This window comes from Ovis aries, chromosome 13 (genome assembly GCF_016772045.2).
Source record: "Ovis aries strain OAR_USU_Benz2616 breed Rambouillet chromosome 13, ARS-UI_Ramb_v3.0, whole genome shotgun sequence".
Classification (NCBI taxonomy): Eukaryota; Metazoa; Chordata; class Mammalia; order Artiodactyla; family Bovidae; genus Ovis; species Ovis aries.
This window is the reverse complement of record NC_056066.1, coordinates 77,700,418-77,752,083: the sequence shown is the minus strand read 5'-3', so window position 1 is coordinate 77,752,083 and position 51,666 is coordinate 77,700,418. Positions and strand designations below refer to the sequence as shown.

At 48.6% G+C, this 51,666-nt stretch overlaps 2 protein-coding genes across 2 annotated transcripts; both read left to right on the top strand.

Annotated features, from left to right (window-relative positions):
- The first annotated feature begins 15,772 nt into the window (after positions 1–15,772).
- Positions 15,773–43,304, top strand: LOC121816246 (endogenous retrovirus group PABLB member 1 Env polyprotein-like). The gene is given in 5 exon segments (XM_042230260.2): positions 15,773–20,509; positions 22,072–36,460; positions 37,970–38,756; positions 41,171–41,906; positions 41,909–43,304. Coding segments are annotated over 2 exon segments (1,413 nt in total). The 5' UTR covers positions 15,773–20,509; positions 22,072–36,460; positions 37,970–38,756; positions 41,171–41,338; the 3' UTR covers positions 42,754–43,304.
- Positions 43,305–46,038: 2,734 nt separating this feature from the next.
- LOC121816210 (endogenous retrovirus group PABLB member 1 Env polyprotein-like) lies at positions 46,039–50,801 on the top strand. The gene is made up of 2 exons (XM_042230043.2): positions 46,039–47,128; positions 49,544–50,801. The coding sequence occupies exon 2, from the start codon at positions 49,712–49,714 to the stop codon at positions 50,729–50,731; it is 1,020 nt and encodes a 339-aa protein (XP_042085977.1). The 5' UTR covers positions 46,039–47,128; positions 49,544–49,711; the 3' UTR covers positions 50,732–50,801.
- The last annotated feature ends 865 nt before the right edge of the window (positions 50,802–51,666 follow it).

Here is a 51,666-nt window from a genome sequence, read left to right as displayed (position 1 = left end):
CATAAGGGTGGTGTCATCTGCATATCTGCGGTTATTGATATTTCTCCTGGCAATCTTGATTCTAACTTGTGCCTCATCCAGCCCAGCGTTTCTCATGATGTACTCTGTATAGAAGTTAAATAAGCAGGGTGACAATATACAGCCTTGACGTACTCCTCTTCTTATTTGGAACCCGTCTGTTGTTCCATGTCCAGTTTTAACTGTTGCTTCCTGACCTGCATACATACCTACAGGGCTATGGGTCTTCGTGGTTTAGGTCAGAATCACGTGAGAGTGTGTTTTTACTAATCTGATGCTGCACAGCTCTTAGAATTGAAGGATCTGATCACTATCATTCAAATCAGCCCTTCCTGAGAGACACTGCAGGCTGATTGCTGGTAGGTTTCAAATTTTCTCTGTTATCACAGAGCCGTACCTTGACAAACACTTCTGAAACCCCGACCAGGACCTGAAACAGTGAAACTCCTCCTGTATTCTAAATTTGGAAAGGTGCAGTTCTCAGTCTGAAGCCTCTAGGTCCTGAGCCCTCTCACTTGCTGGCTTCTCGAGTCATGCTCACTCAGTCGCTACTTCTTGCATTTCTTCATCAAACATCTCTGATGCGGCTAACCAGGGGCTAAATGCCAATAGACCAAGATGAAGACTCCCGAGAGCCCAGCTGGCTTTTGGCCGGGTCAGGGAGGCAGACAGCCAGCCGGTCCACTTCCTAATGGGCCAATATGAATGATTTCTGGGTGTGCAGTGAGCACCCAGTCTGGGACCAGTTCAGAAACCCTTGAAAGTCACAAAGAAGAGTTTTCTGTCTTTTCTATAGATGGTGGGAAGCCAAGGAAGATTCTTGAGTGGGTGGCAGGGTTGTGACTTCCCTGGTGGCTCAGACAGTAAAAACATCTGCTTACAATGCAGGAGACCCTGCAATGGCTTCGATCCCTGGTTCAGGAAGATCCCCTGGAGAAGGAAATGGTAACCCACTCCAGTACTCTTGCCTAGAAAATCCCATGGACGGAGGAGCCTGGTGGGCTACAGACCATGGGGTCACAGAGTCAGACACGACTGAGCGACTTCACTTTCTCTCACTTTCACTTTCTAGGCTTATTTGTCTCGCTACATATGAATTTATCCATCCCTCCATCCAGGCAACAGATGTTTACTGAGCATCTACTCTGTGCTACACACGGCTCTGGGCACCTGGCTTCCATCTACAGCAGCAAACAAGGCAGATGAATCCCTGCCTTCACGGAACCAACTTTCTGGGGAGGAAGGATGAGTGGACAATTAACAAGTGAGCAAATAAACGACTGAGTTCTGGATCTGCTAAGAGCTGGGAAGGAAATGACAGGGAGGTGGGGTTGAGAATGAGGACACCTGGTGGGGCTGTTTCGATTGGATGGTCAGGAAAGAGACCCCTGGGAAAGTGGTGATTCCCCTGGGGTTTAAAAGAAAGGCAGCTAATGACAAGACCCGAGGAAAGAGAGTTGCAGGAAGAGGAAAGAGGAAGTGCAAAGGTTCTGAGGCAGCAGAGAATTTGGCTTGTTGGAAAAGGTAGAAGGAAGCCAGAGCAGCTAAAGGGGAGGAGAGGAGACAAAGGCAGGGCCTTGCCGCCACGGTGAGAGCTGGGACGATTGCCAAAGGCCGGCCAGGAGCCATTGGAAGGTACACGTCTGGAATTACATTTCTGAAAGTTCCCTCTTTGGGGGGGTGGGGGGTTCCCTGGTGGCCCAGTGGTTAGGACTCTGCAGTTTCACTGCTGAGGGCCCAGGTTCATTCCTTGGTTAGGGAACTAACATCCCACAAGCTGTGCAGCATGGCCAATTTTTTTTTTTTTTTTTTTTAATACAAGTTCCTCTGGCTTACTATGGGGAACAGAGCAGCCAGCAGAGAGACCAGCAAGGAGGCTGCAGGTGAGGGTGGTCGTGGCTTGGAGCAAGGCGGTGGCAGTGGAGGTGGACAGAAGAGGACAATTCAGGACCCCTTTTGGAGGTGGTGGTGGTGAGGGGCGGAGAGGGATCCAGAGCGACGTCTGAGCCATCCGGGGGGTGCTTGAGGAGCAGAGACTGCAGGTTGGGGGTGGGGGTGGCAGAGGAATAGTGTTTGGAGAGAGGCACGATGTCTTTTTAGGATGTTTAAGGCTGGCAATTAGATATGCAAGTCCAGAGCCTGGGAGGCATCAGGGTGCAGACGGAAATGTGAGATTCATCACGAGTGTTTACTGAAGGCTGCGGAATGGGTGAGGTCACCCAGGCAGGGGGCGGAGCACCGCTGGCAGGGGATCCGGGAGCATGGATGCCATGCTCAGACTTGGCAACAAGGGTCGTGACGTCAAGGGCCATTTTGGGGCCACGGAGGCTGGAAGCCTGGCTGGGGGGGCAACAAGGAGGGGGTGTGGACGTGGGCAGGGAGTGCGGATGCTCCTCAGTTGTGGGGGATGGGGATGAGGGAGGGGGCGCTCGCGGGAAGATGCTGGGGTCGAAGGAAGACACTTTATGCTTTTTAATGCAAGAGGTCCTGGGAGGGGGGGAAACCGAGGCTGCATCTCCCCCATGGCCTAGTGGGGGTGATTTTATCCCTATTTCACAGAAGACGCCGAAGCACAGAGGGCTTGGTAACTTGTTTAAGGATACACCGCTAATGCAGAGGACTTGAACCCAGCAGACTGACCCAGATGCTTTCTTCTGCCATATCAGCCATTCAGCCGGTCCTTTCTGGAAACCCTTCCCGTTATCGGGGGACATCCTTTACCCTTCCCACTTGCCCTCCTGAGCTGCCCTCTGAACCCACCTCTGTAACCACAGCCCCCATCTTGGAGACTCCACAGTCAGTCGTCCTGTGTGCTGCTTTCATTCTCCCGGTGCTGCAGGTGGGGAAACTGAGGCAAGGAGCAGGGTGGTCACACTTGCCCCCGGCTGGAAAGCCGGAGATCTGGGTCAAACCCAGGCTGTCTGATCCGGAAAACCATGCTCCCCTACTGGTCTTCATACTTAGTCCTACCGTGGCTGGCCTCCTGCTGTCTACACCCAGGCCACGGGCGCCTCCCTGTAAGGTCAGTCCTGTTTTCACCCTGTTTTATTCATCTGTCTGTTTGCACCGGGTCATAGCGGCGGCATTCAAACTCTTAGTTGCGGCGTGCGAGATCTAGTTCTCTGACCAGGGATGGAACCCAAGCCCCCTGCATTAAGAGCTCGGAGTCTTAGCCACTGGACCAGCAGGGAAGTCCTGGTGGTTTCACCCCATGTTAGAGGTGAGGGAACTGAAGCTCGGAGAGTGGGATGATGTGGCCAAGGTCACTCAGCTGGGGGCGGGGTGCAGGGGCTGGACTTACAATGCGGCCATGGGACCTCAAACCCTTCACATGACTGCCCCATGTGTCCAGGTGACCGGGCCGCACGCGTTTCTCTCCCCAACCCGGGGAAACTTGACTCTCCTGGGAAGCTCCTGACTTTCAAATGTTGCCAGCCAGTGCTTCCTGGGAGCTGACAAGAGGGAGCCGCCCTCTTGGGTTGCCCCAGGTCTTTCCCATCTGGTCACGAATGAGCCTTTGTGTGGCAGGTTTAGCCCAGCCCCTGTCTACACGACACAGCTTCCTGATGACTCAGGGGCTCCTAGCCAGCAGCTGTGCCTGGCCCAGGAGCCCACCCCCCAAATGAGCAGACAGGCCTACTTGAAGTCAGGCACTTGGGCCTGAGCAGCGCCCCAGGGGTCTTTGCAAATGCTTTTGCCTCTGTCAGGAACCAGCCCCTTCTCATCCTTCAAGTCACAACTCAAAGCCACCATTCCAAAGAGAGGCCCTTCCTGACCATCTGGCTCACCAGAACATGCGCTCTAAGAGGGCAGGGATTCACTATGCAAAGAAATTAACATTTTGATAAAATCTTTTCTGCTAGTGATACATGGGGTAAAAATACTCAGGCAATTGGGTAGAGAGTGTCTGGAACAGGGAGTCTCTGAGGTGGTGATAGCTGAGCAGAGACTGGAAGGAATGGAGCAGCCCTGCCAATATCTGGGGGGAAACAGCAAGTGCAAGGGTTCGGAGGCAGGGATATGCAGATGAGTGGGAGGAGCTTCGAGGAGGCCAGTGTGTCCCGCGCAGAGTGGCTAAGCGAAGGGCAGGGCTAGATTTTTCCCTCTAGGGCATGACCTGGCAATGTCTGAAGACAATTTTGGTGGTCACACAAGGGAGTTAATATTCCCTTGTGGCTCAGCTAGTAAAGAATCCGCCTGCAATGCAGGAGACCTGGATTCGATCCCTGGGTAGGGAAGATCCCCTGGAGAAGGGAAAGGCTACCCACTCCACTATTCTAGCCTGGAGAATTCCATGGACCGTATAGTCCATGGGGTCGCAAAGAGTCGGACACAACTTTCACTTTCACTAGGGAGTGAGGGTATGCGGCTGACGAGTGAGCGGAGGCCAGAGATGCCTCAATGCTCCGGACACCTCTGATCACAGAGGCCCTGTTCAGACGTGGCTAGCTGAGAGAGGCTGGCCTGAGCGGGGAGGGCGGAGCCGACTGTGTCCGCCGAGGGCAGCCTCGGGTCTGCCTGCTGTGCGCTGGTGCCACCTGGTGGTCTCATGACACACTGCACCAGCTTCCGGAGGCGCTGAGTCTCCCTGCCACAGTGACACCAATAACATCCGTGCAGTGCTTGCCGGTGACTCGCAGTGTGCCAGGTCAATGCAGGATATTTTATTCCGATGAGCTCAGACTCCACATCCCCACTCCCTGAGCCTGCCCCAGAAGCTCAGGGAGTCGGTCATCCCCAGCCCATCTCCTGCTCAGAACATGGCTCCCACTTCTCATTCACAGAAAAAACCAAAGTCCCTAGATGGCTCCAACGGCCCCTGCCCTCCTACTGAAAGTCAAAACACACTGCAGCCTGCTTTCCCCTCCTTCTCACTCTTATTTTTTTTTTATATACAATGAGAATCACCAAGTGGCTTATTTATCTTGCCCATCTCCTCTAGGTGAACAGCTCCCTGGGGGCAGGAGCTATCTGTTTGTTCACTGGTCTCTCTCTGGCACTCAGCCCCAGGCCTGGTACACAGTAGGTGTGCAACAAACACTTGTTGAATGAATGGACGGGGATGGATCTGCCCAACCTTTCCCGTCTGGCACTTGGAACTTTGTGGGTTTTAATCTCACCTCCATCACCAAGGCTGTGTGACCTTGATCAGGCTCATTAACCTCTCTGGGCCTCGGCTTCCTAAGAATAAAAACAGTACCCTCCTCACTGCATTCTGAAAGCATGAGGTGCATTCCTCCACAAGGGTTTACAACAGTGTGGTGCCCAGTGGGTGCTTAATAAGGGGGCAGTCCTGTACCTCAGACCCCATTCCTGGCCTTCATCCCCCTCCCCTGTCCACCCCAAAGGGAACGGCTCCGAGTCTCAGTCTCCTAAGAGTCCTCTGCGCAGTAGGTGCTCCTTAAATCCCGTGTTGAGAGAAGGACACTGACGATTGAGGAGGGCCTCCTGTTTGCCATGCACTATTAGACAAGCTCTCCTGCCCTGGTTTATGGGTGAAGAAACTGAGGCTTCCACAGTGGCAGAAGCAGGACCTGTCCCTCAAAGGTGGCGAGGTGACTTCCTTCCATCCAGCTCTGAGGGTGCAGTGTTAGTTGCTCAGTTGTGTCCGACTCTTTGCAACCCCATGGAGTGTAGCCCGCCAGGCTCCTCTGTCCGTGGGATTCTCCAGGCAGGAATCCTGAAGTGGGTAGCCATTCCCTTCTCCAGGGGATCTTCCCAACCCAGGGATTGAACCTGGGTGCCCCAATGGCACCCCACTCCAGTACTCTTGCCTGGAAAATCCCATGGATGGAGGAGCCTGGTGGGCTGCAGTTCATGGGGTCACTAGTAGTTGGACACAACTGAGCGACTTCACTTTCACTTTTCACTTTCATGCACTGGAGAAGGAAATGGCAGCCCACTCCAGTGTTCTTGCCTGGCGAGTCCCAGGGACGGGGGAGCCTAGTGGGCTGCCGTCTCTGGGGTCGCATAGAGTTGGACACGACTGAAGCGACTTAGCAGCAGCAGCAGCAGCCCCGGATTGCAGGCAGATTCTTTACTATTCTTGGGTGAAGTCAGGGACCTTTGGGGGAAGAGGAAAGGAGTGTCATTCTGAGGAGTAACCAGCAGGGGGCAGCAGACATCCGCCTTCCTTTGCAACTCCGAGCATCTCTGGGTCTGCACAGTCCTGAGATGGAGCCCTCCTTACATTTCATACCCTAAGCACATCACTAGCCTCGCCCTAGTCCCAGCCCTAATCTGAGCGGTCCCTTCTACCGAGAGATACCTTTCTCCTGCCCTGCATTGAGCAGTGTGCTCAGAACTTCCCACACGCATTAACCCTCGCGGCAGTCAGAATGAGGTGGCTATGGTTATCGCCCCATTATTCAGAAGCGGTAACTGAGGCCAGAGGGCTGAGGCCGTTGGCCAGAGGCAGTGCTGTTCCACAATGTGTATTCGGTGCATGGAGGCAGATCGTGCGCCTTTGGATCATAAGCCGTGACTGTGTGTATCAGATATTTGCATGGTCTCCTTTGGGGAAGGGGTGAGGGCTTCTGCTGAGGAAAGGGAGGCCGATGTTATGCCCAAGAGAGAATTATTTGTTTACAGCGTTCATGGATCCTCCATATGAGAAAATGGAGGATTGAGGAGCTGGGATGGGCCTGAGAGAGGAAGCTTGGCCTTGCCTCAGGGGATGCTCCAGGGAGGGCAGGAAGCCTGCCTGATTTTCCCAGGAGGAGCAAAGGTACCCACCTGGAAGCAGCAGGATATTTCAGACTGAAGGAACCATGTACACAAAAGCCCTGGAGTGGCTCAAGGAACCTCAGCAGCCAAGTCTGGCTGAAAGAGCATCAAGAAGGTGGGGTGTGGGGAGTCAGGAACAGGTGGAGAGATGTTAGGGTGCAATTCACTGAGGCCGAGAGGCAGGCATGGACCCAGGACACGCAGGGTGCCGTGGGGTCCCAGAAGGCACCTCCCACTTCCTGCAGGAACCTCAAAGGACTGCCAGTGGCCCCCTTTGACAGATGGGGAAGCTGAGGCTCAGAGGTGATGAGGAGCCGGGAGCAGCAAGGGAGCTCTTCCCTGAAGTGCTCAGAGCAGCTGATTGAAGAGGATCCTTGTGAAGAAAACTCCTGCCTCTCTGGGACTCGATGCCCCACGTGACCTAGAACAGCCCACAGGCGTCAAGTCTCCCGGCGGCTCAGCCCCAGCCCCAGAGCCTTCTCTGCTGTTCATCCAACCTACCCCTCCCCTGGCCCTGCAGCCAGAGTCCACGCATCCAGGGTGGGATGGGTGATCCAGGGGACAGGGCCCAACTGTCCTTCTCACTGTCTGCAACTTCCGAGCAGAGTCCCCCGAGGAGGGTATACAGCTGGCACTCAGCCAGACCTCCAGAGCCTGGCTGGCAGGAGCTCAGCATCCAGTTTGGTCCGTTTTGCTGTTTTTAACAGAAAAATGTTCCCTGCACCACCAACTCTTTCCTGGGCAGGGTTTGGAAACCATCTCCAGATGGGGAATAATTTTAGGGGAGAGGAACGGCTAAAATTACGGACCAGTTTGCTGCCAGCTCCCACTGGGACAAGCCAGCCTTGGCCCTGGAACTTTCCGGAGGTGGGGTGGCCGGGTCTGAGTTGCGGAGAGAAGGGAGGGTGGATAGCTGAGCCTGGGTGAGCTGTAGTCTGGTCACGGGGGCACCCCAGGGAACCTTCCCGACTACTGCGTTCTGAGGCTGCCCACCCATGCCAGGCTCCTCACCCATCCTTATTCCTCACGAACATCCCCAGTCAAGCGTCTGCACTTGACTGCCATTTTGCAGGAAACGCCAAGGCTAGAGGGTGTTGTGCTGCCATCAGCTCCAGGGAAACAGACGGCCCAGGCTCTGCCACAGATAAACCACCGGGAAAGGGAGCGAATGGCAGGGGAAGCAGACATTGAAAGACTGAACAGATATCAGTTTTGCTGTTTTGGCCTCGCTGGCTTGTGGCATCGTAGTTTCCCCCCGCAGGGATCGAACCAGAGCTCTCAGCTGTGAAACTACAGACTCCTAACCACTGGACCACCAGGGAATTCCTCATCAAAAAAAATTTTTTTAATGGGCAAGACAAAATATAGTCTAGGGATCCATACAGAAGTGATAAACCTGTAAAGAAACACAAACGTTGACTCTAGAAGTCAGGGTCCTTCTGGAAAGAGGGAGGGGCTGTCCCTGAGTGGGACAGGGTCCTGCGGGGGCTTCTGGGCTAACTGCCCAAGTTCTGCTCTTCCCCAGGAGATGGTCACAGGGAAGTCCAGCTGCCTTATCAGAATCACGAAGGTATGTGTTTGCACCGTGTGCTTTTCCATATCTGTGTTTTATTAAAAAAAAAAAAAAGATTGAAGGGAAAGACTGAAGGCAGGAGGAGAAGGGGACAACAGAGGATGAGGTGGTTGGATGGCGTCACCGACTCAGTGGACATGGGTTTGGCTGGACTCTGGGAGTTGATGATGGACAGGGAGGACGGGTGTGCTGCAGTCCATGGGGTCGCAAAGAGTCAGACATGACTGAGCGACTGAACTGAAAAAAAAAAAATTTTTTTTTTTAATGGAAATGTCCCCATGCAGATCAAGGAAGGGAGGCTTGGCGGAGTGGAGTGGCTTTCCCAGGGGTGAGTAGAGACTTGAGATCGGAACCCAGCCTGTAATCCCAGAGTCTGTGCCAGGGCCCCGGGGGTGAGAGAGATGCGCTCCCACCTCCCAGCACTGGGAGGCTGATCAGTGGGGCTGGTCAGGAGTCTCTCCCACCAGGACACCCAGAGATTCTGGATAAAACATGGTACAACTAGGCTGGCAGAATTGAATGGAAATACCTCTCCAGGGGCTACTGGCTGGGGGTGGTCTAGTAGCTAAGTCGAGCCTGACCCTTGAGACCCCATGGACTGTAGCCCGCCAGGCTCCTCTGTCCATGGGATTTCCTAGGCAAGAATACCGGAGTGGGTAGCTATTTCCTTCTCCAGTGTATAATTCCCTGTGGTACACAGACCTTGTTCATTTCATCTCTTTTTATCTGAGAGATTCTGTTCTTAATCTTGATAGTTTTTGAGGAGTACAGGCCAGTTGTTGAAATATTTATCATCATTAACATTTATTAATGTGTGGATCACAATAAACTGTGGAAAATTCTGAGAGAGATGGGAATACCAGAAGGCCTGACCTGCCTCTTGAGAAATCTGTATGCAGTTCAGGAAGCAACAGTTAGAACTGGACATGGAACAACAGACTGGTTCCAAATGGGAAAAGGAGTACGTCAAGGCTGTATATTGTCACCCTGCTTATTTAACTTATATGCAGAGTACATCATGAGAAACACTGAACTGGAAGAAACACAAGCGGGAATCAAGATTGCTGGGAGAAATATCAATAACCTCAGATATGCAGATGACACCGCCCTTATGGCAGAAAGTGAAGAGGAACTAAAAGCCTCATGATGAAAGTGAAAGAGAAGAGTGAAAAAGTTGACTTAAAGTTCAACATTCAGAAAACGAAGATCATGGCATCCGGTCCCATCACTTCATGGGAAATAGATGGGAAACAGTGGAAACAGTGTCAGACTTTATTTTTTTGGGCTCCAAAATCACTGCAGATGGTGACTGCAGCCATGAAATTAAAAGACGCTTACTCCTTGGAAGAAAAGTTATCACCAACCTAGACAGCATATTCAAAAGCAGAGACATTACTTTGCTGACTAAGGTCCATCTAGTCAAGGCTATGGTTTTTCCAGTAGTCATGAATGGATGTGAGAGTTGGACTGTGAAGAAGGCTGAGCGCCAAAGAATTGATGCGTTTGAACTGTGGTGTTGGAGAAGACTCTTGAGAGTCCCTTAGACTGCAAGGAGATCCAACCAGTCCATTTTAAACGACATCAGCCCTGGGATTTCTTTGGAAGGAATGATGCTAAAGCTGAAACTCCAGTACTTTGGCCACCTCATGAAAAGAGTTGACTCATTGGAAAAGACTCTGATGCTGGGAGGGATTGGGGGCAGGAGGAGAAGGGGATGACAGAGGATAAGATTGCTGGCCGGCATCGCTGACTTGATGGACGTGAGTCTGAGTGAACTCCGGGAGTTGGTGATGGACAGGGAGGCCTGGTGTGCTTCGATTCATGGGGTCGCAAAGATCTGGACCCGACTGAGCGACTGAACTGACCTGAACATTTATTAGTGATGTTCAGTTTGATCAGCTGGTGGCTGGTGAGGGTGCTGAGGGTGGAGGCAGGGAGCCTGAGGAGGAGGCTTATGGCGATTGTCCATGCAGTGGTGGCGGGAGAGGTGCAGGGACTGAGGAAGGTTAGATTTGGGACTCTGGGGCGAAGGGACCTCCTTTGGGCTCAGGGGTGCATCCTGCCTGCCCGCCTGCATCTCCCATAAGCTGTGACTTGGGCAAGTTACTTCTTCTGTGACTTAGTTTTCTCATCTGTGAAATGGGGATGATGGCACCTCTCTAGAGGCGGTTATTAACACATCTAAAGCACGTGGCTTCTAGTAAGTGCTAGGAAGTGTTGGCTGCTGTTACTCATTATTAGAATCTTATCATCTCCCTCCAGACTTCCCAGCTGTGAATCCAGCCTCCAGAACTCCGTGTAAACCTGGAGTTTAACTCTTGAAACTGAGTTTCTCATCCATGAAACTTGCTCTGACCCCGAAGTTCCCAGCCCCTAAAATCCAGGACTCCTCGAGCCCTGTGACCCCATCACTGAGTTTCTGACCCTGACTCCAGTCTCCCCTGTCCTGACGGAGACCAGCGCGTTGGTGTCCCCTGGATGTGGAATCACAGCATGTTTTCCCTTCTGTCCCTACCCGCCTGCACACTTGTCCCTGATACGTGTCTTCAGCCACCTGCCACTTCGCTGTCTACACGGCCTGTCCAGGTCACCATCTTTCCTCACCTTTATTACTACAAACACTTCCTTGCTCATATCTTGAGTTAAAAAGAAAGTGGTTGTATGTTTAACTTCAAGTCATGGTGCCTCTCATACAAGTTCAAACAATACAGAAACATGTCAACATTTAAGCTGTCATTCATTTGCTGCGTCGTGTCCGACTCTTTGCGACCCCATGGACTGCAGCTCGCTAGGCTTCCCTGTCCTTCACCGTCTCCCAGCGTTTGCTCAAATTCATGTCCATTGAGTCAGTGATGCCATCCAACCATCTCATCCTCTGTCATCCCCTTCTCCTCCTGCCTTTAATCTTTCCCGGCATCAGGGTCTTTCCTAATGAGCCGGCTCTTCGCATCAGGTGGCCAAAGTATTGGAGATTCGGTCCCAGCATCAGTCCCTCCAATGAATATTCAGGACTGATTTCCTCTAGGATCGACTGGTTTGATATCCTTGCAGTCCAGGGGACTTTCAAGGGTCTTCTCCAACACCACAATTTAAGATCATATATTAAATATGAAAAGTTATTAACGGTAGTGATTTGTGTGTGTGTGCGAGGTGGGGAGGTACATCCATATATTTTCCTATAATTCCATTTTCCCACTTAATTTCCAGAGCCCAAATAGCGGTCACGAGACATGAGAAGTTCCTCCTTTACTGGAATCTTGATCAGGCCACCACTTTTTCCTCTTGTGTCAATGTGTATCATCTTTTCTGATTCCTTGTATAAGCGATATCATATGTTCATCTTTGTCTTAAATCCCGCGTAAACTTACCTCACCCAGTGTGACAATCTTCAGGTGCATCCTTGCCACGGCAAGTTGCATTATTTCATTCTTTTTTTGGCTTAGTAATATTCTGTTGCATATATGTGCTATACCTTCTTTATCCATTCATCCGCTGATGGACATGAAGGTTGTCTCCATGTCCTGGCTATTATAGTAAACTTCTGTTTTAACCAGGGCTTCCCTGATAACTCAGCTGGTAAAGAATCTGCTTGTAATGCAGGAGACCCTGGTTTGATGCCTGGGTCAGGAAGATCCACTGAAGAAGGGATAGGTTACCCACTCCAGTATTCTTGGGCTTCCGTGGAGGCTCAGCTGGCAAAGAATCTGCCTGCAATGCAGGAGACCTGAGTTCAATCCCTGGGTTGGGAAGATCCCCTGGAGAAGGGAACAGCTACCCACTCCAGTATTCTGGCCTGGAGAACTCCATGGACTGTATAGTCCATGGGATCACAAAGAGTCAGACATGACTGAGCGACTTTCCCTTTTCTGTTTTTAAATTGAGAGTGAGGGAGACACTTTTTATTTGTTGAGTTAAACATGCTATGATTGGTTTGTGTCAGGGATCTCCATGATTTACTTTGTTTTGTTTTGTTGTATTTTCGCCCCTCATCCTTAACGCCCAGGCCCATGACAGCTGTCTCTGGTTGTGTATGTGGCTTTTGTAAAACAAGTAGCATTATTTTATGCATGGGTGTTTTTAATTTAGAGACAAGTTCTTCTGTTTTCTCTCCTCTTTCATTCAACATTCTGTCTCCAAGATCTCTGCGTGCTGCTATGCTGAAAAGTCATTTATTTCTGCTTCCTTCCTAGCAGGCCATTTGCTCATGTCCTTTGGCGCAGAACATTTTTTTGTCATGAGAAAACCTGGGCCCTGAGCCTGCCTCCTTTGAAGCCAGGAGGGCCCACACTGCTGGGAGGAGGAGAAATCTCCAGCTGCTATGTGACTAATGGGGTCCTGCTGGGCCGGGGCAGCTGTCTGCACCCGCTGGAGGCCGTGGGAGGGGGCTTAGGGAGGATTGTCGGGGCAAGCAGAGATGGGGTCAGGGCCGGGACAGTCCACCTTCAGAGCTGCCCAGACCTCTGGCCTTCTCTCTTGGCCTGACAGAGCCACGAGCAGCTGGTCCAGGAATGGGCAGAGCCAAGCGGTAAGGGAGGGAGGCCGCACACACCCATCCCCTCCTTGTGGGATCGGAATGACTTCGTGGGATGCGCTCTGGCGGGTATTGCAAGGCCAGGGGCTAAGTTACAGCACCCAGCCCCAAGTGCGTGGGCTTCCTCTGGACCAAGGTCTCCTGAGTAAGGCAGGGAGGACCCCTGGGTGTCCTAATCGCCTCCCCCGCCTCCCTTTCCTTCATTTCCCCACAGTCTGCTCCATTCAGCCATCCACTCACCAAATGTTATTGAGCTCTGGTTAAGTACTGGGCACTGGGCATAAAGTAGTAAACCAGATGGACAACAATCTGTCCTCCTGGAGCTCTGTTGTGTGTGTGTGTGTGTGCGTGTGTGTGTGTGGTAGGTAGACTAATAGCCATCTCACCCCCATCCAGGTCCTAAACCCTGGAACCAGCAAATATGTGAGGTCACATGGGGAGTTAAGGTGGCAGGCAGAATTAAGGTTGTTGTGCAGCTGACCTTGAGCTGGGAGGTGGTCCTGGATTATCTACTGGGCCCTGTTTTTATTTATTTACTTTAAATATTTCTTTATTTGGCTGTGCCAGGTCTTAGTTGCTGCACATGAGATCTTCGATCTTTGCTGCGGCGTGCGGGATCTTTGGTTGCAGCATGCAGCGTCTAGTTCCCTGACCAGGCATCAAACCCTGATCCCCTATGTTGGGAGTGTGGAGTCCTAGCAATGGGACCAAGGGAAGTCCCTACTGGGCCCAATTTAATTGCAAGAGTCCTTGTAATCCAAAAAGGAAGGAGGAGAGTCAGAGCCAGAGGGACGCAGCATGAGACAGACCAGACCCGCCTCTGCACCCCTGAGGACGGAGGTGGGGCCATGAGCCCAGGAACGCAGGCGGCCTGGAGAAGCTGGAAAAGACACGGAAGCAGATGTTTCTCTCTGGATCTCCGCATGGAGCTCAACCCTGCCCTTTAATGGTGGCCAAAGAAGATCTCATTTGAACTTCTGACCTCCAGAACTGTAAGATAAATTTGTATTGTTTTAAGCCACCAAATTGTGATGTGTTACAGCTGCAAAAGGAAACTCATACCCAACAAACACGTGAGACATCTCATCCATGAGATGGCGGTAAGTGCCGTGGGGAAAAATAAAGCCAGGTGGAGGACAGGGCATGTCTGTGTGGTTTGCATTTTTGAGCAGAGGAAACAGGCAGGCGAGGCCTCCCTGAAACAGTCACACTTCATGGAGGCCTGAAGGAGGTAAGGACGTGAGCCAGGCGGTTAATGGGGGAACATGGCACCAGCTGGAGGGACAGGCAGGTGCAAAGGCCCTGAGGTGGGAGTGAGCTTGGTATGTTCGAGGCAGAGCAGGGCAGCCCGCGAGACTGTGGCAGAGGGAGCTGGGGGGATGGAGGCAGGGAGGCCAGGGGGATTGTGGGCGTCAAGTGAGCTCTGCTGAGGGGGCTTGGCATGCAGGAGCCACCCTCCCTGGGTTGAGAAGACCCCACATGACACGGAGTAACTAAGCCTGTTCGCCGCAACTATTGAGCCTGTGCTGTGGCCCAGAGGCTGCAACTGCTGAAGCCTGCACGCCCTAGAGCCTGCGCCCCACAACGAAGAGTAGCCCCAGCTCAGGGCCACTAGAGCAAGTCCGTGAGCAGCAATGAAGACCCAGCACAGCCCAAAACAATGGATTAATTAATTAAAAAGAAAAGATCAGCCCCATCCCCAGGTCTGCTCAGGCTGCTGCCATGATTTCCTGCTCACTAAAGGGAAGAAGGAACGTGCCCACCCCCTATGCCATTGTCCCATCCCAGGTCTTGCTTCCTAGGTCAGCCTGTTGCTTGGAATCCTTCTCTGAATCTCAACGCCTGATACAGCCTGGTCTAGGCGGGGTGGGCAGAGACACTGTGACCTCCATCTCACCCTAGAACTGCCAGGCCTGGGAGGAGACGGCTGCTCTGCCTCCCTTGGGATCAAGGCCAAGCAGGAGCTCCTGTGCCCTGGGCTTGAGCAGCTGGGCTGGTGGCTGGAGGATGAAAGTCGCCAGCCACCTCCCCTCTACTATCTGTGCTCTGTGACCTGGGGCTGGTGGCTCACCCTCTCTGGGCCCCAGTCTCCACATCCAAAGGCAAAAGAGGTTAGATTAATCAGGGGTCTCTAACTGACAGCCTGTAACCACATCCTGCCCACAGACATGTTTATGTGTTTTAGATTAATGGTCAGCACTCAAGAGTTGAGAAACTTCTCGTAAACTCCAGATTTCTGGCTTCTTTTAAGAAATGAGAAGATCTGGCAGGTGGTGCCTGGAGCTGACTCGGGGCTATCACGGTCAGTGCCCCACCCACTCTGTCATTTCTGACTCGTGTGTTGAGATGCTGGGACGTCTGAGTTTATAGCCCTGGACATTGCAGGCCTTTCAGCTCCAATTTCGTTCACTCAACGGCTATTCCTTGAGCATTTAGTATGTGTAGGACCTACGAGAGAAGCCTTACAAGCCTGTTTTACAGACGAGGGAAGTGAAGGTCAGGGAAGGGGGGACTGTGGTTTACTAGGCTCACAGTCGGCATTGAGGCTGCATCTGAGCCACAAATGATTGACAACTGATCCCAAAGATCTTTCGCCAAAATGTATTAAGTACTGACACGGGCCGGGGCCATGGCCCTGAACTGGCAGCCCAGGTCCTGCCTTTATGGGCTGATGTTGTTCCTGGAGCCACAGCCATCAACCAGGAGAACCTGGGATTCCAGGAGAGAGGTAGATGAGCAGGGTGGTGGCAGGCCCAGGAGGGAGGAGGTGATGCTGGAGCTGCTTCCCATGGAGTGAGGGCTTGAGGCTCGAGCCTTGAGATCCCCCTTCCTCCTTTTGTGTTCATCATGGACACTTCGCTGAGACCTGTTCCTCTCCAGGCGCTGACTTTCCACTAAGATTCTGGTGACGTGTGGCTCTGGAGTCCCAGTCCTGCTGCTTACCTGCTGTGTGAACTTGGACAAGGGGCTTAGCCTCTCTGTGCCTCAGTTTCCAAGTCTGTAAAATGGAGACAGTATGGGTATCTACCACCCAAGGGCATTGGTGGTGATACGAAATGAATGACCAATTACAGTCGCCTAGGATGTAGCTGGGGCTCAGTCATCAGGAACTGTGACCAAAAAGTCCTTCCACTGGGGAGAGTCCGGACGCTAAATAGACTACAGAGTACCCGCTCCCTGGAGGGTGGGGTAGTGGGAGGAAGACGGAGTTGCAGGACACATTCCTGGGGAGCCGCATGCACAACAGTGGGATCAGAACCCGCCACTGACTCTACCTGTGGGAATTTTCCACCCAGTGGAGGGGCCTGGGCAGCCCCTTGGGCAGACAGGAGGTTGGGATCTGGGTGGGACCCTCCGCTGTTCACTCCCACCAGGAAGGTACTGGAGGAAATGTTTTCACCACCCATGTTTTTACCTTCAGTGTCCCAGGAGCCCAGCCCACTGACCTCAGGCTTGGGAAGGAAATGCAGGTTTTCACCTTCTCCACGTGCTGAGAGGGGCCAGGACCTCTGCAGAGAGACACCGTGAAGCTCTGACCCAGCCTCTCGCAGCTCCTTCTAGTCCCTGGATCTCCCGGGACAGGGATTCTTCCAAGGAGAGGATGGAAGCAGAGATGGGGGTGGGGTGGGGCTGAGAAAGGCCTGTGTAGTCCCCACCTCTTTCACACAGTGCAGACACATAGTAGGTCTTCAATAATATTCTATCAAAGGATGGGTGGGTGGATGGATGGATGGATGGTTAGGACTTAATCCTGAGAACACTGATCTTGGAGGAAAGTTACTGGATCATCAAGATCCTGACCATAGACTCATTGAGACCAAGGGCAACTCCCCTCCCTCCCGGCTCCCTCAAGTCCAAGCATCTCTCGGTGCATCTCCCTTTGGGGACTGAGCCATGCGCTGCCCTGGATCCTGTGTGGGTTTTAACCCCCCTTGATGCTCAGCGCAATGCATTTGTGCCTGCTACAAGCTGAATAAATAAACACACGTGGAGCCCACCAACCTTAATCAGGCAGCTCTGGTGTCCCAGGTGTTAGTCACAAGGGCATCTAATCACAGCCAGCTGGTGAGAGGTAAGATTACTGACATCCTGCAGATGGAGCAAGTGGAGCCTCAGCGATCTCACTAGGAAGGGATTTTAAAAATAAATTTTTGTAAAAAATGAAAAGTCACTCAGTTGTGTCTGACTGTTTGAGACCCCATAGACTGTAGCCCACCAGGCTTCTCTGTTCATGGGATTCTCCAGGCAAGAACACTGGAGTGGGTAGCCATTTCCTTCTCCAGGGGATCTAGGGATGAGCTCTTTCAGCTGTGTCTGCTGGTCTCAGACTGACTTCAAGACAAGGTCTGCCCTTTTAGGTGAGGGAAGGGGAGCCATACAAGCAACCACAATGGTGTTGGTATTTCTTGAGCATTTGTTTTGTGCCAGACTTTCTAAGTATTATTTATCCTTCCTGAGTCAGTCAGGGCCCACCAAAGACACAGAATGTATCAAACAGATGAATGAATGAATCCGTAATGAATGAAAAACCTCCATCCCAGTCCTTCCCATCCCCCAGAGGTAGCTGATCTTATTTCTTCCAGATCTTATTCCAGTGGTTCTAAACCACGGAGGATTTTGCCAGCAGAGCACATTTGGCAGTGCCTGGTGACAGTTTGGTGTCACACCTAGGGGAGTGGTTCTACCAGCATCTACTGGGTAGAAGCCAGGGATGTTTCTAAACATTCTGAAAGCCCAGGACACTCCCCAATGGAAAATTATCTGCCCCAAATTGTGTCCCAGTTGAGAAACCTTGCCTAATTCTTATTCTGTGCAGCCACACAAATGTATACAAACATGTAGAAGATACAAAGATTTTTGGGGGTGGGTGTTTTAAAATAAGTGGCATAATACTGTATCTATCATTCTGAGCTTGCTTTTCTTGCTTAAAAATACATTTTGGAGATTTTTTGGGTCAGGATATGCAAACCTTCCCAACCTTTTTTTTTTTTTTTTTTTTAAACGGCAGGACACATGAAGATTGGTTCCAGTTTGGGATTATTACAAACATTGCTTCAATAAAAAATTTTTGGATTTCTCATTTCTATGAGGCAATAAGTCACTAAAATTTTTTTTCTGCTTTGGCTGGGTTGAGCTGAGATTTTTGCTCTTACCACTAAAGCGCCTGGAACTCTAGGGAGGGTTGAGGAGATTATTCCAAAGATCCTTCAAGTGTAGACATTTCCTGAAGCCTTAAGTGGAGTGCATACCAGCTGGAGGAGGTGTCCTGTATAAGAAGGTGGGGAGCTCGCAGAGAGGTTCAGCAGAGAAAGAGAGGGTGTGCCAGGCAGCAGGGGCACAAGAAGCATGCTTGGTAACCAATGATAAAACTCTCCCTGGCAATGACCTCAAGCTTCAAGCCAGGTGCTAAGGCATCCACCCACCCCTCCAGGTGCAGCATCAGCCCTGCCCGAGAGCCTATTGGAAAGGCAGAATCTCCTGCTCTGCTGCAGATCTACTGAGTCAGCTCTGCTGTTAAAAAAAACCCCTAAGAACTTCCCTGGTGGTCCAGCATCTGCCTTCTCATACGGAAAAGACAGGTTCAATCCCTGGTAAGGGAACAAGAATCCCACACGCAGCGGATGTGCGCCATAACACAATGAAGACCCAGAGCAGCCAAAATTAAAAACAAAACAAAACTGAGACCTCCAGCTGTCTCCGATGCACTTAAAAGATGGAGAAGGACCAGTTTTGGTTCAGAAACCTCCAGAAACATGCTTTTATCCTACAAGAGAGAAGAGTGGACTGAACTGCTGTGTCTCTCTGTTTTCACACCCCTCAAACACCTTTCAACACTTTCCACTTTGGTGGAAGAACAGAGAAGGAAAAGAAGATGCAAACACAGTCGCCTGTGTGCCTGTGGACACGCATGCATGCACACAGCACAGGCAACGTCACCACCACTCACGTGATGGCTAACAAGCACCTGTTTCTTTAATGAACACCATTTCCTGCCAAAGTAAGTGCAATGCTCCATGCATTCTCCCACCAAGATCGTCGAACTCTGGGAGTCATCCCAGGCGAGAGGTCAGAGGTGATGCTTCAGACACTTAAAGGACAGTCGTGGTAAAACCAATAGCATGAAGGCCCCTTTCAGTCTTTTCATCACCTGGAAGGAGAACCCAGTAGCTGGGTCATTGTCAGGACCTTGACTCTAATAACTCACCCGAAGGCCCCTCTGTCAAAAATCCACCTTCTTCAACAGCTCAGAGTCACTTCTTGTATGGCAACCATCTGTATAAACAAAGTATTTTGGGGTCAAGAAAAGTCGTTCTTCTCTGTGCACCATTTTTAAACATAATTGTCCCCTCACGTCTAACTCCTTGCAAGACTGGGCTTAAAGAAACATATCATTTTCTTCCACATCTCTTAAGAAAACAAAAACAATTTGAATTCCACAGCTCCCTGAGGGAGGTGACTGCTGGCACCCAGTTCTGTCCTGGAAGGCTTTGGATGTCAAACAGAGAAACAGACGTTTTTTTCCAGTCTCCAGTCTCCTGGCCTCTGGCCTCAGCTCTTTTCCCTTTCCCCGGATTCTGTCTCCCCAGATCTCCTGGACCACCTCTAAGTCTCCATCTGTCTACCCAGGAAGGAAAAGAGAGTTTGCACTGTAAATATTTAGCCTGAAGGTCTCGGACAGAGTTTGGGGGAGAGTCCTAGCAGCAAGGTTCCAGGCTAGGACGCCCTCACTGCTTCTCCCAACAGCCCAATCTTGGTCCTCCCCCTGTCCTTGTCTCCCTCAGCCCTATCATCCAGGGCAACCTAGAGGATGCTTGGTGGTGATGGGTGAATCTGGCTCCCCCATAATCTCTATCACTGCTCCCAAAGCCAGCCCCATAAGCATAAGACCTAAGTTAATGTGATTTGCCTCCCCAGCAGGCTAACCCTAGATCACCTCCCAGACCACTGCCCCTGAGACAGTCAATTCCTAGGCAGGTTGATAAGAAGTCCAGGGGTCCCCAAGGAGAGAGAGGTCTGGAAGTCTCAAGGAGGAAGAAAGGACCATCGTTTTTTTTTTCCTCTCTACATTCCTTAGGATTATATAACAATAATGTATCCTGCCTGAGGACAGTCTCTGGAAAAAACCTGGCTAATCCTGTTATCTTAAAATGTAAATTATGGGAGTGGGTCTAGTGAGGCCTTTACAACCTCCAGACATTCTTTTGATTCACTGTAATAAGTAATTAAAAAGTATATAACTCCATTGCTAACACTAGTGAGGGGGTACTCTCTGCCCCCTTCTGATGTCAATGTCAGAAGCTTTCTCTGTCTCCTTTATACTTTGACTTCCCTGGTGGCTCACCCGGTAAAGTGTCTGTCTACAATGTGAGAGACCTGAGTTCGATCCCTGGGTCGGGAAGTTCCCTGGAGAAGGAAATGGCAACCCACTCTAGTACTCTTGCCTAGAAAATCCCATGGACAGCGGAGCCTGGTGTCCATGGGGCTGCAAAGAGTTGGAGACGACTGAGCGACTTCACTTTACACAAAAGCTCTGAGCGTCAAGCCTCATCTTTGGCCCTGGATTGAATTCTTCTCCTCTGGAGGCCAGGAATCCCAGTATCTTTCGTGGTTCAGCAACAACCTTTCATCCTGGGGGCTCGTCCGGGATTCTTCAGGACAAGGTAAGGATGCTTGAAGCTCTAGATCTTTGTTCTCCTAGCAAACACGTTTTCTGCTGTACTTTACTAACTTCCCTGGTGGCTCAGATGGTAAAGCTGCTGCTGCTAAGTCACTTCAGTTGTGTCCGACTCTGTGCGACCCCAGAGACGGCAGCCCACCAGGCTCCCCGTCCCTGGGATTCTCCAGGCAAGAACACTGGAGTGGGCTGCCACTACCTTCTCCAATGCATGAAAGTGAAAAGTGAAAGTGAAGTCACTCAGTCGTGTCCGACTCTTGGCGACCCCAAAGCATCTGCCTGCAATGCAGGGATCAACCTGGGTTCGATCCCTGGGTTGGGAAGATCTGGAGAAGGAAATGGCAACACACTCCAGTACTCTTGCCTGGAAAATCCCACAGACGGAGTAGCCTGGTAGGCTACAGTTCATGGGGTCACAAAAAGTCGGACACGACTGAGCGACTTCACTTTCACTTACTAACTCTACAGTGTGCTTGTGTGAATGAATGACACGCCCTGCGCTAAGCAAGTGAGGAGCCCTGCTCTGCTGTTCCACGGTGACCTCATATGGCTTATGGCAGATACCCGTCCGGAGTTTATACTGACCTACCAATATCAAGAGACACCCAATGTCTCCTTCACGGACTGACCAGAAATGGCCAAAGCATGTGGACCGAACTCTCGTTTCTCAGTCAAACTATCTGGTTTCTTTGACCATTTCATAACTCGTTGGGAATTAGAACTACTAATCTAATCTGTTGGATCATAGACTTTCAAGGGACTTGTGATCTACGCTGTTACTGTGTACTGTTACTTAGGTCCCAAACTTGGATTGGTAGTCAGGACGCGCCTAGCCTCGCTAGGAATCAAAAGTTCGGAAGCTAGATGGAGCTCTAGCTCCAAGAGCATCTCGGAGGTTAAAGGTTACTCAGATTTGATGTGCAATGGGTTTCTTCCTTTGGTAACGCTAGCTCTTAGTGGACCAGAGGAGGCTTTCCAGTGGATTTTGTCCCAAACTCCTTAGATATTCTTTCTGTGGAATCTGTGGGAATGAACTGGAAGGACTGGCCCTAAAAAAACTCGATTACAAAAATCACTTTTTCCTCACTAGCCAGCCCTTCTCTTTTGCTATCGTTTATACTGGTATGGTAATCCTTGGAAGGAACATCTCAGTTTTATGTGCGTACCGGTCTTATTGTGGTCAGGAATATACTCAGGGTTGTCCACAGGCACTCAGGTGACAAATGTCTCCCCCAGCGGTCTTAGCTGGGGAGGCATTCGGGAAGGTTACTCTGATTGCACCCTGGGTGGCATCAGAGGCAAGCAAGGCTTCAATGGTGAGGAGCTGGATGTCAGCCTGGAATGCTGTCAGGTCTACCCCTGGTGCATCTCCACCCCGTCTCGGTGGTGCAACCAGGAGGAGCAAGTACAGCACCTGTGTCGGTAAGGGACAAAGTGCTACCAGGGAAGGAAAGCTTTGGTGTAAAGTCTGTCTACACCCCCCTCTAGAGCAGGGAGAGACGCCTCTGGTAGAATGATGGTGCTGGTCACTTTTTTTCTCTCTTACAGATGGGAGCTAACAATTCCAGCCTCACCCATTTGAACTGTGTCCTGAAAAACTGGGATAAATTTGATCTCCAGAGCTTAAAGAAGACATGCCTGGTCTTCCTATGTGATACTGCATGGCCGTGGTACCCACTGGAGGATGGCGAACGGTGGCCAGTTGAAGGGTCCCTTAATCATAAGACTGTTTTACAATTAGACTGGTTCTGTAGAAAACAAGGGAAATGGGTAGAAGTAGCATATTTGTTGTCCTTTTTCTCTCTTCGAAATATGCCAGACTTATGTCTTAAGGGTATAAATTTCAGTTGTTCTTTAAGCTATAACTGGGACTCTGTGCTATTTTCTGATCTTCCGATTTTCTGAGTTTCTGATCGTGCCAGAGTCTCCCTCACCCCTTTTGGGGAAGGATATACTGAGCAAGGTCCATGCCTCATGGATTTCATGATTATGGAGCCCTCCCTTTCTTTCCCTTTAATTGAACAAAATGTAAATCCTAGAGTACGGGCTGATGGAAAATCTGTGGGTTGAGCACAAAATGCTATTCCTGTAGTCGTCAAGCTCAAAGACCCCCACTTATTTCCACATAAGAAGCAATATCCACTGAAACCTGAGGTTAAGGAAGGGTTAAAACCCATCGTCAAGAATTTAAAGGAGCAGGGACTATTAATTCCCTGTAACAGTCCATGCAACACTCCTATTTTGGGTATAAAGAAATCAAATGGTAAATAGAGACTAGCTCAAGATTTACGAATAAATGAGGCTGTAGTTCCTTTACACGCTATGGTGCCTAATCCTTATACTCTATTGTCTGAAATTCCTGAACGAGCCAAATACTTCTCAGTAATTGATTTAAAAGATGCCTTCTATTCAGTGCCTTTGGCAGAGGAAAGTCAATTTCTATTTGCCTTTGAAGGCCCTACAAAGCCAGCTTCTCAGTTAACCTGGACAGTTTTGCCCCAGGGATTTCGTGACAGCCTTCACTTATTTGGACAGTTTGTCACAGGATCTACTAACTTTAATAGCTCCGAAGCAGTGGTACTACAATATTTAGATGATATTCTGCTCTGTGCTGAGACAGAGGAAGCTTGTTCACAAACCTCAGAAGATTTCTTAAACTTTCTGGCAGGCTGCGGTTACCAGGCATCAAGAGAAAAGGCTCAGCTTTGTCAACAATCTGTTAGATATCTGGGCCTAATTGTATCAGAAGGGACTAGGGCCATAGGCCCCGAGAGGATTAAACCTATACTAAATCATCCCCTACCTATGACTTTAAGACAATTGAGAGGATTTGGGGGAATCACAGGCTACTGTTGCATTGGATTCCAGGTTATGGGGAACCTGCCCGGCCTTTGTATGAACTTAGAGCTGAGACTCAGCAGGCCCAAACCAACAGACTGGTTTGGTCTCCAGATACTCAAAAGGCTTTTAAGGTTCTTCAGACTGCTCTCCTGCAAGCTCCCACTTTGAGCTTGCCCACAGGGTCAGAATTTAATTTGTTAGTCACTGAAAGAAAAGGTATGGCCTTGGGAGTTTTGATACAACCCTGAGAGGGCCTCACCTGCAACCTATTTCTTATCTAAGCAGAGAATTAGACGTAATTTCATGTGGGTGGCCACACTGTTCAGGAGTAATTGGGGCAATGGCTTTATTAACTCCTGAAACTTTAAAAATAATCCATGGACGAAATCTTACTGTATTGACTTCTCATGATGTGAGTGGAATCTTAAATTCTAAGGTTAATACTTGGATGAGAGACAGTAGGCTTCTTAAAGATCAGTCATTGTTGTTAGAAGGACCAGTAACTAAGCTTAAAGTTTGTGGAAATTCAAATCCTGCCACTTTCCTTCCTGAGAAGGAAAATGAAACACCTGATCACAATTGTTCCCAATTCCTAACTTTATGCAGCTCAGGAAGATCTCATGGACACCCTGTTAGACAATCCTGACATGGAAATATTTACAGATGCCAGTTTTCTTGTTCGGGAGAGGAAGTGTAAAGCAAGTTATGCCGTAGTGATGGCTGAACAGGTTTTAGAAGCAAAACCTCTCCCCCAGGAACCAGCGCTCAGCTAGCAGAGCTTGTGGCTCTGACCTGAGCTCTAGAGATAAGCAAAGGCTGCGGGTAAATATCTACACTGATTCTAAGTATGCTTACTTGACTTTACATGCTCATGCTGCAACATGGAAAGAAAGAGTTCAAAATGGCAACAGGAGAACCTATTAAGCATTTCAGAGAGCTCGAGAGACTTTTAACTGCTAAATATTGTCCTAAAGAAGTAGCTGTTATGCATTGCAAAAGGCGCAGCAGGGATGCAAGTAAAGAAGCCAAAGGTAATCAGCTGGCTGACTGTCAAGCCAGAAAAGGGGCATTTTACGAAACCCCTTCACTCCAGATGCCTTTGAACTGGACAGGTCCTGTGGAACAGGAGAAACGACAATATACTGAGGAAGAATTAGAAAGATATTGTAGGAGGAAACGGACAGAACAGGCTCCATCTTGAAAGCACGACTCCATCTTGGGCTGGACTGTGGACTTTGAGCTATATGCCCAGTATCTATGGAAACAACATACCAACTGGAAAACCAGACCGCCCGGATGGAAGAACCCCAGAGCTCATACCTAGACTCTCCATTGCCTAAAAGAATACCCTAATTATCAGTGTAATCAAATAGAATCATAAATTCTATTATGCTTATTGGGGTATGACCACAGGCCTGTTGATAATTGTCCACTTGAAAAAAGAATTAACAGGGCCTGGACCCCATCTCAGGCCTGTTCATGCTGATCATGCTCGGCCACCTCTCCAATGGGCTCTGGACTCTGTGCTTAATGCCTATGGAAACTACAACAGAAGGATAAGACCCCCTCTGGACAAGGGAATCTTGAAGATCACATCCAGGTTACTCATCGCCTAAGAGAAAACATACTCTAATCACCTCTGCCTCTGGACAGGTCATAAATCTCTGTGTTTTTTGTTTGAGACCAACTAATAATATTTAATAGTTTAGTCATTAAACAAAAGTCAAGGACCTTAAGTTCCTCCTCAGGGGCTATAGATAATATTCTTTCTTTAAAATTTAAATTTATTTATTTTAATTGGAGGCTAATTACAATATTGTATTGGTTTTGCCATACATCAACATGAATCTGCCACGGGTACATGTGTACATGTGTACATGTGTACACGTGTACATGTGTTCCCCATCCTGAACCTCCCTCCGACCTCCCTCCCCGTACCACCCCTCTGGGTCATCCCAGTGCACCAGCCCCAAGCATCCTGTATCCTGCATCGAACCTAGACTGGCGATTTGTTTCTTATATGATATTACACATGTTTCAATGCCATTCTCCCAAATCATCCCACCCTCTCCCTCTGTTCTATACATCTGTGTCTCTTTTGCTGTCTCGCATACAGGGTTATTGTTACCATCTTTCTAAATTCCATATATATGTGTTAGTATACTGTATTGGTGTTTTTCTTTCTGGCTTACTTCACTCTGTATAATCGGCTCCAGTTTCATCCATCTCATCAGAACTGATTCAAATGTATTCTTTTTAATGGCTGAGTAATACTCCATTGTGTATATGTACCACAGCTTTCTTTCTTTCTTTTTTTTTGTACCACAGCTTTCTTATCCATTCATCTGCTGATGGACATCTAGGTTGCTTCCATGTCCTGGCTATTATAAACAGTGCTGCAATGAACATTGGGGTACATGTGTCTCTTTCAATTCTGGTTTCCTCGGTGTGTATGCCCAGCAGTGGGATTGCTGGGTCATAAGGCAGTTCAATTTCCAGTTTTTTAAGGAATCTCCACACTGTTCTCCATAGTGGCCGTACTAGTTTGCAGTTCCACCAACAGTGTAAGAGGGTTCCCTTTTCTCCACACCCTCTGCAGCATTTATTGCTTGTAGACTTTTGGATCACAGCCATTCTGACTGGTGTGAAGTGGTACCTTATTGTGGTCTTGATTAGCATTTCTCTGATAATGAGTGATGTTGAACATCTTTTCATGTGTTTGTTAGTCATCTGTATGTCTTCTTTGGAGAAATGTCTATTTAGTTCTTTGGCCCATTTTTTGATTGGGTCGTTTATTTTTCTGGAATTGAGCTGCAGGAGTTGCTTGTATATTTTTGAGATTAGTTGTTTGTCAGTTGCTTCATTTGCTATTACTTTCTCCCATTCTGAAGGCTGTCTTTTCACCTTGCTTAGTTTCCTTTGTTGTGCAGAAGCTTTTAATTTTAATTAGGTCCCATTTGTTAATTTTTGCTTTTATTTCCAGTATTCTGGGAGGTGGGTCATAGAGGATCCTGCTGTGATTTATGTCGGAGAGTGTTTTGCCTATGCTCTCCTCTAGGAGTTTTATAGTTTCTGGTCTTAGGTTTAGATCTTTAATCCATTTTGAGTTTATTTTTGTGTATGGTGTTAGAAAGTGTTCTAGTTTCATTCTTTTACAAGTGGTTGACCAGTTTTCCCAACACCACTTGTTAAAGAGATTGTCTTTTCTCCATTGTATATTCTTGCCTCCTTTGTCAAAGATAAGGTGTCCATAGATGCATGGATTTATCTCTGGGCTTTCTATTTTGTTGCCTTGATCTATATTTCTGTCTTTGTGCCAGTACCATACTGTCTTGATGACTGTGGCTTTGTAGTAGAGCCTGAAGTCAGGCAGGTTGATTCCTCCAGTTCCATTCTTCTTTCTCAAGATTGCTTTGGCTATTCCAGGTTTTTTGTATTTCCATACAAATTGTGAAATTATTTGTTCTAGCTCTGTGAAAAATACTGTTGGTAGCTTGATAGGGATTGCATTGAATCTATAGATTGCTTTGGGTAGTATACTCATTTTCACTATATTGATTCTTCCAATCCACGAACATGGTATATTTCTCCATCTATTAGTGTCCTCTTTGATTTCTTTCACCAGTGTTTTATGCTTTTCTATATATAGGTCTTTAGTTTCTTTAGGTAGATACATTCCTAAGTATTTTTCGTTACAATGGTGAATGGAATTGTTTCCTTAATTTCTCTTTCTATTTTCTCATTATTAGTGTATGGGAATGCAAAGGATTTCTGTGTGTTGATTTTATATCCTGTAACTTTACTATATTCATTGATTAGCTCTAGTAATTTTCTGGTGGAGTCTTTAGGGTTTGCTATGTAGAGGATCATGTCATCTGCAAACGGTGAGAGTTTTACTTCTTTTCCAATTTGGCATCCTTTTATTTCGTTTTCTGCTCTGATTGCTGTGGCCAAAACTTCCAAAACTATGTTGAATAGTAGTGGTGAAAGGGGGGCACCCTTGTCTTGTTCCTGACTTTAGGGGAAATGCTTTCAATTTTTTCACCATTGAGGATACTGTTTGCTGTGGGTTTGTCATATATAGCTTTTATCATGTTGAGGTATGTTCCTTCTATTCCTGCTTTCTGGAGAGTTTTTATCATAAATGGGTGTTGAATTTTGTCAAAGGCTTTCTCTGCATCTATTGAGATAATCATATGGCTTTTGTTTTTCAATTTGTTAAGGTAGTGTATTACAGGGCTTCCCTGGTGGCTCAGAGGGTAAAGCGTCTGCCTGCAATGCAGGAGACCTGGGTTCGATTCCTGGGTCAGGAAGATCCACTGGAGAAGGAAATGGCAACCCACTCCAGTATCCTTGCCTGGAAAATCTCATGGATAGAGAAGCCTGGTAGGCTACAGTCCATGGGGTTGCAAAGAGTCATTGATTGATTTGCGGATATTGAAGAATCCTTGCATCCCTGGGATAAAACCCACTTGGTCATGGTGTATGATCTTGTTAATGTGTTGTTGGATTCTGAATGCTAGAGTTTTGTTAAGGATTTTTGCATCTATGTTCATCAGTGATATTGGCCTGTAGTTTTCTTTTTTTGTGGTGTCTTTGTCAGGTTTTGGTATTAGGGTGATGGTGGCCTCATAGAATGAGTTTGGAAGTTTACCTTCCTCTGCAATTTTCTGGAAGAGTTTGAGTAGGATAGGTGTTAGCTCTTCTCTAAAATTTTGGTAGAATTCAGCTGTGAAGCTGTCTGGACCTGGGCTTTTGCTTGCTGGAAGATTTCTGATTAGAGTTTCAATTTCCATGCTTGTGATGGGTCTGTTAAGATTTTCTAAGTTTTTTTAAGTTTTGGAAACTTGTACTTTTCTAAGAATTTATCCATTTTTTTCCACATTGTCCATTTTATTGGCATATAATTGCTGATAATCTCTTATGATCCTTTGTATTTCTGTGTTGTCTGTTGTGATCTCTCCATTTTCATTTCTAATTTTATTGATTTGATTTTTCTCCCTTTGTTTCTTGATGAGTCTGGCTAATTGCCAGGAGCCAGCACGGGAGATGCCACCCATGACAAGGTCATGCAGGACTCGAGGGACTCCCTGGGCCATCCCACCCATGACAAGGTCATGTGGAAGAGTCCTGATAAGCAAGGCCTCAGGACTCAACGGACGCCTTGGACCTGCTCAAACATCTACCCCCAAACCAGAATCTGTCTGTCTTACTATTTTATGTCTTTCACCAGCTCTTCTGACATTAGCAGGGGGCTGTCTCCCGACCACCTTTCTCTGGTAAGAGTTAACTTAGGACTTTAGTTAATAAATCTCCTGGGCATGAAAGGAGTGTTTCAAACCCTCTGTTAGCATTCTAGCTTGCTTGGCAGGTTTATCCAGACTCTTGCAACATTGTTGAGCCATACTTGCTGCCAAGTTCTCACATCCCTTATCCACTGTGTTCCTGGGAGTGCATATAGTTAAGATATACAAATAACAAGCAGTAGCTTTAGCATTAGCAACATTGGACATTGAGTTAATAAGTTCTTTCTTTGCTGTAACCCACTGAATCTTTGCTCCATAAAAATGTAACTCTGTACTTTAAAGGTGACACAGGCTAAGAATTTAAGAAGAAACACTTTAAGGGAAAATTATTATTCTGACTGACCAACCTTTATCAAAAAGAGGTCATGGAATATCAACAGGCCTCCGGAACAGAAGATGATTTACAGAAAATAAGACTCTTACAGGAAGGAGCCTGATATCGATCAAGGTTGTTACTGATGGAATGTTGAGTTGACTCTGCATTTTTCACCTTGCTGTATGTACAACTCAGGGTATAAAAGCCCCGAGGAAAATAAAGTAAAACGGGCCTTGCTCACTGGAGCTTGGTCACCCCGTGTCGTTCTTTCCTTATCTCTTTCTCTATCTTTCTTCATTCGCCGACGTCGTCCATCCTGAGGATATCCCTGGACCCTGCTGAGGCTGGACCTCGGCAGCTAATGGTTTGTCAACTTTATTTATTCTTTCAAAGAACCAGCTTTTGGCTTTGTTGATTTTTGCTATGGTCTCTTTTGTTTATTTTGCATTTATTTCTGCCCTAATTTTTAAGATTTCTTTCCTTCTACTAACCCTGGGGTTCTGCATTTCTTCCTTTTCTAGTTGCTTTAGGTGTAGAGTTAGGTTATTTATTTGACTTTTTTCTTATTTCTTGAGGTATGCCTGTATTGCTATGAACTTTTCCCTTAGCACTGCTTTTACAGTGTCCCACAGGTTTTGGGTTGTTGTGTTTTCATTTTCACTCGTTTCTATGCATATTTTGATTTCTTTTTGATTTCTTCTGTGATTTGTTGGTTATTCAGCAGCGTGTTGTTCAGCCTCCATATGTTGGAATTTTTAATAGTTTTTCTCCTGTAATTGAGATCTAATCTTACCGCATTGTGGTCAGAAAAGATGCTTAGAATGATTTCATTTTTTTTGAATTTACCAAGGCTAGATTTATGGCCCAGGATGTGATCTATCCTGGAGAAGGTTCTGTGTACGCTTGAGAAAAAGTTGAAATTCATTGTTTTGGGGTGAAATGTCCTATAGATATCAATTAGGTCTAACTGGTCTATTGTATCATTTAAAGTTTGTGTTTCTTTGTTAATTTTCTGTTTAGTTGATCTATCCATAGGTGTGAGTGGGGTATTAAAGTCTCCCACTATTATTGTGTTATTGTTAATTTCCCCTTTCATACTTGTTAGCATTTGTCTTACATATTGGGGTGCTCCTATGTTGGGTGCATATATATTTATAATTGTTATATCTTCTTGGATTAATCCTTTGATCATTATATAGTGTCCTTCTTTGTCTCTTTTCACAACCTTTGTTTTAAAGTCTATTTCATCTGATATGAATATTGCTACTCCTGCTTTCTTTTGGTCTCTGTTTGCATGGAATATCTTTTCCAACCCTTCACTTTCAGTCTGTATGTGTCCCCTGTTTTGAGGTGGGTCTCTTGTAGACAACATATATAGGGGTCTTGTTTTTTTTATCCATTCAGCCAGTCTTTATCTTTTGGTTGGGGCATTCAACCCATTTATATTTAAGGTAATTATTGATAAGTATGATCCTGTTGCCATTTACTGTACTGTTTTGGGTTTGAGTTTATACACCCTTTTTGTGTTTCCTGTTTAGAGGATATCCTTTAGCATTTGTTGGAGAGCTGATTTGGTGGTGCTCAATTCTCTCAGCTTTTGCTTGTCTGTAAAGCTTTTGATTTCTGCTTCATATTTGAATGAGATCCTTGCTGGGTACAGTAATGTGGGCTGTAGGTTATTTTCTTTCATCACTCTAAGTATGTCTTGCTATTCCCTCCTGGCCTGAAGAGTTTCTATTGAAAGATCAGCTGTTATCCTTAGAAACCCCTTGTGTGTTATTTGTTGTTTTTCCCTTGCTGCTTTTAATATTTGTTCTTTGTGTTTGATCTTTGCTAATTTGATTAATATGTGTCTTTGGGGTGTTTTGCCTTGGGTTTATCCTGTTTGGGACTCTCTGGGTTTCTTGGACTTGGGTGACTATTTCCTTCCCCATTTTAGGGAAGTTTTCAACTATTATCTCCTCAAGTATTTTCTCATGGTCTTTCTTTTTGTCTTCTTCTTCTGGGACTCCTATGATTTGAGTGTTGGGGCATTTCATATTGTCCTGGAGTTCTCTGAGATTGTCCTCATTTCTTTTAATTCGTTTTTCTTTTTTCCTCTCTGCTTCATTTATTTCTACTGTTCTATCTTCTACTTCACTAATCCTATCTTCTGCCCCCGTTATTCTACTATTTGTTGCCTCTAGAGTGTTTTTGATCTCATTTATTGCACTATTCATCATATATTGACTCTTTTTTATTTCTTCTAGGTCCTTGTTAAACCTTTCTTGCATCTTCTCAATCCTTGTCTCCAGGCTGTTTATCTGTGACTCCATTTTGATTTCAAAGTTTTGGATCATTTTCACTATCATTATTTGGAATTCTTTATCAGGTAGATTCCCTATCTTTTCCTCTTTTGTTTGGTTTGGTGGGCATTTATCCTGTTCCTTTACCTGCTGGGTATTCCTCAGTCTCTTCATCTTGTTTATATTGCTGAGTTTGAGGTGGCCTTTCTGTATTCTGGCAGTTTGTGGAGTTCTCTTTATTGTGGAGTTTCCTCACTGTGGGTGGGGTTGTATGGGTGGCTTGTCAAGGTTTCTTGGTTAGGGAAGCTTGTGTCGGTGTTCTGGTGGGTGGAGGTGGATTTCTTCTCTCTGGAGTGCAATTAAATGTCCAGTAATGTGTTATGAGATGTCAGTGGGTTTGGAGTAACTTTGGGCAGCCTGTATATTGAAGCTCAGGGCTGTGTTCCTGTGTTGCTGGAGAATTTGTGTGGTATGTCTTGCTCTGGAACTTGTTGGCCCTTGGGTGGTGCTTGGTTTCAGTGGAGGTATGGAGGCGTTTGATGAGTTCCTGTCGATTAATGTTCCCTGGAGTCAGTGCTCTGGTGTTCTCAAGATTTGGACTTAAGCCTCCTGCTTCTGGTTTTCAGTCTTATTTTTACAGTAGTCTCAAGACTTCTCCATCCATACAGCACCATTGATAAAACATTTAGGTTAAAGATGAAAAGTTTCTCCACAGTGAGGGACACCCAGAGAGGTTCACAGAGTTACATGGAGAAGAGAAGAGGGAGGAGGGAGTTAGAAGTGACCCGAATGAGATGAGGTGGAATCAAAAGAGGAGAGAGCAAACAAGCCAGTAATCACTTTCTTATGTGCTCTCCACAGTCTGGACTGCTCAGAGATGTTCGCAGAGTTATACAGAGAAGAGAAGAGGGAGGAAGGAGACAGAGGTGGCCAGGAGGATAAAAGTGGGGGATGAAAAGGAGAGAGACAGATCCAGCCAGTAATCAGTTCCCTAAGTGTTCTCCACCATCTGGAACACACAAAGATTCACAGAGTTGGGTAGAGAAGAGATGGGGGAGGGAGGAGACAGAGGCAACCTGGTAGAGAAAAAGGAGAGTTCAAAGGGGGAGAGAGCAGTCAAGCCAGTAATCTCACTCCCAAGTAAAAATGGGTACTGAAGATTGGGTTCTTAAAGGTACAAAATTGATAACAAATACCAAAAAGCAAAGATTAAAAATCTAGAGTAGAGGTTGGATTTTCAAAAATACAATATTAAAGAAAAGAAGAAAAAAAACAAAGTCACAAAAATTATTAAAAAAATAATACATATATATATATGAAGTTTGCTTTAAAAATAGTCTTTTTTTTACAAAGTAATAGTAGGTTATAAGAATGAAAATTAAAGGAGTAATAGAGGACTTAAAATTTAACAAAAATTAAAAAAAAGAGAATGATCATAAAAATAGTAAAAATATATCTAGGAATTTCTCTGGTGGTGTTGTGGGCAGTGTGGGGTCAGTTCATTTTTGGATAGTTCCTTCAGTTCAGTTCAGTCACTCAGTCGTGTCCGACTCTTGGCAACCCCATGAATCCCAGCACGCGAGGCCTCCCTGTTCATCACCATCTCCCGGAGTTCACTCAGACTCACATCCATCTAGTTGGTGATGCCATCCAGCCATCTCATCCTCTGTCGTCCCCTTCTCCTCCTGCCCCCGATCCCTCCCAGCATCACAGTCTTTTCCAATGAGTCAACTCTTTTCATGAGGTGGCCAAAGTACTGGAGTTTCAGCTTTAGCATCATTCCTTCCAAAGAAATCCCAGGGCTGATCTCCTTCAGAATGGACTGGTTGGATCTCCTTGCAGTCCAAGGGACTCTCAAGAGTCTTCTCCAACACCACAGTTCAAAAGCATCAATTCTTTGGCGCTCAGCCTTCTTCACAGTCCAACTCTCACATCCATACATGACCACTGGAAAAACCATAGCCTTGACTAGACATACCTTTGTTGGCAAAGTAATGTCTCTGCTTTTCAATATGCTGTCTAGGTTGCTCATAACTTTTCTTCCAAGGAGTAAATGTCTTTTAATTGCATGGCTTGGTCCGGCTTATACTTCTCAAGATCTATAGGCCCCTTCCTGTGTAGTCGGTACTAATGACAGGGTTTTAATCTATTGCACCTGTCACTTCCAAGGCGGTTCCCTCTGTTTTAGCTTCTTCTGTTTGCTGGTCTCTTCAGTGTCTGATTTCCGCTCTAACACAGGGGGTGGTGGTGGACACTCTTTTAGGCTCACTTGTTCAGTCGCGCTGTGGGGAGGGAGGGACACTGCAACCAACACTGGTGTGCGCTCGCAGTGTCTTAGCCACACTGGGCCTGCCCCCACTCACGGTGCGTGTGCCCTCCCTGCCCACACTGCTCAGGCTCTAGGTTGCTCCGCCGGTAACCATCCGATGCTGGCCCTGGGCTGCATGCACTTCCCAGGTCTAAGCCGCTCAGGTTCAGGCACTCGGGTAGACCTTAGAGGCCTACATCGGTTGGGCCTGCATTTTGTGCTCTTCCCAGGTCCGAGCAGCTCAGGTGACGAGGTGTTTGGTGAGCGCGGTTGCTGTGACTTATTGCCTCCCACATCCCTGCTGCTCGGTTTTCTGGGTGTACAACGGCGCACCTTCGCAAGTGGATGTCCAGAATGCCAAAAGTCTTAGTTAGCAAAGAAGCCTGCTTGCAGTTTGCTAAGGCCCAGAGAGCCAGCTCTGGCTGCCTGTCCCCGGAGGGGGATGGTCTGCAGCCGGCTAGCTCTGTTCAGTCCTTTGTTCTGTGCGCGGGTCTGGCGGTGTCTTAGGTTAGGGCTTTGGGTGTGGTAGCTAACCCGCAGTCTGGTTTGCTAGGCCAAGTTAGATCGCTCAGGTAGCCCTCGGGCATTCAGGCCCGGTCCTTACTCTAAGCAATGCAGCCCATGCCTCCCTGCCCAGCCCCTGCTTGCTAGTGGCCGGTACAGGAGTCTGCGCTGCTTCTCTGCTGGGGGAGTTACGTTGGGCTCATAATCTGTGGGTTTAATTATTTATTTATTTTCCCTCCCAGCTATGTTGCCCTGTGTTTCCAAGGCTCGCCACAGACTTGGCAGTGACAGTGTCTCCTCATGTTTTTAAGACTCCCTTCCCAGGACGGAGCTCCGTCCCTCCCTCTTTGGTCTCTTTTTTTGTCTTTTAGGTTTTTTCCTAACTCCTTTTGAAGACAATGGGCTGCTTTTAAGGGTGCCTGATGTCCTCTGCCAGATTCAGAGTTGTTTGTGGAATTTACTCAGCATTTAAATGTTCTTTTGATGAATTTGTGGGGGAGAAAGTAGTTTCCCTGTCCTATTCTGACGCAATCTTAGGACCACCATCATAAAACTTTTCTGTATCTATCAGAATGTAACTACAGGCTTATTGATTATTAACTGGTTGGACTGTAACCACGAGCTTACTAATTATTAACTGTCTGAACACATAAGACATGAATGATGGGGTTATTGTGATTGTATTTACCCTTCCTTTGTTTATGTAAGTCTCAAGGAATTAGGGGTGGTGGGTTCAGACACGTACACATGGGGTATAAAAGATTTTCACAAATGCTGGTCGGGTCCTTGACTAAGAGGAGACTCTGCCTTGGGCCCGCTGGTGTAATAAACTGCACTCCACTATCTGCATTGTCATTGACAGTGAGTTTGCTTCCTGGAACGCGTGGCTACAACACACTTTTAACTACCTAGGCTTAAGGCATATGAATCATGGGTTAACTGTGATTGTATCTTTCGCTTCCTTTTTTCAGACTAGTTTCAGGGAATTTGGAGAGGTGGGTTTGGGCACGTACACTTAGGATATATAAGGTTTTCACAAAAACTGGTTGCGGTCCTGGGCTAGTAGGTTTCTCTGCCTTGGGCCCCCCAGTGTAATAAACTGCACTGAACTATCTGCATTGTCCTTGAGAGTGAGTTTGCTTCCCGGAACATGTGGCTGTAACATTTGGTGCATTGGCCAGGAATCTCCTCGCTTTGAGGGCCAGGTCTCATCTGAGGCCACCCCGAGGCTTTGTGGCTCGAATCTCCTAGAGGGGGGAAGGCGCCTTGCCCCTCCGGAAGAATTCGGCCTTTCAACGCCTGGTTTCTTCACTTTGGCAGGTAGTGAACGGCAGCAGGGAACTGAGCGCTCAGGTGGGGAGGAGCCCAGCCTGCAGGGCGGAAGAGGGGGCCTGATCACCCCCCTGTAAGGGACCAGAAGAGAGACGCATAGGAAACTGGTTTAGGTGGGCGACAATAGCTGCTCGGCACTCAGGTCGATGGCCATGACAGGGATAAAGAAAGGGAACTCAAGGTTTGAGAAAGCCAGTTAGGAGGTGTGTCCACGCCATCTTAGGAAATGTTCCGAGCTTTCTAAAACAGGGTTTTAGAAAGAGGCTATGGATTTCTGCTGCTGGTATTCTGCCCTCCCCAGGAGGTACCCATCTGCTCTGTGACCCATCATCTCCCCTATCAGTGAAAAGATAGATTGGTTTCTGGGGAAGGCCCTGGGACATGGGAATCCAGAGATAAGGAAATGGGAGGAAGCGGCTCTAAGGCCACTGTATTGGAGAACATGATTAAGAATTTTAAGGATTCGATGGAGACTATGGGAGGAAAATGATGCCTGGCCAGCTGCGTACCTTTTGTGAAGTCGAATGGCCTTCAGTGGGAGTTGACTGGCCACCAGAGGGAACTGTGAGCTTAAATCATAAAGGCAGTCTATGCTATAGTTATGGGAAAGCCTGGACACCCCAACCAGTTCCCGTATATAGACTCTTGGCTGGGAATAGCCCAAGACCCTCCCCCAAAAATGGGCCCGTTTTTATGCTCATGGTGGGGAAGGAAAAATCTTGATGGCCCCAAAGGTAACCAAGGATGAGGAGGAAATTTTACAGGACCCTGAAGAAGATGAGCTTCCTCCACCTTGTATTAGATGATGGTTCAGCCAGCTAGTAGCACCGCGGCCACTGGAGGCCCAACCAGAGGAAACAGCCCGAGATTGGTAAGCCTTCCTGACTCCTCAACGGTCCTGACAGCTCCACAGGTTGTAGAGCCGCCCTGCCCCCGCCAGACCCAGCAGGCTCCAGCCTCAGCTGGAGAGACAATGAGCCCACTGGACTCTACTACCAGCCCGAATGCTGCCCCTACGTTCCCTAAACTCTACCCTCCACTCGCGGTAAGTACTCCCGGACAAGGGGGAGGAACCCCTGGGATTAAAAAAAGGTTCCACTCTGCCAAAGTGCCAGAGGAAAGAATACCCTTGCAGATGCCCCTCAGAGAAGCTCAGCAACCCCCAGTGATACGGGAGGGCAGTGGCTATCAGCAGGCTCCTGTAACCTATTACTATCAGCCCTTTTCATCAACCGATATACTGAACTGGCAAAAACACACCCCCTCTTACTCGGTGGAACCCCAGGGCATGGCTAGACTAGTGGAGACTATTTTCCGCACTCATCGACCAACCTGGGCCAATATAATGCAATTACTAGCATCTCTCTTCAGTACAGAAGAGAGTTATAGTATCAACACTGAGGCAAGGAAATGGCTACAGGAGATGGTTCCTGAGGGCACTGCCAACCCAGAGAAATGGATAAAGCAAGCCTTCCACATTGACAGACCTAATTGGGACTACAATACAGAGGAAAGAAAAGTCCAATTAGACACACACCGGAGAGCGATTACACATGGGCTTAAAGGGGGAGCCTGGAGGCCAATAGACATGTCTAAACTGGCCAGAGTAGTTCAGAAGGGAAACGAGTCACCTTCCGAATTTTATGAGAGACTTTGTGAGGACTACAGACTCTATACACCCCCAGATCCAGAAGCTACGGGTTCCCAGATTGTTATCAATTCAGCATTTATCTCGCAAGCATGTTCTGACATAAAACTAACGCTTCAAAAGACCGAGGGAGTTCTATCCATGTCTAGTTCTTGGCTGATTGAAAGACCAGATAAGGTTTCAGAATAGGGACACTTAAATAGAAAAGAAATATGAGAAAATGTATAAAGACGAGCAGAGGAGAACAGACGAGAGGTTTGCAATGTTGGCTGCTGCGCTTGGAAAGTCTTCCGAAGACTTTTCCACCGCCGAAGCAAAGAAGGACCCCTCTACCCGTCCCCAGCTTCGAGGTCAGGACAGCCCTCCAACCGGTCCCAACGGAGGCCACGGGCTCCATTACAGCCAAATCAATGCGCCCGAAGCCGTGGGTTCGGTCATTGGAAGAATGAGTACCCAGAAGGAAGGAGGGAGAATAAATCCCTCCCGGTTGCAGAACTCATTAACATAGAGACTGAAGAGGGATGCCGGGGCTCAAAGACTTCAGGTCCCCGAGAGTCCATGGTAACTTTAAAAATTGGGGACCAAGACATTGACTTTATGGCGGACACCGGGGCAGAATTGTCCGTGGTAACTAAACCCGTGTGCCACTGTCTGAAAGGACCGCCGCCCTAACTGTGGTTTCAGGAGTAGAAATAGTTACGCCGTTTTGCCAACCCAGGAAATGTCAAATGGGGGGTCACCAAGTGACTCATGAGTTCCTCTCTATCCCTGAGTGCCCAGTACCCCTGCTGGGGAGAGACTTAGTCTCCAAGCTGGGAGCACAAGTGACTTTCTCTCCTGAAGGGAGGCCCGCTTTTTGGGTGGGCACAACAACCTACTTACTCTCCCTCTCTATGTCCCCTCAAGACGAATGGAGGCTACATGAGCCCCCTGGAGATAAACAAGACCAGGCAACAGCGTTGGAGAGAAGGCTAACTCAGCAGTTCCCTGAGGTCTGGGCTGAAGATAATGCCCCTGGACCGGCCAACCACCAAGCCCCTGTAATAACAGAACTCACACCTGGTGCCACCCCAGGGAGAAAGCATCAATACCCAATGCCCGTAGGCGCCCGAACTGGGATTCTGCCTCCCATCAGCAGGCCTAAACAGGCAGGCATCCTGGCGGAATGTCAGTCAGCCTGGAAAACACCAATCTCACCGGTAAAGGAGGAAGGAGGACAAGGCTATAGGCCCGTACAGGATCTCAGCTTGGTCAATCAGGCCACTGTAACTCTGCACCTGTCTGTCCCAGACCCCTATGCCTTACTTAGCCTCCTCCCACCTAAGACAAGGATCTATACTTGCTTGGACCTCAAAGATGCCTTTTTCCATATACGCCTAGCACCTGCATCACAACCCATCTTTGCCTTTGAATGGGAGGACCCAATCAGAGGCAATAAGGAGCAGCTCACTTGGACACACCTCTCACAAGGATTCAAAAACACACCAACCATCTTTGGAGAAGCCTTGGCCTCGGACCTGGAACCTTTCCAGCCTGAAAGGTATGGATGTTGGCTCCTACAATATGTGGATGACCTGTTGCTAGCCACTGAGACCTGGGAGGAATGCTGTGAAGGGACCCCAGCGCTCCTCCACTTGCTGGCAGAGGCGGGATACTGAGTGTCAAGGAAAAGGCACAACTCTGTAAGGAGGAGGTAAGGTATTTGTGGTTTGTCTTAAGGGGAGGCACAAGGTTGCTAGACCAATCTAGAAAAGAAGTAATTCTGAGGCCCCCCACACCTAAGACTCGACGGCAAGTCAGGGAGGTCCTAGGGGCCACTGGATTCTGTAGGATTTGCATTCCAAGGTATTCTCAAATAGCCCAGCCCCTATTTGAGCTCCTGACAGGGCCTGAGGAAAATCCAGTAAACTGGACTGAGAAACAGCAGAAAGCCTTCGAGGAGCTAAGGCTAGCAATCACCTCCACCCCCGCCTTGGGACTGCCGGACCTCACCAAACCATTCACCTCGTATGTGACCGGGAAAGATAAAACAGCCATGGGGGTTTTGACTCAGACCTTGGGAACACTCCAGTACTCTTGCCTGGAATTTCCCACGGATGGAGGAGCCTGGTAGGCTGCAGTCCTTGCGGTCACAAAGAGTCGGACACGGCTGAGTGACTTCACTTCACTTTGGGAACATGGGACAGGCCAATAGCTGACCTTTCAAAGGGACTTGATGACGTTGCCACCGGGTGGCCTAGCTGTCCGTGGGCAGTGGCCATGGTCGCCTTACTGGTACGTGAAGCCACAAAGTTGACTTTCAGCCAGGACCTGATCGTAAAGGTCCCACATGAAGTCAACACCCTCCTTCGAGGAGACCCCCACAAATGGCTGTCAAATTCCGGATTAGTGAATACCAGGGACTGCTATGTGAAAACCCCAGCCTCCATATCGAGCCTTGGCAGCGTTTAAACCTAGCAACGCTTCTCCCAATGGGAGAAGGTGGACCTACCCACGATTGCAAGGAAGTCTTAGAGGAGGTCTATGCTAGCCGTCCAGACCTCCGAGACAGGCCGATTTCAAATCCTGACTGGACTCTGTATACTGATGGCACCAGCCTTGTAAAGCTAGGACAGCGACTGTCAGGCTAGGCTGTAGCCACAGAGAGGACTGTTGTCGAGGCCGGCTCCTTACCACAGCACTGGTCAGCCCAGCAAGCAGAGTTATGGGCCTTAGTCCGGGCACTGCAATTGTCAAAGGGTAAGAGAGTGAACGTCTACACCGACTCCCGATAAGCTTTCCCTATGCTCCACGTACATGGGGCGCTGCACCGGAAGGGAGGCCTTCTAACACCAATGGAGAGGACATTAAGAATAAGGGGGAGATTCTGACTCTGTAGATGCTGTCTGGAGCCCCACGGAGGTAGCAGTCGTGCACTGCCGTGGGCACCAGAAGGAAGACATCCCACAGGCTCGAGGAAATAGACTGGCTGATGAGACCCCCAGACGAGCAGCCGAGGACAGAAAGGAATGCACGGAAATCCCCATGACAACATTTGTCCTAGCTGAGCTACCCGAGCTGGCCCTAGACTCCCCGACATACACTGAGGCTCAAACCCAACTAGCTGAAGCAGAGGGAGCCACCCAAACAGACAAAGGATGGTGGGAGCTGCCAGGTGGTAAGCTACTAGTGCCCGAGGAGACGGCCCCCTCTCTGGTGAGCCAAGCTCATCGTACGACTCACCTAGGACATGACAAATTGCAGGAATCGATCCGAAGGTATTTTCTGGTTCCTCGCCTCGCCTCTCTGTGTAGAACGGAATCCCAAAATTGCAACACCTGCTTTCAGATTAACGCCGCTCCAGGGTGCACATCAGAACCCCCAGGCATCCAATTAAAAGGTACCCTTCCTTTAGAACATCTGGAAGTGGACTTCACTGAGATGGAACCATATCGCCATTTTCGTTACCTGTTGGTCTTGGTATGTACATTCTCGGGATGGGTGGAGGCCTTCCCACCTGAACTGAAAGAGCATCAGAAGTGGCTCGGAGCCTGCTTAGGGAAATAGTTCCTCGATTTGGATTCCCCACCAGCATAGGATCAGATAACGGCCCAGCCTTCATATCAGCTCTGATACCGCAAGTAAGGAAAGCCATGAATATAAACGGAAGTTACACTCTGCCCACCGGCCTCAGAGCTCCGAAATGGTAGAATGAACTAACCGGACCCTAAAGGAGACGCTTTCTAAATGGATTACAGAGAATGACTGTTCCTGTGTAGATGTGCTGCCCACGGCCTTGCTCAAACTCAGGATGACTGCACGGATCCCATGGCTCCTCTCCCTACGACACTGCATGTGGGAGGCCTCCTCCCGTAATAAGACAGAGTAACAGCTGGTATACTTCAGGTGAGAGGAGACGGGATATCACAGCAGATGGAACAACTAGGTAAGGTAATGAATCCAGTAACTAAGTTTGTGCAAGAAAGAATACCGTTCCCCCTGGGGGAGCAAGTGCGTGAGTTTATACCAGGGGACCAGGTATGGGTGAATGACTGGAAACATGACCCACTAGCCCCTGATGGAAAGGTCCTTATGCTGTTGTTTTAACCACCCCTGCCGCAATTAAAGTTGCAGGAATCGCCCCTTGGATCCATCACACCAGAGCGAAGGAGGCATAGCACGCTGACCCAGAAGACGCCGAGCAGACCACCCAGAAGGACCCAACCGACCCCCGGGAAACCAGGATCATCCTGAAGAGGAAGAAGAAAAGGAGGTCCTGGACGAACCCTCTATAGGATGGAGCTGGGTAAGCGACTCCTGCTACTCGGCCTCACCAAGGCAATTCTGAGCCTGATCGCTGTTCCGGTACAGGGCAACCTCTTCATCTCATGGGCACATTCTTATGCAAAGTTCCACAACTCCTCCAATTGCTGGGTATGCGGGGCTATGCCCCTGTCAGCAATGGACGGACTCCCCTGGTGGGTATCGCCACTTCAGAAAGGAGACCTTGTACCACTGTGCTCCTTCTTGGAACAAATGAAAAAAAGTTTCGTTAGCCTCAAAAATCATGATGTTTCTTTGCTCTCCTGGTGTAAGAAAGAGCCATCAACGGACCCGGGACATAGGGTTACATTTGACGTCGACGCTAGTTATGCAGCATTACGTAGTGCTTATAACTCATATATAAAACACTCAGATAAGAACAACACCTCTGCAAAAGAGAAAAAGTTCGCTCGGTACCTTGCAGAATACTACCAGGTCTGGGATGAACATTTCTGGATGACTTCTGAGAAAGGACAGGTGGCTGCTCCAGCTACAATTTGCTGGGAACAAAAAGAACACAAAATTGGATTTGCAGGTCGCCCCTAGACCCAAAACATTTAAAATACATGGGTTATTTGTCCCAGCAACAATGTAAACAAATCTTGGACGTAACCTATCACCCCAGTCAGTCTACTCAGTGGCCCGGTTCTGATTGGAAATATGGTCTTGAAATCCGCTGGGTAGCCCCCAACGGGACCAAATGGATCTGTGGGTCTAACATATGGCCCTGGTTACCAGTCGGCTGGGTAGGGCGTTGCACACTAGGATTTGTTTTCGCTCCTGGCAGAATTAGGCCTAACCTACACCATCCTCCAGCAAACCTGCCCTATCTGCAGGCAAGATGGACACGATCCACGTTCCGATGGTATGACTATCTCGCTGCCGCGTTTGTACCTTCTTTAGGGACAGTGGATATCATGGTTAAGGTCAATGCCTTAAATAATTTCACTCAAAGGGCCCTCTTAGACACTAAAAAAGCCATTGAAGCTTTGAACGAAGAACAATCTCAGATGAGGAAGGCAGTATTGCAAAATAGGATGGCATTAGACATACTCACAGCAGCCCAGGGCGGGACTTGTGCCATAATTAAAGTCGAATGTTGTGTATATATCCCTGACCTGTCTGGGAATGTATCTGCTGCCATGGAGGATATGCAAAATCAAGTGGATGCCATGTCGAATTTAAGTGTTCCCTTTTGGAATTCGGTCCTGTCCTGGGTAAAGTCAGACTGGTGGAAAACTGTTTTTACTATTGGTATAATAATCTTAATCATACTGCTTTGTGGGCCCTGCTTATTACAATTCCTTAAGAATTTTGTAACCCAGAGGTTGACAGCGTTCTCTCATGTGGTTGCCCAGAAGAAGCATAATGAATCTCTCGATGAATGATGCTCATTACGGAAACTAAGAGCATCAAGAGGGGGCAATGAAGAAGGAATTCACAGGGCCTGGACCCCATCTCAGGCCTGTTTGTGCTGATCATGCTCGGCCACCTTTTCCAATGGACTCTGGACTTTGTGCCTATGGAAACTACAACAGAAGGATAAGCCCCGCTCTGGACAGGGGAATCTTGAAGATCACTTCCAGGTTGCTCATCGCCTAAGAGAAACCATACTGTAATCACTGCTGCCTCCGGACAGGTCATAAATCTTTTCTGTATCTATCGGAATGTAGCCACAGGCTTGTCGATTATTAACTGGTTGGAGTGTAACCACGAGCTTATTGATTATTAACTGTCTGAACACAGAAGACATGAGTGATGGGGTTATTGTGATTGTATTTACCCTTCCTTTGTTTATGTAAGTCTCAAGGAATTAGGGGTGGTGGGTTCAGACACGTACACATGGGGTATAAAGATTTTCACAAATGCTGGTCGGGTCCTTGACTAAGAGGAGACTCTGCCTTGGGCCCGCCGGTGTAATAAACTGCACTCCACTATCTGCATTGTCTTTGAGTGAGTTTGCTTCCTGGAACGCGTGGCTACAACACACTGTTAACTACCTAGGCTTAAGGCATATGAATCACGGGTTAACTGTGATTGTATCTTTCTCTTCCTTCCTTCAGACTAGTTTCAGGGAGTTTGGGGAGGTGGGTTTGGGCACGTACACTTTGGGTATATAAGGTTTTCACAAAAACTGGTTGTGGTCCTTGACTATTAGGAGACTCTACCTTGGGCCCACCGGTGTAATAAACTGCACTGAACTATCTGCATTGTCCTTGAGAGTGAGTTTGCTTCCCGGAACACGTGGCTGTAACATTTGGTGCATTGGCTGGGAATCTCCTCGCTTTGAGGGACAGGTCTCTGAGGCCACCCCGAGGCTTTGTGGCTCGAATCTCCTAGAGGGAGGAAGGCGCCTTGCCCCTCCGGAAGAATTCGGCCTTTCAACGCCTGGTTTCTTCACTTTGGCAGGTAGTGAACGGCAGCAGGGGAATTGAGCGCTCAGGTGGGGAGGAGCCCAGCCTGCAGGGTGGAAGAGGGGGCCTGATCACCCCTCTGCAAGGAACCAGAAGAGAGACGCACAGGAAACTGGTTTAGGTTGGCGGCAATAGCTGTTCGGCACTCAGGTCGACCGCCGTGACAGAGATAAAGAAAGGGAACTTAAGGTTTGAGAAAGCCAGTTAGGAGGTGTGTCCATGCCGTCTTAGGGAACGTGCCGAGCTTTCTAAAACAGGGTTTTAGAAAGAGGCTATGGATTTCTGCCTCTGGTATTCTGCCCTCCCCAGGAGGTACCCGTCTGCTCTGTGACCCATCATCTCCCCTATCAGTGAAAAGATAGATTGGTTTCTGGGGAAGGCCCTGGGACGTGGGAATCCAGAGATAAGGAAATGGGAGGGAGTGGCTCTAAGGCCACTGTATTGGAGAACATGATTAAGAATTTTAAGGATTCGATGGAGACTATGGGAGGAAAATGATGCCTGGCCAGCTGCGTACCTTTTGTGAAGTCGAATGGCCTTCAGTGGGAGTTGACTGGCCACCAGAGGGAACTGTGAGCTTAAATCATAAAGGCAGTCTATGCTATAGTTATGGGAAAGCCTGGACACCCCAACCAGTTCCCATACATAGACTCTTGGCTGGGAATAGCCCAAGACCCTCCCCCCAAAATGGGCCGGTTTTTATGCTCATGGTGGGGAAGGAAAGATCTTGATGGCCCCAAAGGTAACCAAGGATGAGGAGGAAATTTTACAGGACCCTGAAGGAGATGAGCTTCCCCCACCTTGTATTGGATGATGGTTCTGCCAGCTAGTAGCACCGCGGCCACCAGAGGCCCAACCAGAGGAACCAGCCCGAGATTGGTAAGCCTTCCTGACTCCTCAACGGTCCTGACAGCTCCACAGGTTGTAGAGCCGCCCTGCCCCCGCCAGACCCAGCAGGCTCCAGCCTCAGCTGGAGAGACAATGAGCCCACTGGACTCTACTACCAGCCCGAATGCTGCCCCTACGTTCCCTAAACTCTACCCTCCACTCGCGGTAAGTACTCCCGGACAAGGGGGAGGAACCCCTGGGATTAAAAAAAGGTTCCACTCTGCCAAAGTGCCAGAGGAAAGAATACCCTTGCAGATGCCCCTCAGAGAAGCTCAGCAACCCCCAGTGATACGGGAGGGCAGTGGCTATCAGCAGGCTCCTGTAACCTATTACTATCAGCCCTTTTCATCAACCGATATACTGAACTGGCAAAAACACACCCCCTCTTACTCGGTGGAACCCCAGGGCATGGCTAGACTAGTGGAGACTATTTTCCGCACTCATCGACCAACCTGGGCCGATATAATGCAATTACTAGCATCTCTCTTCAGTACAGAAGAGAGTTATAGTATCAACACTGAGGCAAGGAAATGGCTACAGGAGATGGTTCCTGAGGGCACTGCCAACCCAGAGAAATGGATAAAGCAAGCCTTCCACATTGACAGACCTAATTGGGACTACAATACAGAAGAAAGAAAAGTCCAATTAGACACACACCGGAGAGCGATTACACATGGGCTTAAAGGGGGAGCCTGGAGGCCAATAGACATGTCTAAACTGGCCAGAGTAGTTCAGAAGGGAAACGAGTCACCTTCCGAATTTTATGAGAGACTTTGTGAGGACTACAGACTCTATACACCCCCAGATCCAGAAGCTACGGGTTCCCAGATTGTTATCAATTCAGCATTTATCTCGCAAGCATGTTCTGACATAAAACTAACGCTTCAAAAGACCGAGGGAGTTCTATCCATGTCTAGTTCTTGGCTGATTGAAAGACCAGATAAGGTTTCAGAATAGGGACACTTAAATAGAAAAGAAATATGAGAAAATGTATAAAGACGAGCAGAGGAGAACAGACGAGAGGTTTGCAATGTTGGCTGCTGCGCTTGGAAAGTCTTCCGAAGACTTTTCCACCGCCGAAGCAAAGAAGGACCCTCTACCCGTCCCCCAGCTTCGAGGTCAGGACAGCCCTCCAACCGGTCCCAACGGAGGCCACGGGCTCCATTACAGCCAAATCAATGCGCCCGAAGCCGTGGGTTCGGTCATTGGAAGAATGAGTACCCAGAAGGAAGGAGGGAGAATAAATCCCTCCCGGTTGCAGAACTCATTAACATAGAGACTGAAGAGGGATGCCGGGGCTCGAAGACTTCAGGTCCCCGAGAGTCCATGGTAACTTTAAAAATTGGGGACCAAGACATTGACTTTATGGCGGACACCGGGGCAGAATTGTCCGTGGTAACTAAACCCGTGTGCCACTGTCTGAAAGGACCGCTGCCCTAACTGTGGTTTCAGGAGTAGAAATAGTTACGCCGTTTTGCCAACCCAGGAAATGTCAAATGGGGGGTCACCAAGTGACTCATGAGTTCCTCTCTATCCCTGAGTGCCCAGTACCCCTGCTGGGGAGAGTCTTAGTCTCCAAGCTGGGAGCACAAGTGACTTTCTCTCCTGAAGGGAGGCCCGCTTTTTGGGTGGGCACAACAACCTACTTACTCTCCCTCTCTATGTCCCCTCAAGACGAATGGAGGCTACATGAGCCCCCTGGAGATAAACAAGACCAGGCAACAGAGTTGGAGAGAAGGTTAACTCAGCAGTTCCCTGAGGTCTGGGCTGAAGATAATGCCCCTGGACCGGCCAACCACCAAGCCCCTGTAATAACAGAACTCACACCTGGTGCCACCCCAGGGAGAAAGCATCAATACCCAATGCCCGTAGGCGCCCGAACTGGGATTCTGCCTCCCATCAGCAGGCCTAAACAGGCAGGCATCCTGGCGGAATGTCAGTCAGCCTGGAACACACCAATCTCACCGGTAAAGGAGGAAGGAGGACAAGGCTATAGGCCCGTACAGGATCTCAGCTTGGTCAATCAGGCCACTGTAACTCTGCACCTGTCTGTCCCAGACCCCTATGCCTTACTTAGCCTCCTCCCACCTAAGACAAGGATCTATACTTGCTTGGACCTCAAAGATGCCTTTTTCCATATACGCCTAGCACCTGCATCACAACCCATCTTTGCCTTTGAATGGGAGGACCCAATCAGAGGCAATAAGGAGCAGCTCACTTGGACACACCTCTCACAAGGATTCAAAAACACACCAACCATCTTTGGAGAAGCCTTGGCCTCGGACCTGGAACCTTTCCAGCCTGAAAGGCATGGATGTTGGCTCCTACAATATGTGTATGACCTGTTGTTAGCCACTGAGACCTGGGAGGAATGCTGTGAAGGGACCCCAGCGCTCCTCCACTTGCTGGCAGAGGCGGGATACTGAGTGTCAAGGAAAAGGCACAACTCTGTAAGGAGGAGGTAAGGTATTTGTGGTTTGTCTTAAGGGGAGGCACAAGGTTGCTAGGCCAATCTAGAAAAGAAGTAATTCTGAGGCCCCCCACGCCTAAGACTCGACAGCAAGTCAGGGAGGTCCTAGGGGCCACTGGATTCTGTAGGATTTGCATTCCAAGGTATTCTCAAATAGCCCAGCCCCTATTTGAGCTCCTGACAGGGCCTGAGGAAAATCCAGTAAACTGGACTGAGAAACAGCAGAAAGCCTTCGAGGAGCTAAGGCTAGCAATCACCTCCACCCCCGCCTTGGGACTGCCGGACCTCACCAAACCATTCACCTCGAATGTGACCGGGAAAGATAAAACAGCCATGGGGGTTTTGACTCAGACCTTGGGAACACTCCAGTACTCTTGCCTGGAATTTCCCACGGATGGAGGAGCCTGGTAGGCTGCAGTCCTTGCGGTCACAAAGAGTCGGACACGGCTGAGTGACTTCACTTCACTTTGGGAACATGGGACAGGCCAATAGCTGACCTTTCAAAGCGACTTGATAACGTTGCCACCGGGTGGCCTAGCTGTCCGTGGGCAGTGGCCATGGTCGCCTTACTGGTACGTGAAGCCACAAAGTTGACTTTCAGCCAGGACCTGATCGTAAAGGTCCCACATGAAGTCAACACCCTCCTTCGAGGAGACCCCCACAAATGGCTGTCAAATTCCGGATTAGTGAATACCAGGGACTGCTATGTGAAAACCCCAGCCTCCGTATCGAGCCTTGGCAGCGTTTAAACCTAGCAACGCTTCTCCCAATGGGAGAAGGTGGACCTACCCACGATTGCAAGGAAGTCTTAGAGGAGGTCTATGCTAGCCGTCCAGACCTCCGAGACAGGCCGATTTCAAATCCTGACTGGACTCTGTATACTGATGGCACCAGCCTTGTAAAGCTAGGACAGCGACTGTCAGGCTAGGCTGTAGCCACAGAGAGGACTGTTGTCGAGGCCGGCTCCTTACCACAGCACTGGTCAGCCCAGCGAGCAGAGTTATGGGCCTTAGTCCGGGCACTGCAATTGTCAAAGGGTAAGAGAGTGAACGTCTACACCGACTCCCGATAAGCTTTCCCTATGCTCCACGTACATGGGGCGCTGCACCGGAAGGGAGGCCTTCTAACACCAATGGAGAGGACATTAAGAATAAGGGGGAGATTCTGACTCTGCTAGATGCTGTCTGGAGCCCCACGGAGGTAGCAGTCGTGCACTGCCGTGGGCACCAGAAGGAAGACATCCCACAGGCTCGAGGAAATAGACTGGCTGATGAGACCCCCAGACGAGCAGCCGAGGACAGAAAGGAATGCACGGAAATCCCCATGAGAACATTTGTCCTAGCTGAGCTACCCGAGCTGGCCCTAGACTCCCCGACATACACTGAGGCTCAAACCCAACTAGCTGAAGCAGAGGGAGCCACCCAAACAGACAAAGGATGGTGGGAGCTGCCAGGTGGTAAGCTACTAGTGCCTGAGGAGACGGCCCCCTCTCTGGTGAGCCAAGCTCATCGTACGACTCACCTAGGACATGACAAATTGGAGGAATCGATCCGAAGGTATTTTCTGGTTCCTCGCCTCGCCTCTCTGTGTAGAACGGAATCCCAAAATTGCAACACCTGCTCTCAGATTAACGCCGCTCCAGGGTGCACATCAGAACCCCCAGGCATCCAATTAAAAGGTACCCTTCCTTTAGAACATCTGGAAGTGGACTTCACTGAGATGGAACCATATCGCCATTTTCGTTACCTGTTGGTCTTGGTATGTACATTCTCGGGATGGGTGGAGGCCTTCCCACCTGAACTGAAAGAGCATCAGAAGTGGCTCGGAGCCTGCTTAGGGAAATAGTTCCTCGATTTGGATTCCCCACCAGCATAGGATCAGATAACGGCCCAGCCTTCATATCAGCTCTGATACCGCAAGTAAGGAAAGCCATGAATATAAACGGAAGTTACACTCTGCCCACCGGCCTCAGAGCTCCGAAATGGTAGAATGAACTAACCGGACCCTAAAGGAGACGCTTTCTAAATGGATTACAGAGAATGACTGTTCCTGTGTAGATGTGCTGCCCACGGCCTTGGTCAAACTCAGGATGACTGCACGGATCCCATGGCTCCTCTCCCTACGACACTGCATGTGGGAGGCCTCCTCCCATAATAAGACAGAGTAACAGCTGGTATACTTCAGGTGAGAGGAGACGGGATATCACAGCAGATGGAACAACTAGGTAAGGTAATGAATCCAGTAACTAAGTTTGTGCAAGAAAGAATACCGTTCCCCCTGGGGGAGCAAGTGCGTGAGTTTATACCAGGGGACCAGGTATGGGTGAATGACTGGAAACATGACCCACTAGCCCCTGATGGAAAGGTCCTTATGCTGTTGTTTTAACCACCCCTGCCGCAATTAAAGTTGCAGGAATCGCCCCTTGGATCCATCACACCAGAGCGAAGGAGGCATAGCACGCTGACCCAGAAGACGCCGAGCAGACCACCCAGAAGGACCCAACCGACCCCCGGGAAACCAGGATCATCCTGAAGAGGAAGAAGAAAAGGAGGTCCTGGACGAACCCTCTATAGGATGGAGCTGGGTAAGCGACTCCTGCTACTCGGCCTCACCAAGGCAATTCTGAGCCTGATCGCTGTTCCGGTACAGGGCAACCTCTTCATCTCATGGGCACATTCTTATGCAAAGTTCCACAACTCCTCCAATTGCTGGGTATGCGGGGCTATGCCCCTGTCAGCAATGGACGGACTCCCCTGGTGGGTATCGCCACTTCAGAAAGGAGACCTTGTACCACTGTGCTCCTTCTTGGAACAAATGAAAAAAAGTTTCGTTAGTCTCAAAAATCATGATGTTTCTTTGCTCTCCTGGTGTAAGAAAGAGCCATCAACGGACCCGGGACATAGGGTTACATTTGACGTCGACGCTAGTTATGCAGCATTACGTAGTGCTTATAACTCATATATAAAACACTCAGATAAGAACAACACCTCTGCAAAAGAGAAAAAGTTCGCTCGGTACCTTGCAGAATACTACCAGGTCTGGGATGAACATTTCTGGATGACTTCTGAGAAAGGACAGGTGGCTGCTCCAGCTACAATTTGCTGGGAACAAAAAGAACACAAAATTGGATTTGCAGGTCGCCCCCTAGACCCAAAACATTTAAAATACATGGGTTATTTGTCCCAGCAACAATGTAAACAAATCTTGGACGTAACCTATCACCCCAGTCAGTCTACTCAGTGGCCCGGTTCTGATTGGAAATATGGTCTTGAAATCCGCTGGGTAGCCCCCAACGGGACCAAATGGATCTGTGGGTCTAACATATGGCCCTGGTTACCAGTCGGCTGGGTAGGGCGTTGCACACTAGGATTTGTTTTCGCTCCTGGCAGAATTAGGCCTAACCTACACCATCCTCCAGCAAACCTGCCCTATCTGCAGGCAAGATGGACACGATCCACGTTCCGATGGTATGACTATCTCGCTGCCGCGTTTGTACCTTCTTTAGGGACAGTGGATATCATGGTTAAGGTCAATGCCTTAAATAATTTCACTCAAAGGGCCCTCTTAGACACTAAAAAGCCATTGAAGCTTTGAACGAAGAACAATCTCAGATGAGGAAGGCAGTATTGCAAAATAGGATGGCATTAGACATACTCACAGCAGCCCAGGGGCGGGACTTGTGCCATAATTAAAGTCGAATGTTGTGTATATATCCCTGACCTGTCTGGGAATGTATCTGCTGCCATGGAGGATATGCAAAATCAAGTGGATGCCATGTCGAATTTAAGTGTTCCCTTTTGGAATTCGGTCTTGTCCTGGGTAAAGTCAGACTGGTGGAAAACTGTTTTTACTATTGGTATAATAATCTTAATCATACTGCTTTGTGGGCCCTGCTTATTACAATTCCTTAAGAATTTTGTAACCCAGAGGTTGACAGCGTTCTCTCATGTGGTTGCCCAGAAGAAGCATAATGAATCTCTCGATGAATGATGCTCATTACGGAAACTAAGAGCATCAAGAGGGGGCAATGAAGAAGGAATTCACAGGGCCTGGACCACATCTCAGGCCTGTTTGTGCTGATCATGCTCGGCCACCTTTCCAATGGACTCTGGACTTTGTGCCTATGGAAACTACAACAGAAGGATAAGCCCCGCTCTGGACAGGGGGAATCTTGAAGATCACTTCCAGGTTGCTCATCGCCTAAGAGAAACCATACTGTAATCACTGCTGCCTCCGGACAGGTCATAAATCTTTTCTGTATCTATCGGAATGTAGCCACAGGCTTGTCGATTATTAACTGGTTGGAGTGTAACCACGAGCTTATTGATTATTAACTGTCTGAACACATAAGACATGAGTGATGGGGTTATTGTGATTGTATTTACCCTTCCTTTGTTTATGTAAGTCTCAAGGAATTAGGGGTGGTGGGTTCAGACACGTACACATGGGGTATAAAGATTTTCACAAATGCTGGTCGGGTCCTTGACTAAGAGGAGACTCTGCCTTGGGCCCGCCGGTGTAATAAACTG

What these genes read in the sequence shown, in the direction of transcription:
- LOC121816210 (XM_042230043.2), top strand. Translation starts at nt 49,712, where the DNA reads ATGGAGCTGGGTAAGCGACTCCTGCTACTCGGCCTCACCAAGGCAATT.